We start from the raw sequence: 72,089 nt of genomic DNA, 5'->3' as shown, positions 1-72,089 counted from the left end.
ATGAAAGCTTTGGTTGGATGAGTGTTTGCAACTTGCTTGCCGGCTTGACATGCACTACAAAGCTTCTCCTTCTCAAACTTCACATCCTTCAACCCTCTCACCAAATCATTTTTCATAAGCTTCTTGAGTGAGCTCATCCCAACATGAGCAAGTCTTCTATGCCATAGCCACCCAAGTGTGGTTTTGGTGAATAGGCAAGTCTTCAAGTTTGCATCTTCGAAGGTGAAGTCAACTAAATATAAGTTGTTGTATCTAAATCCATTGAATATCACTTGATTGTCATCTACCTTGGATACAACAACCTCCTTCTCGGTGAATAAGCATTAAAAACCAAGATCACACAATTGCCCAACGGATAGCAAGTTGAAGCTCAATGAAGCAATATGGAGCACATTGGAGATGGAATGATCATTTGATATTGCTACTTTGCCTAATCCTTTAACCTTGCCCTTTGAATTATCTCCAAATGTTATTTTCTCTTGTCCATCTACCTCTTCATCTAGTGAGGTGAACATACGAGGATCACCGATCATATGTTGAGTGCAACCACTATCAATAACCCAATGACTTCCACCGGTCTTGTAGTTCACCTACACACATGAGATTCAAACTTTAGGAATCCAAACTTATTGAGGGCCCTTCACCTTCTCAACAAGTGACTTAGCCACCCAAATCTTCTTAGGCCTACTCTTGTTGGGGCTCCTAAGAATATGACTTTCATCTTTCCACTAGAATCTTTTCTAAGCATGTAGTGAGCATTGAAAGCAAAAGGTCTAGCATGCTTGGGCAAGGGTTGTGGTGGTGGAGTTTGACACTCATGAGCAAAGTGGCCTTCTTGTCCACACTCAAAATATCTCTTTGGCTTTGGCTTTGGCTTTGATTGTTGGTGTTGAGCTTGAGCCTTCTTCTTCTCTACACTTGCCATATATCCAATGCCACTTCTATCCATCTTAATGACGGTATTCATGAGTAGCTCACTTTGGAGATGCTTGCCTCTAGCAAACTTTCTCAATCCCACCTTGAGATGCTCTTTCTCCATCTTGAGCTTCTTGTTCTCTTCCTTGAGAATATCATTGTTCTTTTCTTCCTTGAGTTTCTTGTTTTCTTCTTTGAGCTTCTCATTCTCAAGGATCAACTCTTTGTCATGATCAAGAGTTTCTAGCACAATGGTGTTGTGACTTTTCATCTCTTCAAGATCTTTCATGAGCTTCTCATTGTCACTCTTGAGCTTGACATACTTATCATAGTCATTGCACTCAACCACTTGCTTGCCTTTGCTACTAGATCCATGCTCAAAGCTCTCACCAATTAAATCATCACATGAGGTAGCTATATCAATCTTAACAACATGGTTAGTAGCATCATGTGGCTCATTTGATAAGAATTCTTGTGCAATAACAAGAGTATCATGATTAATCTTAAGAGTAGTGTATTCATCTTTTAGCTTGTTGTGACTAGTGATAAGCTCATTGTGCACCCACTCAAGTTTATCATGTTTATCTTTAAGCTCTTTCTTAGAAGATTTGAGCTCCTTGAGTTTGGATGATATAGAATCATTTGTTTCTTTGAGCTCATCATTAGCCTTTTCCAATGTATCACACTTAGCTAAGAGTGAATCATTTTTAGCATCAAGTTTTTCATTTGTAGCTCTACTTTTTCTAATGATCTTAGTGTATTTTCTTAATATTTTGACAAGATCATCATATGTAGGTGAATCATCATCGCTATCGCTATCATCATCACTAGCTTGCTCATCATCACTACTATCATCACTCTTAGTTACCTTGCGTTCACCCTTGGCCATAAGGCATACGTGTGTAGAGGATGATGGCGATGGTGGCGGTGAGGATGCAAGATCAATAGCAATGGCGGCCACCTTCTCATTGTCACTATCATCATCGGATGATCCACTTGATGAATCAATGTCCATGAGCCAATCACCGACAATGTAGGCCTTGCCACTCTTCTTCTTCTTGTAGAAGTCCCTCTTTTGCCATCTCTCTTCTTGTATGACTTGTTCTTTTTCTTCTCATCTTCATCTTCATTGCTTGAATCATCTTTCTTGCCCTTGTTCTTGAATTTGTCTTTCTTGGGCTTTGTACATTGATGAGCTAGATGGCCAAGTTTGCCACAATTGTAGCAATCCATCTCGGAGATTGGCTTTCTTCTTGAGCTAGTGAAGAACTTCTTCTTCTTGCCGTCAAACTTGATGCCACTCTTGTTTAGCTTCTTTAGCATCTTGGCGGTCTTCTTCACCATGAGAGCAAGGCTTTCTTCATCATCTTCATCACTTGAGCTCTCATACTCAAGTCTTGCTTTGCCCTTATCTTGGCTAGCTTTGAATGCTAAGTCCTTCTCTTTCTTCTTTGTAGAGGATGAGCCATCTTGTGGGGTGATGTGCATATACATCTCATGAGCATTGATCTTTCCCAAGATTTGTGTCGGTGTAGCGGTGGAAAGATCACCTTGGTGTAGCACGGTCACAATATGGCCATATTTGTCAATGGGGAGGACACTCAAAATCTTTCTCACAACGTCAGATGGCGACATTTGAGTAAGTCCAAGCCCATTGACTTCCTCTACAAGAACATTCAAACGTGAATACATCTCATTAGCACTTTCTTTGGGAAACATCTCAAAAGAATTTAGCTTTTTAATTACAAGATGATAGCGTTCCTCACGCTCACCCTTGGTTCCCTCATGGAGCGCACAAACGTCCGACCATAGTGCATGGGCGTCTTTGTGGTTCCTTACACGATTGAACACATCTTTGCAAAGGCCTCTAAAGATGGTGTTGTGAGCCTTTGCATTCCATTTTTCTTAGTTCACTTCATCGCCTTGAAGTTGTGCGGCATTCTTGGGTGTTGGGAACCCTTGAGAGGCGGCTCTAAGAATTCCAACGTCTAGAGCTTCTAGGTATGCCTCCATGCGAATTTTCCAATATGGAAAATCATCTCCCTCAAAGATAGGAGGAGGTTCATCTCTGTGAGACATCTTGCTCTAAGCGATTAAGCTTAAAAACGTGAGCACGAGGCTCCGATACCAATTGAAAGGATCAAGATGCCCAAGAGGGGGGGTGAATTGGGCTAATTCTAAATTCTCTTGCAATAATCAAATCCTACGGATAGCCCAATTAACCCCTTGTGCCTAGAAAAGTGTTTCTATCAAATTAACGCACAAAAGACTTGCAACCTATGTTCCAAACTTACTCTAGCATAGCAATTCTATGAATGTAAAGACAAGTATTGAATTGCTCAAAGTAAATACTTAAAGTAAATGCTCAAAGTAAATGGAGAGAGGAACGCGGCGATGTTTTGCCGAGGTATCAGAGAGTCACCACTCTCCACTAGTCCTCGTTGGAGCACCCACGCAAGGGTGTAGCTCCCCCTTGATCCGCGCAAGGATCAAGTGCTCTCTACAGGTTGATTCTTCGACACTCCGTCGTGGCGAATCACCCAAAGCCGCTCACAACTTGAGTTGGGTCACCCACAAGCTCCGCCGGGTGATCACCAAGCTCCCAATCACCACCAAGCCATCTAGGTGATGGTGATCACCAAGAGTAACAAGCACGAACTCTCACTTGACCACACGAAGCCTAATGAGAAGATGGATGCACACTTTGCTACTCTCGATTTGCTAGTGAGGCCACTCTCTTGGATTCTCAAATCACAAACACCTCACTAGGACCTTGCTCTTCTTGGCACTCACAAATGTGTTTCTCAGCTGTTGGAATGAGCAAAAGTTGCTCCACACATGAGTGGAGCTTCTATTTATAAGGCAGCCTAAAAAACGAACCGTTATGAGCTTCTGCGGGATGATCGGACGCTCCGATCGTTTTGACCAGACGCTCCGGTCAGTTCAACCCGCGCAACAGTTTTCAAGTGATGACCGGACGCTGTCAGGGTCCGGTCGCTCTTGGATGCTTATTGTACTCGACCGGACACTGGATACTCAGGGTCCGATTAGCACTGACCGGACGCGTCTGGTCACACTTTCTCAAGTATGGACCCTTACTGGAGTCGACCGGATGCTGGCCCTCAGCGTCCGGTCACATTAACCTTCCAGCGTCCGGTCACACCAGACTTGTTCTCCTCGGTCAAATGAACTGACCGGACCCTGCGGCCAGCGTCCGGTCGCACCGGAGCCAGCATCCGGTCAGTATTTGACCCTCCATTCACTTCCAACTCTCGATCATTTGTGAATGAAGTTTGCTCCAAAGGATCTTAGGCATTCATAGGAGTTACCTAGAGCTAGTTTTAACAAGTGTGCACCACACCTAACTCAGTAGACTCAACTAGGTCAAGCTACCCGTCCATACCCCCCTTAATAGTACGGCCAAAGGAAAAACAAAGTCCTAAACTACTCTAAGTGTCTCTCCAACTTCAATTGACACTTAGAACTAGTTATCCTTAACCTTGTCGTCCATCCTTTGAAAACCAAAACGATTTCCATCGTAGGGGCATGACAACCTCGATTGCCCAATCGATCTCCATTACCATGACCTAACTTAATTGCCTCTGCAAAACACACGTTAGTCAAAGTAATCTTGTATTGACATTAATCACCGAAATCCAACTAGGGGCCTAGATGCTTTCAACAACATTTATCCTTCTTGGTCATATATTCTTTAGGATGCTCTATTCTTCATGAATAGATATTTATTTTCATGATAAATACATAAACTTCAATGTTTTAGCAAATATGATCTACTTGATCTGTGTAATTCTAGTGATTTTAATTACCTTTAAGGTAGATTCAATCAAATTGATTCCCCTCATATAGCCATACTTTGAACTTCATTGTTCAAATCACATTTCTCATAACTGTGTGCTTAATTAATGGTATGCAGTACCACAATACTGTATCTTTCAAAAATTGGGTCACAATTCTTCTGTGAATTATAATATGAGTATAAACAAGAGCAATATGCTTCGTGCATAATAACCACTTTTTAGTTGTGCAAACCAAATAAATTTTATCCTTCAGGTAACAAATCTTTTTAGAGGATTATGGGGGTAGATAAGTCACAATATTCAATATCTTCTAGATAGTGCATCAAACTTATACTAGAGTTTGAATACTTATAATTCATTCTTAGCGGATTTTTCAATTATAAATTCTACAAATCTTCAGGATTTTGATTGTACCACTAAATAATAAATCCAGTCTTGCATTTGGCATTTAGAGGATAATTCAATTGTCAAAGTCACCATTATTCTTATACATTCTATGGTATTTAGAGGATATCATCACTTCATTGATAGCCTTTCAATATGCACTTTCTAAGTATTTGCATGACACCTTCATGGTGTTTAAGATTCCTTATTTCCTTTCTCTCGGGTCTCTATTCACTTCAGGGATTAATGGTGTTTATTCAAGAATCGGCTGGTAAATTCTTCAAGGATTAACTCCTTCAAGGACTTTCTCATTTTTGGTGAATAACATTTTTTTTCTATGAGATATATTCTCTACTATATGAGAGATTATTATGTGATATACACAATGAGATAGTGTTATTCACTACCAAGACATTCGATGACTCTATTCTTTCTAGGATATGCTCTTCTTGATACTTCTATTTTTATTTATGAATATATTCTACCTTAGACTTCTTAGTACTTGTATGAGATTTACTTTTCATAATGTTGCGATTTATATTCTTCGGGGATTATATGGATTTTCATAATCCACTTATTAACTGCATATTCCATAATCATTCAATTCATTTGCCTGAGATATATCAGAACGTTTATTTCTTCTTAGAAGGAGATTCAACCTCAATTGCTTTCTTCATTGACCTAATATAATCGCTACAAGCGACTTTGCCATGGACTTTGTTTTCTAGATCCGGGTTCTCATAAGAGAAACATTTGCAATTATAGAGGTAGCGTTGTCGACAACTATTATTTTCGCCCAATATTCTCAAAATATGAGATTATTCTATCTCTTTGTCATTTTCCAAACAAGAGATAATTTATTGTTCTGCGTACCCAACACTATGATGCGCACGCTTAGTGTGTTGGATTTCATCTTCATGATGATCATCTTCATGAGGTGCTTAACCTTCTTCATGAGGTGTTCTCTTCATGAGAATGGAGGAGTTTGTTCTTATTTCGTTTGACAAGTATACACTAAACTAGAATCTATAGGTGTCCTCGTAGATTTTTGCTTGGTAGTATACAATATTTAGTTTACTACTAATAAACACAACTTCTGGTTTATAACATCAAGTTACTCCTCTTATTTTTCTAAAATATCTAGCATATGCTCTGTTTCATGCTTCATAAGAGCATTAATCAAACTATTGTTTGATTTAGTGCGTGATATTATTCCTGCTTCAAGCTTCAAGGAATATTTTACTCTGAAGATCATTTTTCTTTTGTGGAACTAATATTTAGCATTCAAAATAGGCTTTCTCTCCCCCTAATGCCAATATTAGATCTTTAATAGCATACTTCAAAAGATATCCCCTATAATGGACTTAAAATAATTCAAATTTATGTATCTCCGACTATAAGCGGAGGCCCATTCATGTATGCTATAATGAAATTTTATGGAAAATCTTCACGCACATATTTAAATACGGGGGTTATGATACATTATATGCAGTGAGCTAGAATACATAAAGTGCAATAAAGAATGTTTGCCATTCCTATAAACTCTGGGGTGTTCTTCCCCTGATTTGCACATATCATAGTTTAGAAAAATATTTCATTATCTAGCTTCTTTATTGTTTAGCCCAAATAATTAATCCAAGTACTAATACATAAAAATGGACCATATACTTCAAATGCATAAAATATGCAACATTCAGATTCACATGGAATTTCTTCTAGAATTTCTAATTGCCATTAATGCAAAATTCTCCAAATGCCTTTTCTTCATAAATTCCAAGTCATCATAAGTGTGTTATCCACCATCTTAATTCCACAATTATTTATCCCATCAATTGGGTTAGTCTCCATTGAGCAAAATTTCATATTAACTCACTCGCCCTGATCTTAGGCTGCTTGGCCCTAGACCAATATGCATACGATGCATTGAGAGCAAATTATTCCTTAGTTCACCAAGAACTATATAGACATAGTGTGCTAGCTAGCCAATTTAATTATGAGGAAGTGCAAAGGTAGCTACTAGCTGCAACTATAGTTGCTATGCTAATATTCATGCAAGAGAGGAGATAGTTGTAGCTCAATGAGAGAACAACATAGTGATATGCATGCATGTGGAATGTTGGTATTCATTCCAACATAATAGATAACAACAAAATGTAAATCTACAAACTTCCTTGCAATTAGTGTAATGTAGAGAAAGTTAACTCGGCTGGAAGGAGCGTAGCTAGAACTTCAAGTCCTGATACATGCACTTAAAGATAGATTACCCACATTTTCTTATGCCTTTACCCAAAATTTCTCCTCCTTTTCATGTCATAGTTACTTGCATCATCTATGAATAATCATTTCTAATGTTCCATAGAATCCAATCATACTTCTGGCATTCATTGGTTCTGGCATGAAATTCACAAATCAAGTGCACTCTTCAGTGTATGACAACATATTTAGGGTAGGACTTAAACTTCTAGTTTCTAGGCTGAAGTATTAAATACTTACTTTATGGATTATACTATTTCTTGACTAAATTGATCCTTCTAAGATCAGTTAATATGCTAGTATAGTCCAATTATTCATGTGCTTCTAGAAAACGTTTTTCTCTTCTACCTACATGGTAGTAGTGTACAAAGAACTATAACCTTCATGGTTAATTAAGGCTTCTTAGTGGATAAAATTAATGCAAAAACCTTATTTAGATAGGCAAAAATAGGCAATTGTTTATATGTGAAACATATAAATCTAATTTATTCCATGAGAAATTAACAGATATTACTTCAAGTAAGAATTACAACTAGGAATACTAAATGTTTCATATTAGTCTTCAAGCTAATAAATTAACCATTAACCACTTAATTCAATAGGAATTAAAACTTAATGCACCACCGCTACTATACTAATGCTTCTATATAGTATAAGTTTAAAAACAATACAAGTATGTAAGCACATGGTTTAAGTTCTTCTTCTAGAGAAACCTTAAAATTCATTACCCATTCTTACATGTCTTAGCTTCTATGTTTGGCATTTAGCAGCTTCATGCATGCTTTATTTCATAGTGGTGATATGTCATCATGATTCTTCTAGGAGTGCAACATATGTAAGTCATATATCCTGGTTCATAGAGCTGTCTAAAAAATCAAACTCAACTTCTATGAGTAATTTTTGATAATAAATTTAAATACTTCATGTATTACATTGCTCTTTGATATTCTATATGCAAGAGACATTTCTTCGAGAATATTCATCGATAAAATAAAATATTATTTACCATCTTGTCTTCTATGACATTTACTACAAAGCTTCGGGCCATTGTATTTGTTTATAGAGCAGCGTATATATCTCATATGGTCATGTAAACTTGAAAATTCGATTTTCAATATTTCTGACATTATGCAATCATAACATGGGGCATCTTCTAAAATTTCTCATGTAGTGAGTCCCACAAGACCTTTTGAGATTTATTATGGCCATATACTCATTCTTGAGAGTAATACCAGGAATTATAGTGCCTGAGTCTACTCCACTTCAGTGGTAGTAGAATATCCTACTAGGATTTAACAATGACCATGCTATATAATTCAATCATTCAGGGAAGTCCAGGATATTCCTTCTTCATGAAGGTATGCATATATAGTATATCATTATAACAGGAATCATCATGTGCGTATAGGTTTACTACGTGTAAACAAGTAGCAAGGTGCAAAAAGATAGTGGATGGTTATACAAAATATTCTTAGAAGCATCCTAGCATTTTTCGGGATTATGGTGTATGCAAATTTTTAGAATTAATACCAAGCATTCGTACTGAAAGCATCTAGGCCCCTAGTTGGGTTTCGGTGATTAATGATGACACGAGATTACTATGACTAACATGTGTTTTACAAAGGCAATTTAAGTTAGGTCATGGTAATGACAATTGATCGGGCAATTATGGTTTTCATGCCCCCATCGATGAAATTCGTTTTAGTTTTTAAAGGATGAACGACAAGGTTAAGGACGGCTAGTTCTAAGTGTCATTTGGAGTTGAAGTGCCACTTAGAGTAGTTTAGAACTTTGTTTTTCCTTTAGCCATACTATTAAGGGGGGTATGGATTAGTAGCTTGACCTAGGTGAGTCTAGTGGATTAGGTGTGGTGCACACTTATCAAACCTAGCACTAGGTAGCTCAGGAATAGCCCTAAAATCAATTGGAGTCAACTTCATTCACATAGGATTTCGAGTTGGAAGTGAATGGAGGGTCAAATGACTGACCGAACGCTGGCCTGGTTGTGACCGGACGCTGAAGGGTGAGTCTAGTCAGTTCATTTGATCAACTGCAGTTGTTTGGTACTGATCGGACGCTGAGTGGAGGAGCACCGGACACTGAGGTGCCTGTGTCCGGTCTACTCCAGAGAGGTTCTAGAGAGGCTTTTTCTAAAGCGAACATGTCCGGTGGGTGCTGACCGGACACTGGTCAAAATCCGGTCAGAGTTGATCATGATAGCTCAAGTGATGATGAGATTGATGATGCAAGTCTTGCTCTCATAGTGAGAAGAACTACCAAGATGCTCAAGAAGCTAAACAAGAATGGTGTCAAGTTTGATGGCAAGAAGAAGAGAAAAAGCTAGTGTTGAGCTTAGAGAAGAAAAGAAAATTGTGTCATCCAAACTCAAGGAGCTCAAATCCTCTAAAAAGGAGCTTAGAGAAAAACATGATAAACTTGAGGGGATACATAATGAGCTCACCACTTGTTACAATTTGCTAAAAGAAGAGTACACCAATCTCAAGATTAATCATGACAATCTTGTTCTTTCTCATGAGTTATTATTCAATAAGCCACATGATGCTACTAACAATGTTGTTAAGATTGATATAGCTACATCATGTGATGACTTGATTGTTGAGAGCATTGAGCAAGGTTCTAGTAGCAAAGGCAAGAAAGTGGTTGAGTCCAACAACTATGATGATTATGTTAAGCTCAAGAATGAGAACGAAAAGCTCAAGAAAGATCTTGAAAAGCTATCAACCACCAACACAATTATGATAGAGAATCTTGACAATGATTATGATATAGCTCTTAAGAATGAGATGCTTAAAGAAGAGAACAAGAGACTCAAGATGGAGAAAAATCATGATAAACTTAGAGAAGAAAACAAGAAGCTCAAGTTGGAGAAAGAACATCTCAAGACCGGTTTGAGCAAGTTCACAAGAGGCCAATATCTTCAAAGTGAGCTACTCATGAACACCATGATAAAGATGGATAGAAGTGGTATTGGGTACTTGGAAAATCAAGAGAAGAAAGCTCAAGCTCAACATCAACAACAATACAAGTCAAAGCCTAAGCCAAAGAGATGTTTTGAGTATGGACAAGAAGGTCACTTTGCCCATAAGTGTCAAACTCCACCACCACAACCCTTGCCCAAGCATGCTAGACCCTTTGCCTTCAATGCTCACTACACGTTTAGAAAGGATTCTAGTGAAAATGAAAGTCATGTTCTTAGGTCCACCCAACAAGAATAGGCCTAAGCAAATTTGGGTTGCAAAGTCACTAGTTGAGAAAGTCAAGGGCCCTCATCAAGTTTGGGTCCCAAAACAACAAGCTTGATCTCTTGTGTGTAGGTGAACTACAAGACCGATAGAAGTCATTGGGTTATTGATAGTGGTTGCACTCAATATATGACCGATGATCCTTGTATGTTCACCTCACTAGATAAAGAACTAGATGGTCAAGAAAGGATTACATTTGGTGACAATTTAAAGGGCAAAGTTCAAGGATTGGACAAAGTTGCAATATCAAATGTGCTATATGTTGCTTCATTGAGTTTCAACTTACTATCCGTTGGTCAATTGTGTGATCTTGGCTTTCAATGTTTGTTTATCGAGAAGGAAGTGGTGGTGTCAAAGAAAGATGATGATCAAGTTATATTCAAGGGTTTTAGATACAACAACCTATATCTAGTGGATTTCACCTTTGAAGATGCAAACTTGAAGACATGCTTATTCACCAAAACATCACTTGGGTGGCTATGGCATAGAAGACTTTGCACATGTTGGCATGAGCTCACTCCAGAAGCTAATGAAGAATGAATTGGTGAGAGGTTTGAAGGATGTGAAATTTGAGAAAGACAAGCTTTGTAGTGCATGTCAAGCCGGCAAGCAAGTTGCAAACACTCATCCAACAAAAGCTTATATGTCAACAACAAGAGTGCTAGAGCTTCTTCACATGGATCTATTTGGATCAACAACTTATAAGAATTTGGGAGGAAATCTCTATTGTCTTGTGATAGTTGATGACTACTCTAGATATACTTGGGTGTTCTTCCTTCATGACAAGACTGAAGTGGCTGCATGTTTCAAGAAGTTTGCCAAGAGAGCACAAAATGAATTTGAAGTGAAGCTCAAGAAGATAAGAAGTGACAATGGAAAAGAATTTGACAACACAAACATTAAAGCATATTGTGATGAAGTAGGGATCAAGCATGAGGTCTCTGCAACATACACTCCTCAACAAAATGGTGTAGTGGAGAGAAAGAACCGGACACTTATCACACTTGCAAGAACAATGCTTGATGAGTACAATACACCCAAAACTCTATGGGCGGAAGCTATCAACACCGCATGTTATGCATCCAATCACCTATTTCTTCAAAAGTTTCTTGGCAAGACCCCTTATGAGTTGCTCAATGGGAAGAAGCCGGACGTATCATTCTTCTGTGTGTTTGGTTGCAAATGCTACATCTACAAGAAGCGGCAACACCTAGGAAAGTTCCAAAGACGTTGTGATATTGATTTTCTTGTTGGTTACTCATCAAAGTCCAAAGCATATCGAGTATTTAATCATGCCATCGGCTTGGTTGAAGAAACATATGATGTGGAATTTGATGAATCTAACGGCTCCCAAGGAGCACATGAGAATCTTGATGATGTAGGTAATGAACCATTGAGGGAGGCTATGAAGAAAATTCTAGTTGAAGACATCAAGCCCAAAGATGATGGAGATGATGTACAAGTGATTGATCCATCCTCTTCATCAAATGTGCCACAAGATGATAATAAAGATGGGAGAGTAGAAAATAAAGATACTCATGTCTCCCATTATCAAATATTGGCACAAGCTCAAGATGTTGATGCTCCACAACCTCCCTCTCAAGTGGTTGATAGAAGAAACTCACCCCTACTACAAGCACATCCACAAGATCTCATAATAGGGAGTCCTTCAAAGGATGTAATGACTCGCTCTCAAAACTTGCTTCATTTATTGAGCATCACTTGTTTGTTTCTTACATTGAGCCTAAAAATGTAGAAGAAGCTCTTCAAAATTCGGATTGGATAAATGCCATGCATGAAGAGTTGAACAACTTCACCCGAAATGAAGTTTAGACACTTGAAGAGCGACCACAAGATGCAAGAGTAATTGGAACAAAGTGGGTGTTCCACAACAAACAAGATGGCATCATTGTTAGGAACAAGGCAAGGCTAGTTACAAAGGGGTTCTCCCAAGTTGAAGGGTTGGATTTTGGAGAGACCTTTGCACCGGTTGCAAGACTTGAAGCCATTCATATCCTCCTTGCATATGCATCGCATCATGAAATGAAATTATATCAAATGGATGTTAAAAGTGCATTTTTAAATGGCTTCATAAATGAACTAGTCTATATTGATCAACCTCCCTGATTTGAAGACCCTAGATATCCTAATCATGTTTATAGGTTGTCCAAGGCGCTATATGGGCACAAGCAAGCCCCAAGAGCTTGGTATGAACGCCTTTGGAATTTCCTCATTGAGAAGGGCTTCACCATTGGGAAGGTCGACACCACACTATTCACCAAGAAGCTTGATGGAGAGATCTTCATTTGTCAAGTATATGTTGATGATATTATATTTGGCTCATCAAATGAAGATTATTGCAAAGAGTTTGGTGAATTGATGTCAAAGGAGTTTGAGATGTCGATAATTGGAGAGCTTACATTCTTTCTTAGTTTTTAAGTCAAGCAAATGAGAGAAGGGATTTTCATCTCTCAAGAAAAGTAAACCAAGGACCTTCTCAAGAGGTTCAAAATGGATGAATGTAAGCCAATCAAGACACCTATGCCATCAAATGGACATCTCGACCTAGATGAGGGAGGTAAAACGGTTGATCAAACCCTCTACCGCTCTATGATTGGTAGCTTGTTATATTTGACCGCATCTAGGCCCGACATCATGTTTAGTGTGTGTATGTGTGCTAGATTTCAAGTTAATCCTAAGAAAACTCATTTGGTTGCCGTTAAAAGAATCCTTAGGTACCTTAAGCACACATCAAGCATTGGTCTTTGGTATCCCAAAGGAGCTAGATTCCAACTGGTTGGCAATTCCGATTTGGATTATTCTAGTTGCAAAATTGATAGAAAAAGCACATCCGGAGGGTGCCATTTGCTTGGTATATCACTAGTGTCTTGGACCTCCAAGAAGAAAAATAGTGTGGTATTGTCCACCGCTGAGGCGGAGTACATTGCCACGGATGCTTGTTGTGCACAAATTCTTTATATGAAGCAAACTCTTCTAGACTATGGTGTAGTTCTAGAAAAGGTACCTCTCTTGTATGACAATGAGAGCGTGGTAAAGCTTGCTAATAATCCGGTTCAACACTCTCGCACCAACCACATAGATATCCGCCATCATTTTCTTAGAGATCATGTTGCTAAAATGATATATCACTAGAAGGTGTAAGGACTGAGGATCAATTGGCAGATATATTCACTAAACCGCTAGATGAGGCTACATTTTGTCGGTTGAGGAATGAGCTAAATGTGCTTGACTTTAGTAACTTTACTAAAAAATGAGCTTATGTTGTCCCTTGCATTGCATTGTAATATAAAACATGTTTAATTTTTAGTAATACTCTTAGGGCTTGTCTAATATGGTTAAGATAACCGCCGAAAAGTGTATGAAGAAGCTTAACCTTGGATCAAACTTGACAAGCAACTAGACTTACTTTTAAGTATTGCATTGCTTGTGCTTGTGTGTTGCTTTGTCGTTTCTTTTCGGTTATCTTTTGAGCACCCGCTATGTTTATCCACAAATAGGGAGAGCATTTGAAGCTCCTATTGGTCATACAACCCTCTTTTATGGTCACATGGTGCTCCTCGCCCCTTTTAATTGCATATTTTCTTAAAAAGAATTATAGCCTAAGGCAAAATATTTTGAAATTTTTGAGGGCTTGAGAGAGGTCTCTCACATCATTCCCAATTGGCTTTTATTTGTGTCTTATTGAAGTTGGGACTTGATTGAGAAAAGGTAGCGTGAAGGAACTTTGAAGATTTGCTGAAAAATAGTGATTGGACCATGAACAGTGTTCCTCCAGCATCCGGTGTGAAGATGGCCCTGCGTCTGGTCAAACAAAGAAGAAGATGTCAGGATCGACCAGACTCAGTTGTGCGTCCAGTCATGAGGCACCAGACGTGTCCGGTCACGACTTGAGGGGTTTTGGACCTCTCTGTTGTCGACTGGACTCTGGGTGGCAGCGTCCGGTCGTTACCACCGATGCGTCTGGTCAGATGAATCCATGTGGATCTAAAATTCCTTTTCTTCTCTGTCACGCGGGGGGCCACCATAAATAGTTTTCCTTTGTCTTCTCCTTGTTCGTTCCTAGGTCATCATGCCGTCGTGCCCTAACCCACCTCCACTGCGCCGCTGTCCTAGCTGCTGTCGTCGATCCACCGTGCCGCCTCGCTGCTCTGCTCTACGGTGCCCACGCCTACCTCGTGCAGCCAAGCTCTACCACACCACCTATGCACCGCGCATGTGTCACAGTGTCCGTGCCACCTTGCCCGCACCATCATGCCTGCACCACCACGGTCGTCGTTCATGAGCGTCACAGCGAGGTGCTCCATCGCCAGTCTACTTTGCATCGTTGAGCTTTCTGTCCAGGCGCCAGCAACCCTAGCCCTAGGCGTAACCTTGCTGATCCCGAGTGGTGCCCCATGATCCTCTCCTTTGCTTGTCAGTCACCGGATCATCGGATTTCATCAGGTAGCAAGCTATTGATTTCAATTTCTCATCTACTACTTGCTTCTTAGGGTTTCTCACCTCTAGATGAATATAGTGATTATTTATATTTCCTATCTATTCCATCGTGCAACGAGTCGGTGCTCTTATGGTTGTTTTGGCAGTTATCAGTGAACTCGGGGCCAAACCTGTGAGTACGGATTGAGGCCAAGCCTCACAAGTGTTAGTTGGCAATTGTTCCTTATCAATGGCAGTGATTCTTGTTAGCTTTAGAGATGGCTCATTGCAAGAATGTTGGGGGTGGTTACGGCGATGAGGATCTAAGGCCTCCGCCCCGCCTGACTGCTCAGCAAAAAGGAAAGGTGAAAAAGACTACAAAGAAGAAGCAAAAGAGCGATGATGTTGAGGCAGAGAGAGCAGCAATAGTGACAGCCGTTGCAAAGCGAGCCTAGAGAGGTGGATCTGGCAATGGCATTTGCATAGGCGATCAGTTGTCACCAACTCAGAGGGCCACTGTCGAGAGGATTAAGGCTAGTCTTGGTAGTCCACCCGGTACTATCATGCTTGGAGGATGGCATGTCTCTTTAGACGACGCTCTAGAGGTCTCTTGTGCTGAGGAGAGTCGAACCTAGGGGGTGACTGAGCAGCAGACATAGTTGGTAGAGCAGACAAAGAATACTCAACAGGGAGAGCAGGTTGAGGAGGCAGAGTAGGCAGCACAGCCATAGCTTAGACGCTCTAGTCGCACACGCACTCAGGTGTCACCAAGGCCTCAGACACAGAGGCGGGGCTCTTGTCCTCCTCCTAGACAACAAGGTCCGCCTTCGGTGGTTAACCTTGACCTAAGGGTAGCCACAGCCAGACAGGTGCAGTAGCTACGGTTTGTATAGTTTGAGGATTGGTTTTCGCCGAGGCGGGATGAGCGTGCCTCAGAGCACTTCTACACTGTGTTGCAGGAAGACTTCTATAGTGCATATCTCAACAGCGATGTTGCCTTCAGATCTCAGCGGGTCTGCTCCTTAGAGTCTCTAGTTGCAACTGCCGGTGAGCAGATCCGTCCTCACCTCACTTATCTACCAGGCTTGTCAGATCTCCTTGGACGGACTGGTCGGTATGTTCCATCTTGGGTCCGTGAGTTCTACTCCTCCTTGTGGATTGACCCGAGACACAGGTTTATTCATTTTGCCTTCCAAGGGCATGACTACAGGCTCTAGAGCTCGAGGGTCAGAGAGATACTGAGGATTCCAGAGTCACCTATTCGTCTTCATGAGACATGCTATGGATAGACAGAGCCTTTGAGAGGCCCTCACGGTGGACTTGTGCCACCTACAGATCTTGTCAGACCTTGCTTCATAGAGTCGTTTGGCGAGGGGTCGAGCAAGACACCACATGACCTTACACCTATAGCTCGGCTCCTTAATGCTATTATGAGGAGGACACTGCTTCCGAGGATGGGCTACCACGAGGGCCTGACTCAAATTCAGCTATGGCTAGTGCATTACCTAGTGTCTTAGACTGTCTTTGATATTTGGGATGTGATGCTTTTAGAGATGGAGGACACACTAGCAGAGGGCTTCAGAGATCACCGTCAGCTGCCTTATGCTCATTAGATCACTTTCCTACTCTGAAAGTCAGTTACACACAAGTCTCTAGAGACAATGGCGGAGTGGATAGGTGCTACCACTGAGTTTCCACAGTATGACATGAGCCAGATGCTACGTCACAGTCGTGTGGGGACACCTCACCAGCCGAGTCATCGCCTAGAGGTACCAGAGACAACAACTCAGTAGGATGAGATCATCAAGGGCATTGCAGAGACAGAGGAGGAGGAGCTTGATGCACAGCAAGAACATGAGGTCAAGAGCGACCCGAGTGACAGCTTAGACGATGACTATCAGCTGATTCCACAGATGGCACCTCATCCACACGACAGAGAGGCTAGTGGCTCCAGCTCAGCTCCACCACAGCCGCCGTAGACTGACCTAGTACTTCTAGCTATACTTGAGCGGATGAGACAGGACCAAGCATGCCAGGCACAGGAGACCGCAGCTATACTTGCTCAGGTTCAAGCATGACAGGATGAGTTTCAGCGGCAGCAGTAGGCCATGCAGCAACATCAGCTTATGATTTAGTAGGAGTTACTTGGCTTCATGCAGCATGTATTCACTACTATTAGGGTTGCTCCTCAGCAGTCTACACTTCAAATAGGCCAACCTACCACCACCACTCCTATGACTCTAGCTATATAGCCCAGTGGGCTTCCAAGTCAGAGACAGTCAGCTCCTTAGTTTGCCTCACCTACAGAGCATGTGTCTCAGTGGTTTGCTTCACCAGGGACAGCTTAGGGTCCTCACTTTACTCCTATTGTTACAGCCTTCACTCTGTCTCAAAGTTCTTCAATGTTAGTGACGGACACCCCAGTCGCCAGGAGTCTTGGCGCTACCTTCAGTGAGCTTACAGTGCAACCTACACCTCCAGAGCTCCAAGACCCTGTCCCTACCACAATTGCTCCAGTTATCGGGACTACCGAGACTATTCCATCGTCTGTTGCATCGTCCGAGCCACCTCAGACAGTCACTCCTACACTTGAGGTTTCAGCGACAGCGACAACAGTAGATGTGGCTCCACTTCCTACAGTGACACCTCCAGAGTCACAGGCCACGCCAGTTACTGAGCAGACCCAGACCGCTTTACCTTCACTTCTAGCAACAGAGGGTCAAACCGCTCAGAGCTTAGGGTCAGAGGGTGATGCAGCTCAGTTCCTGATCTCTCATCGCACTTCAGCACCCGACTCGTCTGCTCCAGCCCCGTCGTCTGACCCTTAGATTTTGGTGCTTGACGCCAAAGGGGGAGAGGGACCAAGTATGTTAGATCTAGGGGGAGTGTGTGAGATGGGATTTGATTGAGATGGGATTTAATTCTTTTGTGTGATACTTCATGCATACATGTTTACCTTCTTACCTTCCTGCATATCAGTTATATATCGTACTTGTGTGATCGTGAGTCTTATGTGACATGTGTGCTCTACATTGTTATATTAATGACATGTCACTTGTTTATGCTCATTTGTTTTGCTTCCGCGTTTTACTCCGATTCAAATGAGTGTTACTTTATGTACTCATGCTTATTTTATATGTTTTGAGTACACCATGTTGGCTTGGATCATATAAGCTTGTCTAACCTTTTGTTTTGTTCTTGTTCTTATTATCAAAAGCTTATATGAACCAAGCATGTTGAAAACCTCACTCTTCTCTTACACATACTCGAGGTTGTGTTGTCATCAATCACCAAAAAGGGGAGATTGAAAGCATCTAGGCCCCTAGTTGGGTTTCGATGATTAATGACGATACGAGATTACTATGACTAATGTGTGTTTTGTAGAGGCAATTTAAGTTAGGTCATGGTAATGGCAATTGATTGGGCAATTATGGTTTTTATGCCCCTATCGATGAAATTCGTTTTGGTTTTTAAAGGATGGACGACAAGGTTAAGGACGACTAGTTCTAAGTGTCATTTGGAGTTCAAGTGACACTTAGAGTAGTTTAGGACTTTGTTTTTTTTCTTTGGCCGTACTATTAAGAGGGGTATGGACTAGTAGCTTGGCCTAGATGAGTCTAGTGGGTTAGGTGTGGTGCACACTTATCAAACCTAGCACTAGGTAGCTTAGGAATAGCCCTAAGAACAATTGGAGTCAACTTCATTCACATAGGATTTCGAGTTGAAAGTAAATGGAGGGTCAAATGACTTACCGGACGCTGGCCTGGTTGCGACCGGACGCTAAAGGGTGAGTCTGGTCAGTTCATTTGATCAACTGCAGTCGTCTGGTACTGGCCGGACGCTGAGTGGAGGAGCACCGGACGCTGAGGTGCCTACGTCCGGTCTACTCCAGAGAGGTTCTAGAGAGACTTTTTCTTGATCGGACGCGTTCGGTGGGTGCTGACCAAACGCTGGTCAGAGTTCGGTCAGAGCTTAATGGCTCTCTCTAACACAGTGGCGGGTACAACTGACCAGAGCGTCCGGTCAGCCCGCAGAGTGATGACCTAGTCTCCAAACGTTATGTTTTGATTGAGGGGGTATAAATACTTACTCCACTCGTCCATAGAAGGTCTCTTGCCTATTTGTTCAGCTGAGAAACACTTTTGGAGTGCAAGGGAGAGCAAGAGCCTAGTGGGGTGATTGAGATTTGATAATCCAAGATTAAGGACCTCATTAGTACATAGGGAGTTGCAAGTGTGCATCCACCTTACTCATTAGGCTTGTCTTGGTCAAGTGAGAGTTTGTGCTTGTTACTCTTGGTGATCGCCATCACCTAGATGGCTCGGTGGTGATTGGAAGCTTGGTGATCATCCGATGGAGCGTGTGGATGACCAAGTCACTTTGTGAGCGGTTGTAAGCGATTCACCGCGACGGAGTGTCAAAGAATCAGACCGTAGAGAGCACTTGATCCTTGCACGCATCAAGGGAGAGCTACACCCTTGCACGGGTGCTCCAACGAGGACTAGTGGGGAGTGGCGACTCTCCGATACCTCGGAAAAACATCACCATGTTTCTTTCCCTCTCTTTACTTTGAGCATTTACATTTGAGCAATTTATTTCATGTCTTTACATTCCTAAAATTGCCATGCTAGAGTAGGATTGGAACTTATGGTGCAAAACTTTTGTACTGGAGAACAATAGAAACACATTTTAGACATAAGGGGTGAAATGGGCTAAGTGTAAGGCTTAATTATTGCAAAAATTTAGAATTAGTCCAATTCACCCTCTCTTGGGCATCTTGATCCTTTCACGTACATCTAAAAAAATCATTATGCTAGGAATAACAAATATGAGCCTTTCAAAAGTGATAAGTCTAAGGTCTACAAGATTTAGAGAGTCCATATACCTTATACCATGTTTCTAGAATTATTCAAGATTTTATTCTTACAATTACATGGTATATAATTCATAACGTGTGATGATAACGCACTCAAAAGAGTATAAGCATATGAACACATTGCATATAAAACAATAGATACGCATGCAAAAGTATGACCGGAGAATTCCTTTCTCTTTTCTTTAAAGAATCTTATTATATATGCAAATCCGGTGAATCATATATACTGTTTATATATACATGTACAAAGTAGTATGTACATTATTAATGTAGGATTTTTTTTCAGAAAAAAAAATACCTGCGCACAATTTGCTTCCGGAGATTCCTAAGTTTTCTGAGGATTCTTAATTGAGCAAAACTGCACTTCGTTTCTCTCTAGTCAATGGGCCTGCTTGGCCTAGCTCATGACCATGATCTACTGCTCTACTGCACAGCTGCAGACCATGATCTACTGCTCTACTGCACAGCTGCAGACCATGATCTACTGCTCTACTGCACAGCTGCAAGCCGGCGGAGTAGTTTCTACTACGGCACGCCGCACACAGAGCAAACAGACCAGAGGCGGTCATCCACTACAAGGCTGAGGCAACCTGGGGTAAGTCTGTACGAGTAGCTGCAAGCTTTTGCATATTAGCTACGGTGATAAGATGCATGCTAGCATCAATTCACTAATATATATATATGAAAATTATTTCCTACTCCCCAGGAGTAGTTACTCCCATGTGTATATCTCTAGATTTAGGATGTATATGGCCCGACGAAGTGTACGTAGATGGAGTATATCACCATACTAGACCATCTAGGGTACAATGTATGCCAAGTATGTATGTATACTTAGAGTATATGATTATACTTATTTTATATGCTACTATCATAATATTATATAATATATTAAAAATATGTGTTTTTTTGAAAAAAAAAATTCACATAGTAAAGATCTGGAGTATCTTAATATTAGTATCTCAACATACTCAAACTGATAAATGAGTATATATACATACGCAACGTGATTTATTGATTATGGGAGTAACTACTCCCGAGAGTATATAAAATATATATATATATATATATATATATATATATATATATATATATATAGAGAGAGAGAGAGAGAGAGAGAGAGAGAGAGAGAGAGAGAGAGAGAGAGAGAGAGAGAGAGAGAGAGAGAACAATGAAACTACAGGTTTCTAAACAAATCTGTGCCAGCTGCTAGCCGCTTGCTTGATCTATGATCAACGTGATCAATATCTACTATATATACTACTCTGTTCTAGATAATATTAATACCCATGACGCTTTTCCGTAGTGAAACACGCTTCAGGGTTGTAATGCATTTGCACGCGCGCACACACATGCACACGAACCAGCCGGCCGGGCGCGCGCGCGTGGCGTCTCAACCGTCGGCCCGGCGGCGGTTGGGCGTGGGACTGACTGTGGGGGGAAGAAAGTACCTTGATGTCGTTGCGGCGGGGCGCAGGGGCGGCAGGGGGTCGGTCGGTGACATGTACGCGTGCGTGCATTATTATCATCCATCTCATATCACTGGAGAGAGACACTACATGAAAAAATGTTTGTAGTAACGGTACGAATTTTTTATAGAAGCGGCTGGTGATGGAGTTGCCCCTACAGTGGCATGCTCGGAAGGCCAGAGACTAGCCGCCCCTACAAATGAAACAGCAGGGGCGGCTGGTGATACAAGCCGCCCCTACAAATGGGTCTGATTTGTAGGGGCGGCTCACTCACCAGCCGCCCCCCGGTGTTTCTATTTGTAGGGGCGGCTGGTGATTGAGCCGCCCCTACAAATGCACCACGTACAGTGAATAAGCCACCCACCCAAAAATATCTATAGCCCTCCTCCTCTCTCTCTCTCTCTCCGTCTCGACTCTTCCATTCCCCTCCCTCTCTCTCTCTCTCTCGCCCTCGCTTGGATGGCCGCGGCTCCTCGCCCGCCCGCGCGGCACGGCAGCCCCCCCCCCCCCCCCCCCCCCCCCCCCGCTCGGCCGACGAGCTCTAGACCCGCGGCTTGTAGTGCTGCACTTGTTTTCCTCTCCAAATCTGACTTTTTTCCTTTTGCTGTGATTTTCGGAGCTATTTTAGGGGATTTTTCGTTTCGTCGATTTGAGACCAAATCTGTTCGTTCTTTTTGCGTTGATTCGTGCTATGACATGATTTGAAGCTATCCTAAGAGTTAATTTGATTGAATCGACTCGAAGAAATCAACGATTTTTGTTTTGGGGGACTTTTACGTGTTCTTGGCTCGATCTGAAATTTCCCGGAGATTGGGTAGAAATTGGGCGATGATCTCTTGGAGTATCCTCACTAACCCACTTGTGATGGCCTGTGCAAAGTTAGGGATCGAATCCTTTTGATTTGGTTTGGTTTTCGTCGATTCCTATGGTCGGCTGTTTTTCTGTTCGTGCAGTTGGTTCTCCGTTCGTCGTTCTGCTGTTCTTCGATGCGGGTCGCGGGGAGGCAACACTACGAGCGCCGAGCGCTCTAGTGCTATTCGTGCACTTCTTCCATTTTCTCCCATTTCGGTTTGTCCAGCCCCTCTCTTTCCTGCCGCCCCTCGACGTCCCCGGAAGGTCAAATCCTTCGCCCCTAAGCTTTTTTATTCTGATCGTGCGTTTGGTTCTGGAATCGCTGCCTGCTGCTGCACATTCTCCTCGCATTGATTCTGAAGGAGGCTCCATACCGTGGAATTGATCTGCTCGCTTTCTTTCAAAAAAGAAAAAGAAAGAATTGGTCTGCTCGCTTTCGGTTTGTGTGATTGATGTTCCTCTGGTGCTTCAGCCGATTGAGATTCAGCTTGGATGCGTCTGCAGGTTCAGGTTCATGGAGAGATGGAGCCTGGGCGCCAGCGTGGTGGCTCTCCTACTCTTGCTGTCTGTTGCTTCTCATGGAAGAGGTAGCTCCATGCGATTCTCTTATGCTTGTTGGGTTGTTGTTGTATATAAATTGGCATCAAAATGATTTCGACAGCAAGCTAGCTTTAATAGTCCGTAACAAACAAGATAATTATCTTATTTTCATCGATTGTGCTATGAGTGGAATAAGCATGTCATTGCATTTGCAAACATCTCAAATGCTGTAGTTTTACATAGGGCCATAGACAAAAGGGACACCTACCAACTATCTGATGGAATTGCCAGGTAGTGGTTGTCCCTAGTTTTTTTGGCAGATTTTGTTTTCCACTGATTATTCACAATTTCCAAGTCCTTCCACCTTTTGTGTCAAAGGTTAATCTCATGATTCTCTGTTGTCTCTAGGTGTATATGATAGATTTAACTACACTGTTTACGTGGACATGCTCAAGATGCAATGACTTGACTCAAGTAAGAGACTGTCAAGTTTGTTCTCTTCTTCTTACTGAAATACTTTAAAACATAAAGTTGTTTTTAAAAATGGCTATGGGACATGATAAGTTGGCTTCTAGTTTTGATATGGTTTCCTATTGCTGAAATAGGGCTTCGAGATGAGATCTCTAATTGTTGATGTGGAGAACTGCTTGCAAGTACCTGTCCCTCCACATTTTGAATTAAGTTCTTATAACTTTTCTATGAAATTGTATGTCTCTATGCTATCAAACCCATCAAGCTTTTCAAGACATGCCCTTCCCTTTACCTACCGTTCTTTGGATGAATAATGTAACAGGCATTTGTTGGTGTAGCTCATAATCTGAATTCGATAATTGTTGCAATCAGGGGAACTCAAGAGAATATGTACTGAGCTATTTCCTATTGCTTCCACTGTTCTCTGTTTAAACAAAGTTTGCTTTGCGTTTACTGTTTCCAATTTAGTTGTGATTTATGCTTAGATTTGACTAACCAGTGTACAGAATTGGATAAAAGACTTGATATGGAAGCGGCTTGATCTAAGTTATCCAAACATGCCAAATGCGAAGGTTAATGCCAATGAAGTTTCTATTGTATTCTCTTCTAAAAGAAAAAGAAACTGAAAGTGTAATTTGTCAATGTGCAAGTTCTTGAAAAGTGCACCACTCTCTAAGTATTACTATCTACAATCCAGTTATTTGGTCTTAGCACCTCATTTCTAAGAACTGTAACCACTTTACGGATGATCTTAGCACCAGATTAACAGGAAAACCAATTCTTGGTTGGGTCAATCGACTTGCAAGGCTAGGTAATAAAACATGTGCTCCTCTATATATTGTCTTTGAAAGTTTCTGGTGATTTATTACAGCCAAGAAGTATACAACATGAGCAGTTCAATCATTCTCTAGCTCTGCAAGCATGCAATACATTTCTTACTAGTCTTGTCCAGTTCAAACATGTGCTCCTCTATATATTGTCTTTGAAAGGAATATTGTGAAACTCATACATGATCTGTTGTGATCAATGATAACTAGTTATCCTTGCCACATGCAATACATTTCTTACTAGTCTTGTCCAGATTATAGGCAAATACCGACCAGAGTTTTTCCTCATGGGGCATGTATGGCCCCATTATGAAAGTGAAAAACATTAGAAGCATAAGCCTTAATATTTGATGTCAATATCTCCCATGATTTGAATTGCATTTTTGGATGTAACTGAGTCACTGACAAATGAAACACATGGATCTATTAGGTTGGTTTGTAACTTCGTATCAAAACATATACTTTTTTTTGTTGCAAAAGAACACACATATTGGGATGAAAATTCCAATATCTTACAATGGAGGATAATCCAAACTATTTTCAGGCGCCTTCTGCAACTGCCTTCTACCATAAAGCATGCGGCTTGAGTCAACTGAGATAAAGCATCTTGCAGACTGTCGTTTCTCAGGTAGATTCTGGTGTTCTCTATTTTCTGTCATAACTGGTGGTTTCTTATGCTATTTATAACTGACAATATTATGCACATAGATCTCCTTGCAGTTATTTTTTATGTCTATACATTGTACTATTGTCCATTCTGGTGTGTTTATGCCCTATTGTTATCCAGTCTCATGTCATATTGCTGTCTATGAATTTAGATGGTTCCAACACCACCAACAACGATAACTTTGATGAAGATGACTTGGAAGACAAACACCTGCTTCCGACGTCTTCTGCTGGTGAAGACACAATTGTAAAAGAAGTTCACAGATGAATGTCTGATGAAGCCTTACAGTGACTTCTCTCTGTATTCTAAAACGCAATGGGTTTCAACACTCAATGTGCAGCTTGTCATTCATTATGTACATTGTCATTGTATTTTAAAAATGTAATGAGCTCTGTCTGTTCTGATCTGATTTGGGGAGCACGTGTTGGTAATTTGATTTTTTTTGCGGAAAAATGCACTGTAGGGGCGGCTGGTACTGTAGCCGCCCCTACAAATCGATTTGTTGGGGCGGCTGGTGTTACTAGCCGCCTCTACAAATCGATTTGTAGGGGCGGCTGATAACACCAGCCGCCTCTATAAATTGATTTGTAGGGGCGGTCTGGGAACCACCCCTACAAATGCATGATTTGTAGAGACGGTATGGTAGGGGCGGCTGGCCGAACCGCCCCTACAAATGCACTGTAGCTGCACCTGGAAATCATATTTGACGTAGTGAGAGATCCGCTGTCGTTGTACTAGTATATCTCTGTCGCATTCGACGACGACTACGTACACTACATTACAAATACATCTCCTTCGTTTGTTAAAGCTTGCACATTTGGTCGGCTAGTATAGAGCTAGCATGCGTATTATACGAATGGCTTAAATTTTGGTCCTGCGTAGCTAGTTGTATGCGGCAACGTCTACATCAAAACTCGATAGATTACTTACTATTATTGATCGATCGGGGATCAGTTGAGTTCAGTACGACCGATCCTACGACAGGCTACTACAGCTATAATACCATCATCACTTGTCGATTGGGCGAGTATCATCCATGGTTAATTAAATTTATTATTTATTCGGTCAACACGTACGGGTAAGAAATACTCCAGTGAGATTTCCGTTGAGGAATCAAAACATGCATGCACATAGGAGTACTACTAACCAACTGATGATGGTGATCTGACCAGAATCAGCAGCCGAACCGACTGGCATGCAACGCTGGCGTGTCGTCGGTGCCGCCGCCGGCGCGCGCCAATATATATATTCTTTTTAGATAATGACGCTGCCGACCTGCCGTGCCGTGGCGTGCGCAGGCACGCACGATCAACGCATGCATGCGGTGCACGCGTACGTCGTTGCCTGCTTCTTCCCGTTCCCGGCCGGCCGGCCGGCGTCGCGCGCTGACGACCCTTGGAGAGCCAGCCCAGCCGTGAGCGCGCGTCGGCTCGCGGTTCGTCCGCGCGTACGTGGCCGCGTGCCACCCGTTGACGCCGTGCGTACCACGCGCGACGCATGCATTACGTCCGGCGATTTGCGCACGTTCGCTCGGTTTAGAAGTCGTATTTTTTCAGTCAACGGACAGTATTTTTCTCTCACAACAGCCAATAATATTTTCAGCCATGATTTATCCATCGATCGGTAGGTACGGGCGCTAGCTAGTTTGGAACCCCCCAATCATTGGGCCTCTTTCTGAAACTCGTGAAATATACGTGCATGTGTATCATGCGCTGGGCCCTGTTCTGAACATGAATGCGTGATAATAATATGTCTAGATACGTAATAAAATAGATGAATCAAAAAAAATTAAAGCGATTTATAATTTGGAATGGAGGGAGTAATAATCACATACAGATACAGCTAGACATTATAACACTTTCAAAATATTTGAGTCTACCCATGTGTTGTTTCGAAATGCTTTTAAATTTTGTTTCGCTGTACAACTTAACTTTGAGCATGTGCTTTGTTAAGAACTTCTGATTTGACCTAAACACGTATGCTGAGAAAATACATGAAAGAAATACTACTTTCTGAATAATGAATTTAGATATTTTCTCTGGATTTTTGGACTGCATTTTGAGGCTAAGCAGGTTAACCTAATACTCAAATATGGTATTACGTTAAGGATTTTAATTTCGATATATAACAAGAGGTATAATTGAGCACAATCTGGGCTTGTGGGTTTGGCCCTTGTTTTGTACGGGCCCATGGGGGAACCTGAGTACCTGGAATTGAAACTCACCAACGAATTTTGCAGGAGAAAAAAAAAAAACCAGCTTACATGTTCAGCAGTGTCGCGGAAGCAAAACGCTCAAATTCAAAATCAGATATTGACAGCAGTCCGATGCAAATCAAAATTTGATGGCCTCGAGCCCTCGACTGTCGACCATCTCAGCCGTCTATCCGCGGTCGGACGGCCCAAACGCGCATCAAAATCGAACGGACAAAAATATCCCCAATCCCATAAATCCCGTCCACCACCAACCGTCATCCACCACCATCCATGGCCGCGGCGGCCATGGCGTCCCCCGCCCCGGCGTGCCACCTCCGCCACCCGCCTCGCCTCCGCCTCCGCCTCCGCCTCCTCGTCCTCCCGCTCTCCACCTCCGCCCCCTACCCGTGGCTCTCCGCCTGGTCGCACCCGGGCCAGCGCAGCCGCCTCCGCGCGCCGCCGCCCTCCGCGCTGGACCTCCGCCCGGAGCCCTCCCCGTCGTCCGACTCCGACGACTCCGACGCCGTCGGCACCAGCCGCGCCTCCGGTCGCTCCACCATGGCCCTCATCCTCAGCCGCCTCCGCCGCGCCGGCTACGCCCCCGCCGAGGACCCCCGCGCCGCCTCGCCGCACCCGCACCACCCGCCAAGGGGGTCGGTCGAGGACGTGTTCCGCGCCGACGACGGCGTGCTCCCCAACGCTCGCGGCGGGTTCGACGCCGACGAGGAGGAGCGGGCGCTCGGGGATGCTCGCTTCCCGTGGGAGCGCCCCATGCCGCCGCCCGAGGCCGCGGCGCCGCGGGCCACGCAGTCGCCGACGTGGATGGCGGAGCTGACGCTCCCCGCTGCGGAGCTCAGGCGGCTGCGTCACGCTGCCATCAGGATCAAGTCGAGGACCAAGGTGGGCGGGGCCGGGGTCACGCGTGAGATCGTGGAGAAGATTAAGGAGAAATGGAAGACGGAGGAGGTGGTCAGGGTCAAGGTCTCTGGCACGCCGGCGCTCAATATGCGCCTCTTCCACGAGATACTGGAGGTTCATCCTGATTCTGCCACAATTGTACCATTTTATCAACCTAGCTTGTATTGGTTGATGTGTAGAAAACAACTTTGAGCTACAATATGCGTCTATACAGATAGATACTTCAAAATACGGAGTACACAGCAACTGGTTCTAATTGCATTGTTACCTAGGCAGTCTATAATTACTGTGGTGTGGTTTTAGCATTTCTTTGATAATATACACAAGAGGATTGTACACCTTTGCGCACTAAGAAGGAGAGGAGCATGTTAATGTGTCTTGAAACAAGTCCATTTATCTGTACAATTTGCAACAAATGTTAAGCAGTGAACTAGAACCATGAGCCTAATCTACCTATATAATTGTCTGAACTCCTCTATGCTATCTGTTACTTTATTAGCTGCGTCAGCCCAAGGCCCAAGCTGTTCCCTATTGAAATTTTGTGTCTGTCACTATGCAGTTGTGCCCAATTGTTCATTAGCTTTCATGAGCTAGGTTGTAGAAGTAGAACACCACATAGCTCGTAACTCAGTTACTCTCAGAAAGGGAAAGGATAACAATGAGTTGCATCTTGTCAGTGCATAGCTCGTAACTCAGTTACTCTCAGAAAGGGAAAGGATAACAATGAGTTGCATCTTGTCAGTGCTTGAAAACTCTATACGATTGATGTTTATGATGTTAATTATCATTATCAAGTTCTATCATTCCACTTATTTTGGTTCTTTTTCTCATTTAGAATTGACTTGAAAATGAGCGTTACATTCTGTTTCTGTTATCAAGTAGTTGAGAAAAGATACTAGCAAAATCGTATTAAGTGCAGATAATATCATGGAATATTTGGATACAACTACTACAGTATATTCAGTGTACAATTAGATCTTTGAAAAACACTGTGCTTTTCAAACCTTATGAAATGTTCGCAAAATATTCTATTGTGAATTGTGTTGTTCGCAAAATGATAATAATAAATGTCTAAGTTAATATAGTGGCTTTGATTGATTCTCAACTCATCTCTGTTCAGATATTTGAAGTGCTTGTCATCTGACATACTTTCTTCTTTTGTTGTGTGTTTTAATGGTGGTGATTAGAGAAAAACAGGAGGATTAGTAATATGGAGATCAGGGACTTCTGTTTCTCTGTATAGGGGAGTAGATTATGATGAACCAGAACCCATTAAGGGGTCAAAGAAGAATTCACAGTCTCTTTCTATGAAGTCCCAAATTAAAGGGTCTCCTAATCCTTCCTTGCTACCAACTGAAGAAGTGAACAGTGTACAAGATAGCAATGGACCTTTAGTTTCTAATGCTGGGAAAGAGGAAATAGTTGTGCAAGCACCAGAAATCAAGTATGAAGATGAAATTGACAAACTATTGGATGAACTTGGCCCAAGATACACTGACTGGCCTGGATCTGACCCGTTGCCAGTAGATGCAGATTTACTTCCTGCAACCGTGCCAGGTTACAAGCCCCCTTTCAGAGTTTTGCCATATGGTGTCCGGCCATCTCTTAGCCGAATGGACACTACCAATTTACGCCGTCTTGCCCGGGGACTGCCTCCTCACTTTGCTCTTGGTAACTTCTGTTATGCACTTATGCTGTAGTTAAACTACAAACTTGTCAATCCATTGTACTATCTTATATTAATTTCACCCTTACTAATGGATGTTAGGACGAAGCAGACAACTCCAAGGATTAGCTAATGCTATGGTAAAGTTGTGGGAGAAAAGTTCTATTGCTAAAGTTGCTTTGAAGAGAGGAGTACAGCTTACCACCAGCGAGAGCATGGCTGAAGATATTAAAGTAAGTACAGAAAGTCTCTTGTTAGATTTATACAATTTGGGTAGCATATGTAAATATTTATATCCTAGTTAGAAATTTTAATTTATCACTAGCATCAGCACATTACAGATTTGAAGTCCTTCTAGGTTTTCTTTTGCAACTGTCATATTCATCCATTTTGTGCAGCTTGAAGTTTGTATTTTAGTTCTTAGTCTTACTAAATGAGCAGTAATTCTATCTATGTACTCATTTGGGCTCTTGATCAATAAAAAATGTTGGCTGATTTTGCATGAAAAATTTATAGTTTCTATGAAAGATTAAATCGATGAGAGTTGTGGTCCTGTGGAACATAGATTATGAACCAAAATATAAATGTTTACATTTGGCTCCCTGTTATAGAGAACAATCTGCTACTGCTGTTTTTCTTTTCACTTATCCATTTTTAAGTTTTTGGGTAGGTCTTGTGGTGAACTAATGATTCATAGCTAATGTTTGTTTCAATCCACATCAGAAATTAACAGGTGGTGTAATGCTTTCAAGGAACAATGAATTTATAGTCTTCTACAGAGGGAAGGATTTCCTGTCCTCAGAACTTGCAGAGGTGCTGCTAGAGAGGGAAAGATTAGCAAAGTCACTTCAAGATGAAGAGGAAGCACGGCGAAAGGCAGCTTCTTATTTTTCTTCAAGTGCTGAGACATATGTACAGCCTACTGTAGCTGGTACTCTAGGAGAGACCCTGGAGGCTAACTCTAAATATGGAACTAAACTTGATGAGAATCATGCGGACGAAATGGCAAGAACTGTTGAAGCTGCAAGACATGCTGACCTTGTAAGAAAGCTAGAGTGGAAGCTCTCACTTGTAAGTGACCAAATTTGAATAGTCTAAGTTCACTTCGTTAGATTCTATCTTATCTTCTGGAAACATTTTTTATCTGTGCCTCATGATGTCCAAAACATGTCAACAACTTATATTTCCCAACAAAATATGGCAGAGTGCAGATGCATAATTTTAGACAAGTAGTTTCGGGCGTGTTCTTTTCACTTCTTGTTGGTGGCTCTTGTTGGGTTTTAAATCTAGGCTACCCCAACTGTCTTGGGACTAAAAGGCTTTGTTGTTGTTGTCATAAGTAATATAGGGTCATGTTGCATCTAAGCTTGTGTGGCTAAATTCTTGTACGCATTGTATCATTGGAAGATGCTAGTTATATGATTTGAATCCAACCAATTTCACTTTATTTATGTACAGGCACAGAAAAAGATGGAGAAAGCTGAAAGGGTACTAGGAAAGGTTGAGACAGCCCTGAGGCCAACTGAAGATTCCAGACCTGAAACAATAACGGATGAAGAGAGGTTCATGTTTCGGAAACTTGGTCTAAGGATGAAGGCATTTCTGCTCCTCGGTAATTCCTTTGTGTGTGTGTGTGTGTGTGTGTTTCTTTTGGTGTTGGATTTTTGCACAGTTACTGGGAAACAGTCACCTGAGGACACATATGTCCTGTTACATTTTTAGTCTGTTGCTGTCTCAGATTGCCTGTCTCTTCAACCCTTCATTTTTTTATTCTTAGTTGCTGATGAGCAAAGATACTGAGTCGCATAGATGTTGCACACATTGAGGTATGCACGTTCTATGAAGATGCAGGTCAAATATAAAACAGTTGTAGCACCTACTAAAATGCAGACTTCTGCATTCCTAAAATATCAGTTAGAAACGAATGGAGGGAGTAATCTATATTACCTTTCTCAGGGTCATTGGAATATTGGATTCTTCTGATTTTGTAGTGATTGATTGACAAACTATTTGCATTCCTTGCAATTCCTTTTTTTTTTGGAAGCATTACTGCACCTCTTTGTTTTAATAACCTGACCAATTATATACTGACATGAGATCTAGTGTCCTTAAATGATTCTTGTAACAGTTTCTTTCTTTCTTTCTGTTTTTCTTCATTTTTGACCACTTGCAGGCAGAAGAGGAGTTTTTGATGGCACAATTGAGAACATGCACTTGCACTGGAAGTACAGGGAGCTGGTGAAGATACTAGTGAAAGCGAAGTCTTTTGCAGAAGTGAAGAGGATAGCACTATCACTTGAAGCCGAGAGCGGGGGAATTCTAGTTTCAGTGGACAAAGTCTCCAAAGGCTACGCCATTGTTGTGTTCCGAGGGAAGAACTACCGGCGCCCTTCTACGCTCAGACCTAGAAATCTCTTGTCAAAGCGGAAGGCTTTGGCCAGATCCATTGAGCTTCAGAGACATCAGGTACTGTTTCGATTTTGCGGTGGTTTACTCAAAGTTCAGCGCACATATGTTGGGTGTTCCAAAACAAGGGAACAGATTATGCTTACAGCACGATATCCCATGTTCTGTTTTAATCATGGTCATTTATCTGGCATACATTTTTTTTCTCCTAATGACAAACCTTCGTTCGTCTTCATCCTTCTTTTTCCTTCACTTAAAATGTTCTCACAATTTAATTTTGTGACAGGCCCTGAGTCGGCACTTTGCAAAGCTAAACAGAAAGGTGGAGCAGCTTAAAGCGGAACTGGTGCGTGCAGTAGCCAACCAATTTTTTTCTTGAGTGAAATGTTATCATATCAATACAAAAATACTTATATGATGCCATTATTTGTATGTATATTGATTATTTTCAGGTCCAGATGGAAGACGTGAAGGACCAAGGAAACGAGGAGCTGTACGCCAAACTGGATGCCGCGTATTCGAGCGACGAGGAAGACATGGAGGTGAGCACGATGCCGCGTATCACGGCCACGCATGCTCGATTGAGCTCGTCTCGTGTCCGTACCCCGTTGAGATCCTGGTAAAGGTTCACGATTTCGCCGTGTAGGATGAGGACGACGAGGCCTACCTCAAGCGCTTCGACAATGAGGTCACCGGTGCCACCGCCGAGGATGGCAGCGAGTCCGTGGACGACGAGGCCGATTACCCTGACTCAGACGACGAAGCTGGTGATTACTACTCCGACGATGGCGAGGACGACGAGGTTTTCGGGTATGACGAAGACGATGAGGCGGCTGCCGGAGTCTCAGACGCTGACTTTCGCGCCGGCGAAGTAGGTTTCGGTTCTTCTGACAGTGGAGCCCACGGGTTAGAAGGTGCTGTTGGCTCGTGTGGGGAATGGGATGGCAAATGTAACGAGGCAAGTGACAGTGGGCAGCACTCGCACGCCGAGCAGCCACCTGAACTGGCGAGCTCTCGTACTGGCAGTGCTAGCTAGACGCTCTGTACAGCACAGCACGCAATTCAGAGTCCTAGCACACCGCTCGTTTGATGCATTGCCGTCAGCCGTCACGGGCTCGTCAGGCTTCACTGGCTGGCACTGGCAGGCACGTGCTGTACTGCTGTACGGCTCGAATCCGCGTGGAAGGTCCTGGTTGGCTTTGGCTATCGCTCCAGTGTTGGTGCCGCGCAGCGGATGGAGGCGTCACGGCCACGCGCCGCGCCAGCGCCAGCTCGCAGGCGGATGCTGCTGCCTGCTGTGCTGGAGCGCATCGCAGATTCGCAGAGCGCCTGACGCCCTCGTACTCCGGTCTCCGGCCCAACTTGTCAGGCCAGGACTAGGAGCACGGAACAACGGATCTTCCGGGTTCGCACATTGCTCAATTCTGGATGCATATGGCCCCGTTCGGCTGGCCATCGGTTTTTTTAGTTGGAACAGTATTTTTTTTCTCACGACATTTTAGGTGGAACAGTGCTTTTTTAAGAACAGTGCATTTTTCGTACTGGCCTGTGTGCAAGGTATCCGCCATTTTTCATACCAGCCTGCGTGCAAGGTATCCGCTCCTCGCAGCGGGAGCACGTTCGTCTTCGCTCGCACTGTCTCCGGGTTTATGGCCGGATTGAAGCGATTAAGTACTTGCACTGTTCAGCTCCTGGGCTACCGATCCGTGCCAACAGAGTCTAGAGTAAGGTTGTCAAAATCGCAATCATATAAGATTCATAAGCATATATAAAACATAAAAACGTAGTGTATATTTAATAGAATCGCAAAGGCTCAGACTTCATAGTAAAGATGGACGTAAAAATAGATTTGGCATGGAAGCATGTGTGGTATTGTGACGCCCCGGCCCTGGGAAAACGGCTAAGATCCACTCTACCGAGAAATGGATCATGCCTGCTAATTAACTTTTTTGCGCTTTCGTCCTCGCTTCGCGCAAAAAGTTCGAACTGAAGTTCTTTAACTTTCCCAGGCCGAGACTTTTAAGCTGGTTCGACCCCCCTCCCAGTTCCGATCCGGGACTAAACTCGCGAAGCTACAGTACCGCGCGTGCTACAGTACCGCGTTGCCTCTATCGCTACAGTGCTCGTCAATTTGGTCCAGCCCAGCAGCGGGGTCTCACATACACCCACCCTTAAGGACTCAACGTCCTCGTCAACGTCCTCGTCGAGGGTCGAACCAACCTATCCAAGTGTCAACTTGTCCGAGCTCCCGAGCCATATATCCGTGCAACTGCGAGACTCTCGGGGCCCACGTCCATATTCCCAGCTCCCCGACCCAAGTGCCATGCTAGCCATGCACAACCGAGCCATATGTCCGTGAAACTGCGAGAATAGGCTCTAATACCATTTTGTGACGCCCCGGCCCTGGGAAAACGGCTAAAATCCCCTCTACCGAGGAATGGATCATGCCTGCTAATTAACTTTCTTACGCTTTCGTCCTCGCTTCGCGCAAAAAATTCAAACCAAAGTTCTTTAACTTTCCCAGGCCGAGACTTTTAAGCTGGTTCAACCCCCCTCCCAGTTCCGATCCGGGACTAAACTCGCGAAGCTACAGTACCGCGCGTGCTACAGTACCGCGTTGCCTCTATCGCTACAGTGCTCGTCAATTTGGCCCAGCCCATCCGCCCGGCCCAGCAGCGGGGTCTCACAGGTATGCTGCCACGGAGAAGAGGAGCCAACCACAATGAAGCACATGCACGGGCGACGCTGGCCCAAAAAACTTTAAGTTTATACGTTTGATGTATTTTTTTATGTCAATTTATTAGTCATGGATTTTGGACTTGTTATAAATGTATAAACGTGCCATAAAATGATAATAAAGAAGCAAAAAAAAGTTGAGGGTATAATGGAGTTTGAAACCCACAAGAAGCCAACGCATCCTAAATATGGACTGTCTAATGGCTATGAGCGTTTTGACTTTCAGCTTTCCCCAATGTATGACCCTATTTGTTGGAGCCATGGAGGTTTGATTGGCTTCAACTTCTCTATGTATTGTAGCAATGAGTCATTTTTATTTTTTAAAATGAACTAGGACTGTTTTTTGGGGGTTTGTACTATATTTGACAAATTATTTCTGCACTTAGTTTGGTTTCTATCCTAATTCACTGAATTAAAGGTGAATACAAGTACAACCAAACAAAGTCTAAGGTTACTGCACTACAGTACATAATACACCTGACCTAAGGTTTAGCAAAGTTTTGCGTGGAATGTTTGGCATCAACCGACCGTGTCCTTATTTTGGACCCGCTTTTTAGGAATCAGGACACCTCGCTGGACACACACACGTGACTTTGCAGCCCGTTCGTTTCGGCTGAAACGATAGTGGATTATAAGTCAAAAGTACTGCTGACTGATTTGGTGTGAGAAAAAAATACTATTACAACTTATAATCCACGATTGTATAAGCTGAAACGATGATCAAGTCACAGTTACGAACCAAAGCGAAAGCATCACTGATCCTGTACTTTGTGATAGAAGAAACGCAGGATAATCCACTGTCCATATCCATAAGATGTGTACTTAATCAGCCGGTTGAAGGGCACATAATATACGTACGTACTTTACCTGACCCCGAATGCAATGCAAAGGACAAGACGAGCCATGAGCCTACCGATCGAATCCAAGCGAAGTTGGCATGCACGTGACCAACCTATACACCCTAAATTCCCAAAAAATGCTACAGTACTTATCACAGCGAATGTTTACGGCCCATGCATGGAGCATTAAATGTAGACGAAAAAAAAACTAATTGTACAGTTTGATAGGAAATTGCGAGACGAACGTTTTGAGTCTAATTAGTCCATGATTGAACACTAGTTACCAAATAAAAACAAAAGTGCTACAGTAGAGCCCGGTGAGTAGAACTGTAGAAACGCACATGGCTTGTTGGATCGAGGCGACACTGAGTTGAGTGCAGCTGTATTTGTATCATGTTTTCATGCATACGCGTTACACTCCATGTGGTCCTGTGGAGTCACGACGAAGGAAGGAGCTCTCAAACTAAAAAGATCCAAAAGTTCAATCACAAAAAAAATTCCATTTCAAATTTTTGTTCTCGAGAAGTCTTAAGCTAATTTGCCTTAAAGGTTTTTTTTAACAAAACCAGAGCTTTATTTATATATCTCTACTATAATGAACCAATCAAAATTATATATTAGGTCTTCCATGAAAACGTCACCCACTAAAAACCATCAATCATTCTACATCCAGAAAAATACACACAACAATTCGTCTCTTTTAAAACTAAAAGCTAATAAAACATCAAAACTCATACGACAAAGCGTGTGATGCTAGGCTTCTCACCCCGTGCCCATCATCCCACACACGCGGGCTTCAAACGCAGACACCGCGCAACGCATCCAGGGGGTGTTTAGTTCACCCCAAATTCCAAACTTTGACACTATACAAAAAGAAGATTCTCTATCACATCAAACTTGCGGTACATGCATGGAGTACTAAATGTTGATAAAATAAAAAACTAATTGCACAGTTTGGTTGTACTTTTCGAAACGAACGTTTTGAGCTTAATTAGTCAACGATCGGACAATTATTACCAAATAAAAACAAAATACTACTGTAGCTACAGTGTTGCAGCAGTAATTTTGTCGGCGCCGATTCTGGCAAAACGAGGGCCAGGGTTCGATTCCCTGTCCCGCGCCCCCCGCGTCCATTTTTTATTTTCTTCCGAAAAGATAACGCTCGGGCCGCCTCCTAGCTGCCGCCGGCTCCATCTCGCGCCCCTCCTTCCCCAGTGCGGCAACTCCTCCCTCCGCCTTCCCACAACCATGACTCCTCGGATTCGCAGATCCCAAACCCACGCGAGACCTCTCCTCACCCACGGCTCCGGTCGCGCCCGCCCTGGGGCGCCGCGGATGACGAGGCCTCTGTGCCGGCAGTTGCCGGCGTGAGGCAGGCGGCGCCTAGCAAGGGCGCGTTCATCAGGGTGCGGAGGCGGCCGTGGGGGAGGAGAGCGGCGGAACTTCGACAGCGCCGAGGCCGCCGTGATGGCCTATGACCAGGCGGCCGTGTCCGCCTAGGACTCCGCCGCCACGCTCAACTTCCCCGTGGAGTGCGCGCAGGAGTCACTCCGAGCGCTCGCGCTGGGCGGCGGCGGGGCGGCTGGTGCCTCCGCGGGAGGCTCGCCCGTGCTGGCGCTCAAGTCGCGACACTCCAAGAGGAAGCGGCGCAAGAAATCCGAGCTTCTGGCGGCGGCGGCGGCGGCGTCAGCGAACGACGCGGTGTCGGGCACGAGCAAGGTCAAGAATGCCGCCGCCGCCGCGGCAGCCGAGCAGCAGCGCTTCGTCGTGGAGCTGGAGGACCTCGGTGCTGAGTACCTGGAGGAGCTCCTCAGAATCTCCGAGAGCTAGCTATGTGATCACCGCGCGTCAGCAGAATTCAAAGGTAGCTTGGGCCATGGGGAATGAATCTTGAATGCAATGTCCAAATCCCCTTTAGTTGTTGTTATCAATGAGGGGCATCATATTTCATTCAGAAGTGTTGTGATTTAGTAGTGCTAGCTAGCATAACCAAATACCAAAACTTCCCTACAAAATACCCTTGCTTGCTTTCCACCGGCTGGGAAAAGAGAAAAGGTACACATGTTCAGTTTGAGCGCCTCTGAAATCCAATGTGCACTCAGAGTAAGCAGATCGAAGTTCCACACCTTTGCTATCGTATGCACAGATTGCTGAACAGTATCCGCTTACATACAAGTGACAAGTGATGAGCAATTAGATGTCTATCCTAATCCAATTTGATGTCAGGTCGCCCAATCAAGGATGGGATCTCTCGCTGATCCCTGCCATTCTGCTCCGTGTTCATGTTCAGGTGCGGCCCGTGCACTGATTTAATGATTATTATCAAGCTACACGTTCGATTTTTGCTGTTTATACACTGTGTTTCTGCACTATTGTCTTTGTTCAGTTGTGCTATTGGAGATGGTTCCAATTGTGTAGTAGTCTCGCGTATTGCATCATTGCATGAGAGGTTAATGGAATTTGGAATTGTTGGGGAATATAATGTAATATTGAGAGACCGGTGTGAGGTGGGATTTAGTGATCGAAGTAATGTTTTGGTTTCTCTGCAGATACTTCACTTCCTTGCAAAGTGAGTGCTTCCATGTATGTGTGCTTCTTCTCAGATGTGAACATGGTTATCTCGGTACCTATGGGGAGTGTGAAGACGTACTGTTTCAAACTCTGCGTTCTAAGGCTCCTCTCAAGGTTCCTTTTGCCAGATTGGTGGTTCAATTTAAATAAAGAAACTTTGAAAACAGTACGCTGATTCTGAATGCCATTTTACAACAGTAAATTAAAAGGTGAATAACACAAATTACTTTGAGGATTTTGTGGAGTACTCCCAATAAATTAACTGTAAGCAGGCTGAATGCTGAGGTGGAGGAGAGATGAGAGAGGAGAAACGACTCCAAGCTTACTATGTCTTATTAAGATGGTTTGTATCATAAAGATTGGGTATTTTCATCTTTTACCTTTGGTTTCAATACAGTGTCCTATTAATTCCTCCCGTCTTTAATTGATGCGCAGGTTGCAGCTTGGACTCTTCGAATTCCAATGGATCACGTTTGTACTGGGAAATATACTAATAGCTAGAACATTTGTTTGTGAATTTGTGTTTCTTTCATCAGTTGATTTATTTTAGTTTTGTGATTTATTTTCTAGACGCCACCATAGCGTTAGCACGGGCACCGTACTATGTCTTGCTATGCATGAGTGTTTTCCAGATTATATACATAGTCATATACAATTTCATAAAAATATTGTCATTTCATTGTTTTTATGTGCATCCTTTAAATGAAATCGTAGCATTAGCACGGGTACTATACTAGTCATGAGAAGGATTACATTCTGCCTCTATAATACCCCCTAATCCTGGTGGTGGTTCAAGCCACTCCACCAGATTATTTCGGGATACTAATTTAGCACATTAGTCTATTACATTCTCTACTCGAATAAACGAAACTAAACTCAGCAAAGCTCCGGCTAAGGTCCTGAATCTGCTGAAGAACGGGGCCGATTTCTGAATTCTGGCACAAACGTTTCTCCCACAGCCTCACCAGGACCTATGAATCGGTTTCCAGCTGTAGCCGCTGCATTCCATATTCTCGCGCAAGCAGCACTCCGTCGCGGCAGGCCAAAGCTGCCGTGGCCAGCACCTTCAGGCAATTGTCATACCATTTGGCCCGGCCTGCAAATGCAATGCATCTTCCATCGTGATCGCGTAGCACCACACCCTTCGATCTTCCGCACGGAAAAGAAGCATCGACATTGCATTTGATCCATCCCGGCTGAGGCCGCTGCCAATGCTGCCGAGCACGCTGCACCCCTTCTGACTTAGCCGGGTGTAGGAGCTGCCTAGGGCCGTTCGCTTGTCTTAAAATCCGGCTCGTTCGACTTCTTTTTTTAGCCGGAACAGTGTTTTTCTCTCACAACAATCTAGCCGGAACAATATTTTGGCTTATTTTTTTAGCCAAATTTAGCCCATGTCTGAGAGTGCAATTTTGGTAGCTTCACTCCGGTTAGCGCTCTGGTCATTTCCCAGAAACTTCTGGCAACCGTGCACTCCACAAGCACATGCCTGATGGACTCCTCATCTGCGCCACACACATCTCAGTTGGGCACCCGTTCAATGTGACGCTTGTATAAGACACCTTTTGCTGGCAAAAACTCATTCACGACGCGCCACCAAAAGACCCGGACCTTTGGTGGTACACACAGCTTCCAAATGCGTGTCCAGGTTCGGTCTTCTGAAGTCGACGCCAAATTTGTATCTCCCTGTTGCCATTGGTCATTATATAACTGTCTATAGGCTGATCGCACGGAATATATTCCATGTTTCTCCTGTTATATACTTTGGACCATCTAGGTGTAGATCAGAGGGTAATATCTTTACTAATTGAATCAAATAGACCTAGAGCTTGCTTCGGGGAAAGGAGACAGAGAGAGAGAGATGTAGGAGCATCTGACCGTCGGAGGGGTTGGAGGAGCTCCCTGCCATCACTGGTTCATCGGTGAAGCTCTGCGCACGGGCAGCGACGATTGGTGTAGCGGTGGAGACCGGCGGTGGTGGCAAAGGCAGTGGCGCTTCCCGCCGCTGGTAGTGCCTCCCTCACGATCGAACTAGGGTTAGACGGTGGGGTTGTGGCGGCGGCAGTGAACCTCGTATCAAGAGCCGTTTGCCCCACCTCCTCTTTATAGGCACTGTGCGATGGGGGCCCACTAGCCACTAGATGGCTGGACGTCTCTGATCAGGACGCGGTCAAGGGGTCCGTCTCGACCGTTGGGTCAAGACGGATGAGATCAATTCTAACATTCTCCCCCTTGATCTCAACTCATACTTTAACTTTAAACTTAGACTTTAATCCCTTTCACTTTTATTTGTTCCATCACAGATTAGTGCATAGAGCATGCTTCATCGTCACGGTCAATTGTCGATAGACTTAACAACTACAATACACATCTCTGTTCTGAAACAGATTCTTTAACTTTTGGGCCCTTTATTGTCCGGAAATCATAGGCTATACCATAAACCTATGTTGACTGTGTGTTCTCTAAACACACTGGGTGGTAAGCCTTTTGTACGCGGATCCGCAAGCACTTGCTTGTTACTTTAATACTTTTAGTATGATTCCGGACTTTCTCCTTCACAACATATAACTTTAACGTCAATGTGTTTGGCACCACACTTGACCTGTTGTTATAGGAGCGAACTAGTTAAATGGTTATTGTTGTTGTATACCATTATCAATTCCAGGTGTAAGTTCTTTTAACCATTTCGTCTGTCCTTAAGCCTCATAAAAAGCTATACTGTGGGTATGCATCTTTGATGACACCACAACTGTTTCTTTGGAGATTTTCCACAATAAAACTCCAACTACAAGTGTTAGCTACTATGTGGGTTTTACTAAACATCTCGCCAAAATTTAACATTTGTACCCACAACTATTTAAGAGTACTTATTCTTTCTTACTCACCATGAGGCCTATAAATCTTTGCACAATTTCAAAATATTCTCAACTCCATTCCAGTGATCTATATCTGGACTGGACTTCTGCCAAAACATCCTGGATACATGAACTATGTCAGGGTAAGTTCTTACTTATAAGCACTCATTAAGCTTCTAACAGTTGAAGCATATAGGACGTCCTTTCGATCTCACATTGGTTCTTGGAACATTGAAAGTTCCCAAAACTATTACCCTTGACTATAGGAACAGACGCAGGTTTATTCACATATATACTTTATTTCTTTAGAATCTTCTCTAAGTATACACTTGAGATAGTTCTAATACCCGTTTTCCTTTTGTCTCGGTAAGTTTCAATTTCTGAAACGAATGACGCTTTACCAAGATCATTCTCATTGAAACTTGAGGACAAGAACTGCTTCTTCTCCAACAGTAGATTAACACCACTACTAGCGAGCAAGGTGCTATCCACGTGCAGGATTAGGAAAATTGATTTCCCATGTTTAAACTTTGCATAAATACAATTATCCACTACATTATCTTTAAACCCAAACTTTCTTATTGTACTGTCAAACTTCAAGTACCAATGTCTTGAAGCTTGCTTTAATCCATAAATGGATTTCTTCAGGCAACATCCCTTGCGTTCTTTTTCTTCCACGACAAAACCTTTTAAGTTATGCCATGTAAACTTTTCCATAGAAATCCCCGTTAAGGAATGTGTCTTTACATCTTTCTGATGTAACTATAAATCGTAGTGTGCCATTAACGCCATTATGATTCTTAAAGAATCGTTGCATTCTCATTATAATCTATTCCTTCTCTTTGTGTAAATCATTTCACCACAAGTGGCGCTTTATAGCTTTTCATATTCCCTTTGGAGTCACATTTGTCTTGCATACCCATTACAGCCTACTGTTTTGGCTCCATTAGGAATTTCTTCTAAGTCCCAAATATCGTTGGTATTTATCGATTTTATTTCATCTTCCTTTGCTTCTTGCCATTTAGACGAGTGAACGCCTCTAATGGCTTTTTCAAATGAGGTGGAATTACCCTCTATTTGAATTTCTTTCTTAACATTGACTCCTTAGTCACTAGAAATATCTGATTTTCTTATTCTTTAAGACCTTTTGGGGCCTCGTGGCACTTCTTTCATATGGGGCTATTGTTACTCTTCATTGCCAAAGGGCAATTGTTCTATAGCCACCTGTATCACTAGATCCTTGTTTACTTATTCATCTTCTTTAAGAGCTAACATCAGGTGTTGTATATGTCATACAACATCAACATGTATTAAGCAATTTGTTGCTCTAAAACACTGTAGTGGATATGTAATCCCACTTCTATTCAAGCCTTAGGTATCTACATACCATGCTCCCCCAGATTACTCTAACTTCTGTAAAGATGGTGAATCTTCAAATTTCTTATTTTCGGTTTAATCTGCTAAAACCTCATATGGCACGTTTAGCACTGCCTTGATAACTCTGAACTCGTCCAGTATGAATACTAGCTGACTATGCTATCTTCCTATCGGAACTGTAAAAGGTCTAGGAATTTAGCTATTTCTTTACTTTAGGGGTATCGTTATTTTGACCATCTTACTCTCTCAACGATCACATTCATCTTTTATAGATCACTTTTACCTTCAATGCATAGTATGCATTGCATTATCTGAAGTATGGGGAAGTATCTTTCTTAATTGATCTCACATTTCTCCCACTCGAAATGTGGTATGAACTTTTCTACCACAATTTCGAAAAAATTCAGAACTCTTGTTAATGAGGAAACTTTGATTACTTACTTCATCCACATGATTACATCATGCAAACAAAATTCGTATGGGAGTACATTTTCCTCATTTCATTTCAAAACTCAACATAGTCTATTATTATCAATACTTCTGCAAGTCACGCTTGCATATCATTCTTATCTTTTGGTTCACATGCAACTTTCTTTTGTTCTTAAACTCATTGAGTACTTAATGACCATGACACAATCAGAATGTACGGTCAATTCTAGGATAGCATAAGAGCTACCCCAAACTTCTCTCCATGTGCGGAATACACTTAGAGCACATGAGTCATCATATCCTTCTCCCGCCATGCGGGATAAGTACTATGCCAAACTCTCCCGCCATGCAGGATTGGTTAACATATGTACTATGCCAAACTCTCCCGCCATGCAGGATTGGTTAACATATGTACTATGCCAACTTTACCCCACCATGCGGGTATTTTCCCTTGAACGGACATAATTGACAGGATTGGCTCGTGTTCAATCATCAAATTCAGAAATAAATCCGAATATTCTTTTAACACACATGTTTAATCCAATGTTAGTCAAATTAAACATGTATATGACTTTTACAACTCTCATAAGTGAAACTAAAAATAAATTCTTCTTCATAGAGAGTACATAAAAAGACATTGCTTAATGAAGACTCTCATTGATCTATCTCTTTTCTTGGATCAACATCCTAGAATTCTTTTCTTTTGAAGCCATTCTTTAAAGAGAACACCGTCCCTTAAGCAATGGCATTCTTTCATACATAACTTGTCCTTAGGCATTTCATCATCTGAGTCATAAGTACCCAGCTCATTTCTCTTACTGCCTTCAAGAATGAAAGCATGGAAGTCTTTTGTCTGAAAAAATATTTAACAATAATGCTCATTAAACTTTGAAATCTTATGTTCTATTCTATATCACCGTTGAACAGAAATAGAATAAAACATCATTCTTCTACATTAATTCCACATCACCGTTGGGCAGAAATAGAATTAACGTATAGAAATTCAATAATCTTGAAAACATAAAACTGCTTCTCAAAATTAAATTCTCCCGTTGGTTCAAATTTAATTAGAAGACAATCAACTTCATTGCAGCGGAAACTTGAAAATACATTTCTCTAGTTTAGGAGCATTCCTTGATGTTTATCTATTCTCTGAAAAATTGATCACTTTGATGCAAAATTTATCAGAGATTTAAACTTTAAACATAAAACTCATAGAATTATAATATTGTTATCATCAACGTTGGTAAGAAAATAACAATACCATAATTCAATTTTAACTACCAACCGACTATTCCTTCAATTAAAATTTTCCCGTTGATTCCAATTTTAACTGGAGGATTAACTTTTCATCATTTATTGAATAACTATAACTGCTTTTTAAATTAAATTCTCCCGTTGGTTCGAATTTAATAAGAAGACAATAAACTTTAACTTTGCAGAGGAAACATGTAAATCTTAAACTAGTGATTTTTTCCCACAGAAAAATTCTCTTTTCTAATTTTTTTCTTGAGTCATTAATCATTTTCCAGGCAATAACATTTTACTGCAAAAATAAAAAAAAGAAAAATGGACTCATTTGTTCACTGTCTGCTCGGCCCAGCAGCAAAACCGGTCCGGCCTTGTTCCCTCCCGCGCGCGCCCTGCCACCCAGGCCGCAACGTGGGTCTGGGCCGTCAAAGCGCCGCGGCTGCACGCCCCGCCTGGGCCTCATTTGGCCCAGTGACTCCTCGCCGTCGGATCAAATCTGACGGCCGTCCGGCCGTTTCGCCAGATCAAAACCCGCAGCGGCCGACCTCCCCTGGAACCCTAGCCTCATTTCTTTCTCCCTTCTATTCTCTCAGCCGTGCGAGCCCGACGAAGAGCAGGCGACGACGAGAGCGAGCAGGGCCTCGGCGCCGTCGTCGGCCCCCTCGCCAGCGTGCGCGCTCCCCAGCGGGTGAGCGCGCTGCCGTCGAGCGGCCTGGTCGCAGCGCCCTTTGGCCTGAGTCCGGCGAGAGGCTTCTCCCGGCGCTTGGCCTTCTTCTCCCCACGCGCCGGCGAGGCAACAGTGCTGCGCAGCGGCAAGGTAAGCCCACTGACTCTTCCTCATCCCCTTTTCCCTTTCTGTTTCTTTGGATCTTGTTTGCTCTTCTCGGTTTTGACCGATTGGGATGGGGATCGAGTTAGGGTTAGGGTTAGGGTTTTGGGTTAGAGATTCACCCTGTTCTTCTTCTTCCCCGAGTCTGTAGCGGGTTAGGGTTCGGATCTCATCGTTTTCTTGAATCCGAGCCCTCTGTTTCCATCTTCACCCAGTTAGGGTTAGGGTTAGTGAAAACCCTAGTCTGTATGCTCAGATCCGAAAAGATCTAATCCGTTCTTTTCTTTTCTGTTCTTTTGATTCTCTTCCCGCGCGTCAGCAAACCGGCGGCGGGTGCTCCATCCCGCGTGAGGCGGTAGTGACGGCGGTGGGGAAACCTTCCCCGGACCGTCCAATTTCTTTAGGGTTAGGGTTCTTTAGGAGGGTAATCCGAATCGAATTCGAATCCCCTTCTTTCTTTTTCTTTCTTCCACCCGATTAGGGTTTAGGGTTCGATGAACCCTCTGTATTTCTTTTCTTTCGATCCGAACCGGATCTAACTCATCTCCTTCTACACTGCTACCCCTGACAAAATCCACACACTAGATCGGCGGCTCTGATACCAATGTTATATACTTTGGACCATCTAGGTGTAGATCAGAGGGTGATATCTTTACTAATTGAATCAAATAGACCTAGAGCTTGCTTCGGGGAAAGGAGACAGAGAGAGAGAGATGTAGGAGCATCTGACCGTCGGAGGGGTTGGAGGAGCTCCCTGCCATCGTTGGTTCGTCGGTGAAGCTCTGCGCACGGGCAGCGACGGTTGGTGTAGTGGTGGAGACCGGCGGTGGTGGCAAAGGCAGTGGCGCTTCCCGCCGCTGGCAGTGCCTCCCTCACGATCGGACTAGGGTTAGACGGTGGGGTTGTGGCGGCGGCAGTGAACCTCGTATCAAGAGCTGTTTGCCCCACCTCCTCTTTATAGGCACTGTGCGACGGGGGCCCACTAGCCACTAGATGGCTGGACGTCCCCGATCAGGACGCGGTCAAGGGGTCCGTCTCGACCGTTGGGTCAAGACGGATGAGATCAATTCTAACATCTCCAGCTCCCAAGCCCATCTATCATCCCCAGTACCTCTGATCGGCATGCTTAGGATGGCGTTAGCATCAACTCCCACAAAGACTTGCTTGATCAAGGCTTCATTCCAACCCCCGCTTTCTGTGATCAGTTCTGACACCGAGGTGACCGACGGATTATCAGGCACTACCAGTGGCTTGCCATCAAAGTGGTTTGGTAGTGCCAAATGTTTGTCAGGTTTGCATCACCAATTCTCTTCACTAGGCCTTTCTCCAGCACCTCTCTCCCAGCTAAAATTGCACACCACGTCTGACTGGCGTGTTTCCTTCTGGATGCTGTTAGAAAATCCGCATCATGATAATATCTCCCTTTTAAAACCTTTGCACATAGCGAGTCCGGGTTGTCAATGAGTCTCCAGCCCTGTTTTCCTAGCATTGCCAAATTGAACAGCCGTAGATCCTTGAAACCCATTCCACCCGCTATCTTTGGTCGGGTGAGGTGCTCCCAACGTTGCAGTGCATGTGTCTATTATCTGCTGAACTCCCCCACCAATGCCTCCTTATCTATTTGCATCACCTCCTTCACCTCATCCTTGGCCTCATTCCGGCAATTGGAGCTGTAAAAGATGGCAGATTTATCTTTGTTTACCAACTGTCCAGAACCAGCACTATAGATTCTCAAAACTTCATGGAGTCGATCAGCCCCTCTTCGCGACGCTTCAGAAAAGACAATGCAGTCATCCGCGAACAGCAAGTGCGAAATCCAGGGGGCATGAATACCAACACGTACTCCCCTTGATAGATGCACTGGCCCAATCGACCTTAGGAGACAGGATAAACCTTCTGAACAAAGCAAAAATAAATAAGGCGAGATCGGGTCACCTTGTCGAATGCCCCTTGTTGGTTTAAAAGGGGTAGAAAGATGACCATTCACCCGCACTAAAATGAGACCGTGGTGACACATCTCATCACTGTTGTCACAAAATTCTCTGAGAAGCCAAGCTGAAGCATAATGCCTTGTAAATATGCCCATTCAACTCGGTTGTAAGACTTCGCCATATCAAGCTTGACAGCACAAGCTCCCATCTTCCCCTTTTTCCTCTTCAAATAGTGAACTCACTCGTAGGCAACAAGCACATTGTCCGTTATCAAGCGTCCCGGAACAAATGCGCTCTGCTCCGCTGAGATAATCTCATCCAGAAAAACCCGAAGCCTGTTAGCAAGAACCTTGGAACAAAGTTTACAAATGACATTGCAGAGTGAGATAGGCCTGAATTCCTTTAGTTCTTGTGGGTTCTTGATTTTTGGGATGAGTACGATTGTTGTCTGATTAACACCTTCAGGCATCTGTCCTCCATTGAGAAAATGCAGCACAACATTAGTAATACTGGACCCAATAGAAGCCCATTGAGTCTGAAAGAAATGGGCCATGAACACTTCCGGTCCTGGGGCTTTATTCGCCCCCATCATAGCCAGAGCCCTGTCCACCTCTTGGGCTGTATAAGGAGCATCCAGCACATCATTCATGGGCGCTGTTACTCTAACCGGAACGTGGTCTAAGATCTCCTGAACCGACAGCTCCGGTTGAGCAGAAAATAACTCCTTGTAAAAGTCATTCGCCAAATCCTCCAAATCCTTCTGGTTCATGATCAGAGCACCCTCCGCGGATTTCAGAGCCTTAATATGATTGCTCTTTGCCCTCTCTTTCGATCTTGCCTGAAAGAGTTTTGTGTTTCAATCACCATCCTTAAGCCACGAAATTCGCGATCTTTGCTTCTCCATGATTTCTTCTCTGCTAAGTAGTTCGGCAATGTGAGACATCAGCTGCTTCTCGCGTCGAGAAGGCCCCGTATACAGTGACCGACTGCCGCTCGATCTCCAGCCCCCGTCTCAGCTTTGCCAAGTCTTGCCGAACCGAACCAAACACTGTCCTCTCCCACTCCTGGAGCTGAAGTCTGAACTCTCCCGAGCGTGGATTGCAGCTGGTTCATATCTTGAATTACTGTTGCCGGCCCCCAGGAGTCCTCCACACGTTTCATATAGGAGGGATCCCGGCGCCACATATTTTCATATTTGAAACTCCTTCTTCCTCTGGATCGCCTGCCACTGTTCACACTCTATGATCAAGCAACAGTGATCTGACTCGGTCGTTTGCACGTGCCAGACCTTAATGTCTCGAAACATATCCAGTGAAAGCAGCATTCGCCAAAGCACGATCCAGCCACACTTGATGTTGTGATCGTTTTGCTGCCTATTGTCCCAAGGTACGTATAAGGTAACCCGATGAAACCAAGGTCCGTAAAACCACATGCGTTCACCGCGTTCCGAAACCCGTCCATTTGACGCTCAGGCCTTGTTACACCCCCAAACTGTTCCTGAACATCCAGAATCTCATTGAAATCCCCGGCACAAAGCCATGGGATAGTACTCTGGGTACTTAGGAAATGCATCAACTCCCAACTCCGGTGCCTCCTCTCCCTCCTGGCTTCACCGTAGAAACCTGTGAAGCGCCACAATTCCGCACCAGAGTTCTGATCGACAACAACCACATCTATATGAAGCTTATCATTGCTTTGCAGCTTCAAACATACCTCATTCGTCCAAAGGATAGCAAGTCCCCCTCCCCGTTCATAGCCGCCAACACCTAGCCCATTAGCAAGGCCAAGTTCTCTCCTCAATCCATCCACCGAGTCACCAAACACGCGTGTCTCAGAAAGAAACACCAAAGTGGGGCTATGTAGCTGTATGAAGCTACGAACTTCCTGAACTGCCTCGGGCCGCCCCAGGCCCCGGCAGTTTAGGCTCATGACTTTCATTGTGCCCGGCGGGGGCTGCTGTCCGCAGCCGCCGCCTATCCTGCATGTTATTGATTTGAAAAATGCCTCTGCTTCTTGGCCAAATCCTCTGAAGCACGCCCACCCGTTTCGTTCCCTTGCTTGGCCATCTGGTTAACACGGTCTGCAACCAGGCCAACAGGAACTAGTGCCATTGTATCGACACCCGGTAAGTTGAGGTCTGGCTGTTAGACCTAGGAACAGGATCTCTAGACATACAACTTAGCATATCTACTTGCTGTTGAATAGAATCATGAGCCCTAGAAACACCTACTAGTGCAGTAACCGTAGATAGAACGAGAGAGACAGAGAGGGGTGGAAGTAGAAGAACATGTCGAACCTGACACCGCAGAGGGTGATGGTCCAGAGGCCGCCATCTCGTTCGTCGGTGAAGTCTGTGTACAGGACAGCGACGTTCGGGGAAGAGGTCGATGAAGCCGTCGACATCGGTGGAGCGGGGCGGCGCGGCTGGTGGCTTCCCGTCACTGGCTGCGCCCCCTCTAGGTCGGATTAAGGTTTAGGTTTTCGGTGGAGAGCTCGGCTCAGACGAACCTCAGTACTCAGAGCCGTCGGCCCCTACCTCTATTTATTGCGTAGTGTGACAGGGGCCCTCCAGCTATAGTGGGCTAGGCGCCCCCGATCACGGCGCGGATCAAAGGCCCAACTAGGTCGTTGGGCCCTAGTTTAGGATTAGAGATCAATCTAACAATCTTCCCCTTGATCTCCTACCATCTTTCAATTTCATATCATTTACTTTTATTCATTCCTATTACAGATTAGCGCATAGAGTATGTTTCATCGTCACGGTCAATTGCCGATAGATTTAACAGCTACAATATACCACTCTGTTCTGAAATAGATACTTAACTTTGGGCCTTCTTTTATCCAGGAATTATAGGATTTCCCTTAAACCCATGCTGCTACATGTTCTCTAAACACGTTGGGTGGTAAGCCTTTTGTAAGCGGATCCACGAGCATCTTTTCGGTACTTATATGCTCTAAGACTTATGACATGATCCCGGACTTTATCTTTCACAACATAATACTTTATGTCAATGTGTTTGGCAGCACCACTTGACTTATTGTTGTGAGCATACTGTACTGCCAGATTATTATCGCAGTATAACTTAAGTGGTCTATAGATGTCGTCAACCACCTTCGAACCAGGTATGAACTTCTTTAGCCAGTTCACTTGCCCCGTTGCCTCATAACACGCTACAAACTCGGCATACATTGTGGACGATGTAGTGACGGTTTGCTTTGAGCTTTTCTATGAAATAGCTCCCCCTGCTGAGAGTGAATACATATCCAGACGTGGATTTTCTATCATCTCCCATATAATCAGAATCTGAATATCCCACTATATGGAGTGAATCAGATCTTCTATATGTCATCATGAGGCTTTTCAGTTCCTTGCAAATAACGCAAGACTTTCTTTACTAATTTCCAGTGTTCTGTTCCAGGATTGCTCTAGAATCTGCCAAGTAACCCGGTAACAAATTGCCAAGTCAAGGCGCGTACATACTTGAGCATATTGCATGCTTCCGACAGCTGAAAGCATATGGAACCGTTTTCATTTGATCGATCTCATACTGATTCCTAGGGTATTGAAAATCCCCATATCTGTCTCCCTTGACTATAGGAGCAGGTGATGGACTACATTTGTGCATACTGAATTTCTTTAAGATCTTTTCTATGTATGCCTTTTGTGACAGTCCTAATACCCCTTTACTTCTATCTCGGTGAATCTCGATCCCTAGAACGAACGAAGCTTCACCAAGATCTTTCATATCAAATTTTGAGGACAAAAACTTCTTTGTCTCCAGTAGTAGACTGACATCACTACTAGCAAGTAAGATATCATCCACATACAGGACAAGGAAGATAAACTTTCCATTCTTAAACTTTGCATAGACACAATTGTCCTCAATATTCTCTTTAAGCCCAAACTTCCTTATTGTCTGATCAAACTTCAAGTACCACTGTCTTGAAGCTTGTTTTAATCCATAAATGGATTTCTTTAGGCGGCATCCCATTTGTTCTTTTCCTTCCATAACAAAACCTTTTGGTTGTGCCATGTAAACATTTTACTCTAAGTCCCCATTGAGAAATATCGTCTTTACATCCATCTGATGTAATTCTAAATCGTAATGTGCCACCAATGCCATTATGATTCTGAAGGAATTCTTACATGAGACTGGAGAAAAGGTCTTATTGTAATCAATTCCTTCTCTTTGTGTAAAGTCTTTTGTCATAAGTCACGCTTTATATCTCTCTATATTTCCTTTAGAGTCAATTTTTGTTTTGTAGACCCATTTACAACCTACTGTTTTGACTCTGTTACGAATTATTTCCAAGTCCCAAACTTTATTGGCATTCATAGATTTTATTTCATCTTCCATGGTCTCAAGCCACTTTGATGAATGATCACTTCTCATGGCTTCTTCAAATGAGGTGGGATCATCCTCCATTTGAAATTCCTCAGTGTTGTATACTTCATAGTCAGCAGGACTAGCTGATTTTCTAACTCTTTGAGACCTTCTAGGGGTCTCTACATTTGGCACATCTTCTATTTGAGGCTGTTGTTGCTCCCCCTCATGTATGGCAATAGGTTCTACAGGATCCTGAAGAACAGGTTCTTCATCGTCATTCATTATTGCCACAGGCGGAATAACAACAGGTGCTGGCACCATAGTATCTGGCACTGTCAGTGCAGCAATAGCTGGTAGTGAGAAAAATGGCTCATGAATCATCGGAGTGGGCACATACACATGCTTCTCTTCAAGGTCAATTTCTTGAGCTACCATGCTCCCCCTCATCATTTATTCTTTAGGAAGACAGCGTGTCTCGTTTCTACAAACTTTGTATGTCTGTCTGGACAGTAGAAACAAAAACATTTTGACTTTTCTGGGTAGCCAATGAAATAGCAACTTACTGTTTTGGGATCTAGCTTTCCAATGTTTGGGTTAAATACTTTAGCCTCAGCAGAACTCCCCCACACACGTAAGTGGTTTAGTGAGGGTACTCTTCTTGTCCACAACTCATACGATGTTTTGGGCACCGACTTACTTGGTACTCTATTGAGAATATGAATGGCAGTTTTTAACGCCTCCATCCACAGACTCAACGGTAAGATGGAGTAACTTATCATACTGCGCACCATATCCATCAGGGTACGATTGCGTCTTTCAGCTACTCCATTCTGCTGAGGTTCACCCGGTGTAGAATACTAGGCTACTATGCCATTCTCCTGTAAGAACCTTGCAAAAGGTTCAGGAACTTGGCCATATGGGGTATGCCGACCCACTAGTACAGAGACGGGTTTTACTCCCGGTGGGAAACCCTCTCTAGTCCCGGTTCCCCATCCGGGAGCAAGCATCCGGGACTAAAGGGGGTCCTTTAGTCCCGGGTCAGGAACCGGGACTAAAGGGGGACCTTTAGTCCCGGTGGGTAACACCAACCGGGACTAAAGGTGCCTCCCGACATGCCACGGGGCCGGCACCCTTTAGTCCCGGTTGGTAATACCAACCGGGACTAAATGTTATTTTACCTTTTTTTGTTTCTATTTCTATTTTTCTATTTTTTTCTATTTTCACGCTGCTACCAGGTTTTTTTTGTTTCTATTTCTATTTTCTTTTTTTTCCTATTTTTAATTGATGATTCGTTTTGGTTTTTGAATACGCATTCTACGCTGCTAGAATATATGTACGTTTATAATGTTCAACATTTTATATAAACTATAGTACGAATGACCTTTAGTCAAGGATCAGCGGTACAATCCTATAGAGCATATCATGTTCAAGTTCGTGCTGCATGGTTCGAGAGCTGAGCTTTTAAGTTAGCTTTTACTCTTCTGAGCAAGCGAGGTGGTGCTAATAGGTGGGACTGGCCAGCAATTCTAGCATATTGCGTACTGGGCCGGCCCATCGAAGCCCTATAAACGCCCGGGACTAAAAGACCTTTAGTCCCGGCTGGTAATACCAGCCGGGACTAAAGGTATATCTTTAGTCCCGGCTCGTAATACCAGCCGGGACTAATTGATTTGGTCTAGGCTGCTGTACGGTTGTAAACTGGAGTACGCAATATGCTTCAATAGTTTGGCTGCTGTACGGTTGCAAACTGGAGCACCGGGACTAAATCTGAATTGGGTACCCACGTGAGGTAGCAAACTGGAGTACGGTTGCAGGCACTCTTCAGTAGTTTGGCTGCTGTAGTATATTCAGATACACCGCGACCACACACACGACACACATAAAGACTGCCGGTTACAGTTGGAAGCTTTAGTCCCGGTTGAAGACAGCAACCGGGACTAAAGGTCCTTCTAGTTCTGGATGGAGCTTCCAGCCGGGAGTAGACTTTTACTCCCGGTTGGAGGGACCAACCGAAAGTAAAAGTTAACCTTTAGTCCCGGTTGGTAGCTCCAACCGGGACTAAAGGTCCCTGCAGCAAAAGCCTGCTGCAGTAGCCATTGGGCAGGGACATTTAGTCCCGATTGGAGCTACAAACCGGGACTAAAGGTCTCTCTAGTCCCGGGCGCGAAATATACCGGGACTAAAGCCAAATTTTGAGCTGGATCAAAGGTCGTTTCTCTAGCAGTGGACCGTAGTACTCCCCCCCACGGTCGGACCTGACTATCTTAATCTTTAAATTGTGTTGGTTTTCAACTTCTTCCTTAAATATCTTAAATTTATCCAATATTTATGTTCTTTCTTTTATTGGATAAATATAGCCATAACGGGAGTAATCATCTGTGAATGTTATGAACGAATCATAACCATCCACACTCTTTATAGGAAACGGACCACATATGTCTGTGTGAATAATCTGTAAAATTCCTACGCTTCATTTGACATCTTTCTTAATTTTCTTTACATACTTTCCTTTTATGCATTCTCTACATTGTTCTAAATCTGAGAACTCTAATAGAGGAAGAATATCATTCTTAACTTGTCTTTCTATTCTCCCCCTCGAAATATGGCCTAAACGACAGTGCTATAATTTCGACAACGCATCGTGAGTTCTCTTTCGTTTTCTGTTTACATCCGTAGACGAGGATACATTCTTATTGTCGCACGCAACGTTCCTATCATCGCATACAACATTCACATCATCACGTAGTGATAACAAATAAAGCTCATTTTGTAAGATAGCAAGACCAACACATGTATTATTAAATGTTATCTTACATTTGCCATTTCCAAAATGGCAATCATATCCATCATTGTCCAAGCATGAAACACTAATCAAGTTTCTTTACAAAGAGGGAACATAAAGTATATCTCTAAGTAAAAGTGTGAAGCCATCAGCAAGCTCTAGAGAAATATCACCAATGACTTCAACATCTGCTCGGACTCCATTTGCAACTTTAACATGTCTTTCTCTTCTTTGCGTAGTCCTCGTCGAACAGAATCCCTGTAAGGAATTAGCAACATGAACAGTTGCACCTGAGTCAATCCACCAAGTAGATTTTGAATACTGTACATACAGGGATTCATTTATGAATATAATAATGTTCTCACCTTTCTTTGCCACGATCATCTTTAAGTAATCGGGACAATCTTTCTTATAATGTCCCATCTTCTTGCAATAGAGACACTGGTCTTTCTCTACTGTGAACTTGTTCTGCTGAGGCTGATGCAGCATGGGCCCCTTTCCCTTTGACTTTGAGGAGGAGTTAGCATTAGTATTCTTTTTCTTGTTGTCTTTCACATAATTGATAGCGCCACCATTGGTAGCTTTTATTCTCTTCTCCTCTTGCACACACATAGCCATGAGCCTCGTCCCACTTCTCAGGCCGTATGTTGTAGTTGACAATAAAAGTGTCAAATTCCTTTAGCAAGGAAGCAAAAATCAGATGGATAAGGAACTCTTCCTTGAGAGCCAGATCCATTGGTTTTAGCTTGGATGCTAAATTGCTCATCCTTAGTATGTGCTCTCTTATGCCACCATTTCCAGAGTACCTCTCTGTCACCAGCTGCTTTTTCAGCTGGGTAGCATGTCTTTGAAGAGCCTGTGAACTGACTCTTTATTCTATCGAGGTACTCGGTGACCGTGTCACACTCTGGGATTGAGCCCACCATTGCAGGCTCAATCGTGTTCTTTATCACAGCCAAACATTTCTTGTTGGCAGTGACCCACTTTCTATGCTCAAGGTCATAGGACATCTTTTGGGATTCAAAATCCATCTCTCTAGTTACCGAAGCGGCATCAGCCTCGTTTGTCTCCCTCACCGGTGCCACAGGCTCAGTGGGACACGGTGAGGTGACTACCCAGTCCACCTCAGCCAAGATGAAGGCTACATCAACCTTTTTCTTCCACTTCGTGTAGTTATCACCTTTGAGAGTGGGGATCTCTTTGATACAACCCATCAAGTTGTATCCGCCTGAAAACACAATTCATATAGAGTGAGAATATAAATAATAACAACAATTGCATGCCTTGATTCCAATGTTGGTCAAAATTAAAACATACAACTGTTTATACATTAAATCTACATCACCGTTGGGCAGAAATAAAAATAATGCATAAAATCATTAAAATTACGATATTGTTATCAACAACGTTGGTTAGAAAATAACAACATCATAATCAACTGCTCTTCAAATTAAATTCTTCCGTTGGTTCGAATTTAATTGGAAGATAATAAACCCAAACTTTGCAGCGGAAACTTAAACATAATTTGTGAATTTTACCCACAGGGAAATTCTCTTTTACTAATTTTCTTTGAGCCATTAATCATTTTCCACGAAATAACGATTTTCTGGAAAACGAAAAGGAAAAATGGACTCAAATCAACATTGTTCCTTCGGCCCGACCAAGAAATTGACCCGGCCAGCCTTGCGCGCGCACGCGGCTCCCTCCCAGGCCGCAACCTGGGCCTGGGCTGGGAAAGCGGCTCGCCCGCTCGTGCCCGCCTGGGCCTGAATCTGGCCCGATCATCGTCGCTCGTCCGTTCCAATCGGACGGTCGCGCGCGCGGATAGGGAGAACAAAACCCCGCCCGTGGCCGGCCTGCCTCCCAAACCCTAGTATCTTTCACTCTGCTCCCCTTCCACTCTCTCTTGCCGAGTGGCGACAGCGGCGGCGGCCATGGTGGCCGTCGGCGTCGGTGAGGAAGACTGCCACCGGACCAAGTCTGGCTCCCCTTCCTCCTCTTCCTTTCTCTTTCTCAGCCCCGCGAGCGACAGAGCGCAGCCGAGCTCAAAGCGAACACAACGTAGGGGATGGCAGCTCCGTCGTGGTACCCCTCACTAGCGCACGCGTGCGGCCGGAGCCACGTGCGGCACCGTCGAGCGGCACCACGGTGGCGCCCTTTGGCCCGAGCCCAAGGCGGAGATCATGCGGCGGCGCTCCTCCCGCCCCGGCGGCTGGGGTTGACTTCTCGCGCGGCGTCCAGTGCGACGGCCGGCGGTGGAGACGGAGCGGGCGGACCCCAGGTAGGAGCTCCTGACCCTTGTCCGTTCACTCTCTTCCCCTTTCTCGTCGCGAGTTAGGGTTAGGGTTTCGTTAGGTAAGCCGCCTTGCTAGCTCTTCCCCTTTCCCCTTCTTTTTCTCTGTTTGGATGTTGTTCATTCTTCTCGGATTAGTCCGATTTGGGGATTAGGGTTTGGTTAGGGTTAGGGTTTCGCTTTTCTTTTCTTCCCCGAGTCTATTTGGAGGGTTAGGGTTTGGCTTCACGTGTCGAGACCCCTTTCTTTTCTCTGTTCTTCACCCGATTAGGGTTGGGGTTCGGGGACCCTCTTCTTTTCTCAGATCTGAATGGATCTAATCTGATAGGCTAGTGAATGGATCTAATCTGATAGGCTAGATCTATACTTAGTTTGGCTCTGGTACCATTGTTAGACCTAGAACATGATCTCTAGGCATAGAACTAGCATGTATATTTGCTATTGAATAGAATCATGAGCCCTAGAACATCTACTAGTGCAGTAACCGTAGATAGAACGAGAGAGACAGAGATGGGTGGAGTAGAAGAAGAACGTGTCGAACCTGACACCGCAGAGGGTGATGGTCCAGAGGCCACCATCTCGTTCGTCGGTGAAGTCTACGCACGAGCACCGACGTTCGGGGAAGAGGTCGATGAAACCAGTCGACGTCGGTGGAGCGGGGCGGCGCGGCTGGTGGCTTCCCGTCACTGGCTGCGCTCCCCTCTAGATCGGATTAGGGTTTAGGTTTCGGTGGAGAGCTCGGCTCAGGCGAACCTCGTACTTAGAGTCCGCCAGCCTCCACCTCTTTTTAGTTGCGCAGTAGTGATAGGGGCCCTCCAGCCATAGTGGGCTGGGCAGTCCCCGATCAGGGCACGAATCAAAGGCCCAACTGGGCCGTTGGGCCCAGTTTGGAATTAGAGATCAATCTAACACTGGTGTCTGGGAAGAGTCAGACCCTTTGGACTTCCTCTTTCTCACTTTTGGCTGCTCATCGCCCCTTTGAGCTTGGAAGAGTTGGCGATTTGTATTTGTTTCCGCTTGATCCCTTCCCGCTCTTGCCTCTGGTACTCTAGTCTTGAGAGGCGAGATCACCTCCTCATCTTCTTCCTGATCCGCACCTCATTTAGAGTCTGCAGATCATTTGTCATCCGACCTCGATGCCGAACTCCTCGTCTGCTTAGAAGCAGCCGACTTGCCACTCCCGTACGACTCCGCTGCTGCCTCCGTGAAGCTTAGGACCTTCTTCTTCTTTACCTCCGGGGCTCGCAGCTTGAGATCATAGGGCAATTTCCCCCCATCATTGCGAACCCGCGGCTAAGCACACTCCAACTCTGAATGTCCCATGACGCCGCATGACAGGCAGTAGAAAGGGAGCTTTTAATACTGTATGTCAAACCATTCGGGATTGCCATCTCTCTTTGTTTTCAGTAGCACCCCCTGCGAAGCGGCTTCACCACCTCAATGGCAACGCGAGCCAGAAGAAAAGAGCCACTGGCTTTCCCGTCTCTGTCTACTTCCATCTTTTTCACTGCACCGATCAGGCTCATTGCCCGCTCACAACGGTGCTGATTCATCCATCCCAACGGAAGGTTCAGGATTCGTACCCAAATATCCATATAGACAAACCTGACTTCCGAAGGACTCAGACGTTCATCATAGTTTTGCAGAATTAGGGCATGCCTCCCAACCATCCATGGCGAACCCGCCAGAGCCCACTCCATGTCCTTCTGGAAGTTGAATTCTGCTACAAAAAGATTCTCCTCCTTTTCCCCAATTGTTCTAACATTTAAGCCGAAGGGATTGCCCCATGTCGGCTTCATCGCCCGGTAGATGGTATTGGCGTGCATCGTGGCCGGCGACAGAACCTTTGCAACGATGGTCCACTCCACAACAGAGGCTTCATTGTCTTCCTCATCGTCACTGAACGCCGCTACGTCCCCTTCTTCTGCAGTCAGGTTCAGGTTCTGTAGCAGATCAGCGACGTTCTCATCCCGGTGACCTGGCTTTCCACTCCCGCTCACAGCCATGGATGCGATCGTCGTGGAGACAAAGGTGTGCCGCACGCAGATCAGAGGCGCGAGCACAAACCAAATCCGACCCAGGATCCTAGCGGCGCTAAAACCTAGCGGAATCTGTGGTCGACGGCGCCTGAAACGGCTAACCGTCGATATGCGGTGGCCGCCACCGGTTGGGCACCGGTAGGCGGGGCGTGGACGTCGGTGTTCAATGGGAAACACCGGCGGAGCTGTTCCAGATCGTCGACGAGACGAGCTAGAACGGGGTCGGGGAAGGGTCGCCTTCAGAATCGCCGGTCTCGGGCTCCGGGAATTCCGGATCACATACTCCATCCCGGCCGCGTTTAGCTTAGGTACCTTCTTAATAGAGCGACGGTGGGCGCCTTAAAGGTTATGTTTAGCCGAGCTATAGCTTTTAGATTTCCTACAGAAAACCAAACTTTATAGGACAAAACAAACTAGTTTAAATCTCTGTATATTTCATCTAAAATACTCAGAACTTACACACCACTCGAGCTTTACTAATAAAACTGGGATCGGCCAACTTGCATGAACTATTAGTATTAGTACGAGCTCTGCTTGACAATGAGATAACAGACATGCCCCGTTCGGCTTACCTTACATTCGACTTGTTCAGTTTTTTTTTCAACCGAAACAGTGTTTCTCTCATAACAATTTAGTCAGAACAGTGTTTTTCAACCAATTTCAGTCAAAATTCAGCCAGGCGAACGGGACCATATATGTTGAAGACTTCAGGCGTGGACCCGTGGTACAAGACGTGTTTGCAATTTGGAAATTTCAAAACAAAACATTGGCTCCCCACTCTTTCAAATACTATACCTAATTTGAAAACTGAGTGTAGGAAGCCGGTGGACCCTACCGGCAGAAGAGGAAGGGACAATCGTGATTGCTCATGCACAAGGAAACACATCCTAATGGGTATGTTCGCTTAAACTTATCAGCCGACTTATTAGATAGAATCTACAGTATTTTTCTCTCACAACAAATCAGTCAAGTCTGACTTATCAACCGACTTTAATAACAGCCCAACAGACCTAATTGAGATAACACGACTGCAAAAAGAAGGAAATTAAAAAGAAAAAAAAAGATGGATTTCCAGAAGCGCGTACTGACAGCCGCCCCTACCCACGAAAGACAAACGTCTCGCGCACCCGGATCGGAGCCCACGTATCCCCAGACCCCACCACCACTGTCTCCCTGACACCGGGCCCACTCCTTCTCCGTCCCCACCACCACGGCACCCCACCCCACCCGTCCCCCGCCTGCTACGTTTTCTCACAGTTTCACACAACCGTTGGTAGTAGCCGTAGGCGAGACCGCGAGAGGCGGCCGAATTCGAGAGCGCGCGGTTCCGGCGGCGTGGGCGGCGCTGTGCACGAGATTGGAGAGCCGCGTGGCGTGGTGGGCGGCTGGCTGCCAACGTACTGGCGGCGCACGCGATGTGGGCGGCCGCCGGCGGGAGGGAGTCGTCCGCGGCCGCTGTGCTGCGGGTGCTGCTGATCGCGACCGCCTGCGGCCTCGTCTTCGCGCTCTTCCACCTCCCGCTCCCCGACGGCCGCGCCCGCTCCGCCGGCCCCGGTGAGTCCAGCGACCTGCCTCGCTCCTCCCGTCGCGGAGAACCCCTCGGGCTAATTTGGTTGGGAGCCCGGCGCGGGTTCAGTGGCGCGCTTGGTGTGTGCTTAATTTGCCTTGCTGATGGCGATGGGAACCTGCTTTGCGTGCAGGTGGGGAGCGCGGCGCTGGTGGGGGCGGTGGGGCCCGCCTGTCGGTGGAGCAGGTGAGAGTGAGACTGTGTCCCAGACGATCCTGATTCTGCTGGTCCTTTCCTTCTTTTGTTCTGTCGATTCCATTCTTGTTAGTTTCGTTGGCCTCCAATGTGAATTTGGTGCTTGTGTTTTTGCAGGGGAGGATTCGAGAGGCCAGAAGGCTGAGTGTCGTCACCGAAGAGGTAATTCGTTGCAACTGTGATATTGTTTATTGGGACTACGGGGAGTGTACCATTGGATAGTTTTATTTATTTTATTTAAACAATTCTGGGAACAACCTTTTCCATTTCATCCCTGGAAGTAGCTGTTCTTGGGACCTGGGTGTCGGTGTGGTAGAAAAGTGCCACTGCTGAATTATACTAAGAAAGCGTAGCGTTCGTGGTGCCAAATTGCTGAATTCTGTAGCCTGAATATGAAGTTGGACTACAGTAGACACTAGACAGGGGGACCGCTAATTATATGTCTGGGAACAGTAATTCAAGTAGGATTTTCTCCCCTGGATTTTTTTCTTGCTTATACTGTATATGTGGCAGAACCTTTGCCAGTTCACAATATTGCGAGGTTTTGGTCAATTTCCTCTGCAGAATGGCTTGTCCTTTTCAGTATGTTTCTGAGCAGGGGGTACAATCACCGTTTCAACTGAATGCAGTTAAAGATACTAAGTCAGTGAGTCTTTCTGCAGATAGACGGGCAAACTGATGAAATTGCGGCGGAAGAAGACGAAAGGATATCTAAATCTCCCCCGGACACCAAAGAAAAGATATGGATGATGCAAGATCAGCTAATTATGGCCAAGGCATACTTGCATTTCGCTGCTCCCCAAGGTAGTGTACATTTAGTTCGAGAGCTGAGATTGAGGATAAAAGAGATCGAAAGGGCAATAAGCCACTCAAGTGGAGGTACCCATGTACCTGAGAGGTAAGCTTTAGCTACAATGATCATTAAAGTAGTTCTGTTGAACTATGCAAATGCTTCATGAAAGAAACAATTCTGTTACTGACATAAAAAAGAAAAAACACTATGCAGTGCGTTACAAAAAATGAAGGCGATGGAGCTGACCCTTTCCAAGGCTCAGAGGACCTACCCACGTTGCTCTCAGATGACATCAAAGCTACGTGCAATGATGCATAACAGTGAAGAATTGGTCAGAGCACACCAAAGCGAATCTTCATTCCTCGAGCAGGTTGCTGTGAGGACATTACCCAAAGGCCATCACTGCCTAGCAATGCAACTCACTGCAGAATACTTTTCGTTAGATCCCATTAAACGTGAATTCCCTAAAAGAGACAAGCATTCAGTTGGATGGTTATTATCATTATGCAATATTCTCTGACAATGTGCTTGCAAGTGCTGTGGTTGTCAACTCTACAATTGCTGCATCAAAGGTATGGTCTTAGATTCGTGAAGCAATATTACTTGGCTTTCTTTTTCTGTGAGCTGCTTGCTTACTCAATGCACTATATAATTAAAACAACAGTGGAACTTCAATGTGGCAACTGCTGCTGTATGCTTTCTGCATGTCTGTACTTACCCTGCCTTTCATTTTCTATAATTTGAGGGACTCATTGGATGGATACTTATCTTTGATTACCTTATTATTTATGTTATATGATGAGAATTTACATGCAAGGAGCATGGAAGGAAGGACTGCACTATGACTTCTTCAGTATGACTTGTTGATACTTTCATTCCATCCATGGAATATTCTTTTGATTCAGTCTATTTTATTTTACAGGATCCTGGAAGGATAATATTACATATTGTAACTGATGCATTGAACTATCCTGCAATGATGATGTGGTTTCTGACAAACCCACCAACTCCAGCAGCAATCCAAATCAAAAGCCTAGATGATTTGAAATGGTTGCCTGGTGATTTCAGTTCCAGATTCAAGCTGAAGGGTGTTCGAGATCCAAGATACACTTCTGCACTGAACCACTTGCGTTTTTATTTGCCAGAAGTGTTTCCCTCTTTGGGCAAGGTTGTACTCTTGGACCATGATGTGGTAGTCCAGAATGACTTAACTGGATTATGGGATCTAGATATGAACGGTAAAGTAATTGGTGCTGTTGAGACATGCACTTCAAGTGAAGGTTACCATCGATTGGATAGCCTTGTTGACTTTTCTAATCCAAACATCTTCAATAAACTTGATCCAAAGGCTTGTGCGTTTGCATTTGGGATGAACATATTTGACCTGAATGAATGGCACAAACAGGATTTGACTACAACTTATCATAAATGGTTTCAACTGGTTAGTGTTAATGATATCTTAATTAATTTTGAGGGAGCACAGCTTTTATGTGAAATATTTCTGCTTTTACTTGTTGTTTATGACAACCTATTTTGCTTTGGTTTCCAATTTTCAGGGCAAAATTGAGAAGTTATGGAAGGCAGGAAGCTTGCCACTGGGTCAGCTCATCTTCTACAACCGAACACTGCCTCTTGACCACCGATGGCATGTTCTAGGGCTTGGTCATGACTTCAGCATTGGAAGAGATGAACTTGAGAGTGCCTCTGTTATCCACTACAGTGGGAAACTGAAACCCTGGCTGGAAATTTCTATCCCAAAGTACAGACACTACTGGAACAGGTACCTTAACTATGATAACCTACACTTGCAGCAGTGCAACATTCACGGATAAAGGCGATGGGGGTGAGGTGATTCGCAAGGTGGAACATGGATACACAGCTTCGCTGTAGAACTTATTAGGAGGGCGAGTTGATCTCTTTTTTTTAAAAAAAGTTCTGTTGCTAGACGCCCTATTATGTACTTAGGGGTATGTTTTTTTGCTAGTAGTCACAGCAAGTACAAAAACAAAAGGAACAACAAAATTGAATACAAGAGCTACAGTTCACTAGTGATACTGAAGTTTCGACAAAAGCCAAACCACTAGCTAACATTATCAATAGCAGATTATTCGTGTCCAAGTTTTTTGAGCATAGTGAACTCACCCCTAGGCGTGCATCCACACTCTACCCCCTACGCATCCCTTTGCGAGGGAGACTAGGCTAAGAGATCTTGATATTAATTCAAAGTTACCATATACGCTTCATTGTCAACGAGCATATCGTCTCCCACTAAAAATTAGTGTTGTCTCGGGCCTGGGGAAGAGTGCAGCTTCCACTGCGCTCAATTTGCACTGGACAAAATAGATGTATATTTTCGCAAATAATATTCTCTTACAAAGAAGAGATTACTATTGTCATTTAGAAAAGTATGCCATAGTGCTGGCATTGCCATAGCTTGTTTTATTTTCCTTCTTGTCAGATATTTGTAATGTAAACTATGAGTCTCCACTGTGGACACCTCAACAGAGTGAGGAATCTGAAAATATGACGTGTAGCTAAAGTTACATCTTCTATAATTCATTTCTATTTGAATATTGCTAAGGCCATGCTCAGAATTAATTATACAGGATTCAGAGAACTGGTCAAAATTGTAGTACACAGGAGATAGTAATCTCCTTTTGGAATGGACGGCTGAAATGGCCACACTACCAGAGTCTGTTGTTTGTATAGCTCTTGCTCTGAATCATCTATGATCCATCACACAAGAACTTCAAGCACGCAGCTCGTTCAGGTTATCTGGTCGAGATGTGCCACCACATAGCACGGCACACTCGGCCTTTTTTAGTCGATCACCAGGGACGCTTGTTTGAAATTCTGAAAGAGTACAAACTTTGGCGTATCCGTACGTCGCTGTGAGTTGCGCAGAAGTTCCCAGTTTGAGAAGAACAGAAACCGTTTTGGTTTGCTGTTTGCACGCACGTCCAGGAGCCGAACGCTGACACGCGACAGGGACGGCTGGTGGCGACGTATGAGTGTGACGACGAGGTGATGATAAGGACGGCTGCGTAGCTGGGAAATGGTCTATCGAAGCTTAATTTCTCTAATTTTCGTTGCCACGATTGGCATTCCCACCGAAAATTGAATTTAACTGGATGTATAAGTTAAGACTTAAGAGCCTGGTTTGGCATGTTTGGAAGTAAAAAAAAAAATCGGAAGTAACATATATATGGAACGAACTTGTCGGGGGTAGGGCAGAACAAAATACTCGTAGCTCGTCAACTCGCTCAACTCGTGGCCGGCTCAGCTCGGCTCGTTTTAACTTTTTCACGAGTTGAGCTGAAAGTCTAGCTCGCTATTTTAACGAGTCAGCTCGCGAGCTGCGCATGAGCTGAGGCCTATCATCAGACGACTATGAATCCAGAAGATGATGGAGCTGACATAGAAGTGTACACATATTCTATTGGTATGTAATCCTTATTTTTTGCTGTTTCATATGAATTTTAATTTTATAATTGTTGTGATACTTAAATGTTGATTTTATGGATTGTTTTACAGGGAGAAGATGATGATGCTGACATTGAATCTATGGACTTTTCTAAGTTTGTGGTGGCAGGCAACTAGTTAGTATGTTGGAACTGCATGATCATGGATGGACCAGCTATGTTACATGGTTGATACTTTTGATGAATCTGATATGTATTAATCATGTATGGTTGCATAATAATGGACATCACCTTCCAGAATTAATGTAGCATAAGCATTATAAATATGTGTGTCCTATTTTTTTAGTAGCTCGCGAGTTAAACGAGTCAACTCGAGTTCGGTAATAAACCGAGCTGAGCTGCCCCTCTAGCTCATAATATTAACGAGCTGAGCCTACCTGGACCGAACCGAGCTGAGCTGACTCGATATCCGGCCCTAGTCAGGGCTTTGTTGGTTGCTGGGAGAGGAAATAGGATCACAATAGGGGTTGGGCTGGGCCGCCCATTAAAAAATGGTCGTCCAGCCGGTCTGCCAACCGGATTTACTACATTGGTAAGGTTAGGACTTGTATTGTGTTTTTCTTAGGAATGAGCATAATACCCGATTCTCAAACTTTGAATCCGAAATACCTGAAAACTAAAAATTTAGTTCATAAATCGGGTATTAAGCCTAGATACTAGAAATTAGTTTGGAAAGTTCATGTTTATATAACGATGGAGTCCGAATATCCTAATTACCTCGGAGTCTCTTCCCCAAGGTAATAAATAGCATATAGCAGTTTGGTAGCGGATTGACGTCGAGATAGTGGATTGCGGATAGAGGGCGATATTGCGGACGATAAGTTCCAATAATGACATCCGATAATCCCACATAAGTTTAAGTACATATATCATGAATAATGAGTATAAATAGACATTTAATTACACTCAAAGAACGCCTAAATCTGGACCTAGTGGCTACAACCGATGCGTGAGTGTGTTTGAGTTGGGGGTGTGAGTCGTAGTGGGCTGGACTGATTAGGGTTATTTGTTTTCATGCTACTGCAGCCTGCTCAAAGTTCTAGGCTGCAAAGTTCAGAGCGCTACCTCATGACGATAGCGGCAAACCGCAATTGCGGACGCTACCGCCGCTATTTATTACGTTGCTCTTCACCCACGAGCAGTCACGCACCTCTCTTCTATCTTTCTTCTCCCCAACCTTCACTCCTGTTTGCTCTGCAGTTTTAATTAATTTGGGTCATTGGTCGACTAAAAAACTTGCTCATGAAAATTCCATTTGCGTGGGGTCAACCGCTCAAGAAAAAATATATATATTTTTTGAGCAATCATGAAAATATTCTGTGGCGGAAGTAACATAAAGATCTCTAACATAAATGGACCGAACTTGTCGAGCCGTAGTTGGCTGCTGGGAGGTGAAATAGACAAGACAAATAGGGCTTGGGCTGGGCTCCATTGCTCCAATGTGGTCTGGTCGGGCAGAAAAAAAAGTGATCTGGCCGGCCTGCGGACTGGGTTTAGATACGTGGTAAGGTTAGGACTTGAACTGTGTTTCACATTAGGGTATCTTCACATTATTAGGAGTGGGGCATAAATCCGATTCTCGAACTCACAAAGCGTTGCCGCGGACCGGGCCCACGCCTGAAGTTCTAGTCTGCCTCAGTACTTCTACCCTGGTCGAAATTATCCACGATAGAAGGAATATAATCGGTCAAAAATAGAGAACAAAGTGACTTCTTGTGGAATGGGCAGCCGAGACACGGCCACACATTTTCTTGCTTCTGCGGTTTGTCATTTTTTACATCTAAATGAAATCCTTGCTGGCTCTCCAACGGAAATCTCATGCTTCCCAACTAAATACCTAGGCCTACCGTTAACGCATCAGCGCCTAAGGCGTGTGGACTTCCAGCCTCTGGTAGACAAAACGGTCAGCAAGCTCACTGCTTGGAATGGGCGCCAAATTAACCCAGCAGGTCGCTCGACTCTGGTTAAAGCGGTCCTTACTTCACAAGCAGTCTACTTCCTCACATCCCTCCGTGCACCAAAAGAGACAATCAAGGATATCGATCGGCAGAGGAAGAGGTTCCTGTGGGCAGGCGCCGAGACGCTAACAGGAGGAAATGCAAGGTCAATTGGCCGAGGTCAGCTAGACCCAAATATTCTGGAGGCTTAGGCATCCTCCATCTAGGGAAGTTTGCAAGGGCATTAAGGTTGAGATGGCTATGGCGACAATGGTCAGCAAGTTCTGATGGTAGTCTTGGGGATGAAACCCCATGTAACACGACCGATCAGCTCCTTTTTGCGGCATCCACAACTTTAACAATAGGAGACGGAAAAAGAGCATTGTTCTGGTCGAGTGCATGGCTAGACGGTCAGCGGCCATGCGACATAGCGCCGCACCTCTTTGCCATCTCCAGAAGGAAAAATAGAACTCTGCAACAGGCACTCCTTGATAATAATTGGATTCGCGACATCAACCTTCAGCATCATAGTTTCTCTGCCCAGCACTTAGCTGAATACACACATCTATGGCAAGCAACTAGGCGCATAATTCTAAGAACGGGCACGCCAGATAACCTTTCCTGGAAATTTGAGGAAAATGGTGAATACACAACATCCTCTGCTTACCATGCCCAGTTTATTGGTGCAACCAAAAACAACTTTGAGGCACTCATTTGGAAACCTTGGGCACCGCCTAAATGCAAATTCTTCAGTTGGCTTGCGATTCAAAACCGAGTTTGGACCGCTGATAGATTGGAAGCTCGGAGGTGGCCAAACCAAGGAACCTGCACACTATGCCGGCTTCATGCGGAGACAGGCCTGCATCTTTTCAGGGACTGCAGATTCACGAAGCGCCTCTGGAAGGAAATTGCCAACTGGGCACAAAACTCCAACCTACACCCGAGTGCATGGCCACATAGCGAGACACTTGAGAACTGGTGGACGGCGATGTCAAATGCGCCGAGTACGAGGAGGAAAGGCCTACATTCGCTCAATATACTAGTTTGCTGGGAAGTTTGAAAGGAGAGGAATTCGAGAGTTTTTGAGCACACAGAGTCCACCAATTTTATGGTTCTTCAGAGAATCAAAGACGAGGCGAGACTATGGATCTTGGCGGGAGCAAAGCACCTTTCTACTTTCCTTCAACTTCTCTCCTAGTTTTCAATTGTGTTTATTGTGTTTTTTGATTTTCTAGTTGTGTACAGAGTCAAGTTGACTGAGTTTGTACAGTGTCCGTCTGGACGTTCCTTCTTTTTAATATAGCGGGCAGCTCTCCTGCCGGTTCGTTTCAAAAAAAAAAATCCAGTCATGTCCATATTCCAGTCCACTCTTCCAAAGCCGGCATGACTTTCCATGCTAGGCTTCAGTACGTGAGACCAACACAACTCGATCGTTGGAGTCATCCGATCGAGATATGCCGGCCTAGCACTCAGTCATCATGTCACGGGCGCAGTGTCTGAAACTCTGAAAGACGACAGATGGCATTACTACACAAACTTTATTGGAGACGAGCGTTTTTGATTTTCCACGGCGGGCAAAGCCGTCCGCCGCGGCCTAGAGGCCACGGTAAACCGTGGCTTAACCGCGGCAGGCGGCTTTGCCCGCCGCGGTTAACCGATTTACCGCGGCGGGCGGTGTAACGTGCCCGCCGCGGTAAATATACTTTTACCACGGCGGTCACGTTTCACCGCCCGCCGCGGTAAATTATTTTACCGCGGCGGACACCTTTCGTGGCCCGCCGCGGTTATGTTCGTTAGCCGTGGCGGGCATTATTATTTGCCCGCCTCGGTAAATTATTTCCTGAATTAAAAAAAATACAGCAGGCATATAAATTCAAATTCAAATTCAAATTCAAATCACATCCAGATTTCACATATTAAACTTAAAAAGTATGCAGGCATTACACATGAGATAATATACATATATATATACATTCACTTAGTCGTTCTTGTCATCGTTAATTCATTACATTTACATATTAAAGTCGTTATACATGCCCTAAGGAGTAATCCTGCGGACGCATCATCGTGGGCCATTTCCTCAGCCTCTCGTACTCCGATAAAATCGCTAGCTGGCTGTTCTCATTGAAGAACGTGCTCCCTTCAAGCACATATTTGTCTAAGACAAACTTACATATGTCCGCCTTTGTCTGCTTGAAGGAGTGTTGGGTGCTCTGCACGTCTCTCCACCAGTTCAATCCATTCTTTAGCACCCTTCAACTGCTGCTGTACTGCTTGCACTCCCTCAGGTACTCACAGACGTAGAAGCCACAGGTTTGTGATCCTACCAGTTGTTTGGCACACTGCATGATCGATACACAAGCATTAGAATACAGGCATTAGAACGCTTATGAACAGAAAGCACAATTAAACCTTTCAAATACTTACCGGAAAGTTGCGTCTGATTTTGATGCGGTTCTTATGCTTAGCCTTAAAATTCTCTGTTCTTCGATCATAGCATTCAGGATCCTTCACGTACTACTTATAAACGCTATACGAAATGTACTAGTATTAGGCAGGGCATTAGAACGCATATGAGAAGACAGTTCAGTCACTTACACTCTGAGGCAATCTTCAAAGGCCTTATACCCTTTTAAGTTTGGCATTCTCAACGAATCAAATACGCAGGCCCTGCCATCCTGACGGTAGATGATAAATGCAACCCAGTGACCCTCGAGGCCTTGGCTGCGCCATTGAAACAAAATACAGGTTACGACGAGAAATAATAATACTAGCTAGCTACCCACTTATCTCTACAGGCATGTCTTCGACTTACCCAAAGTGGTAGGCAGCTACGATACACCCATTTCTTATGATCTTCTTCATTGCTCCTAGTATGTACCTTGAAATGTTCAACTTCTCATTGTCCATCAGTTTCTTCCTGTGCGCCTCTCTCTGTCGCTTGGTCAAGTCTTTCATGGTTGGATGATTGTCATCTAGGTGGTAACCAATGATGACTCTTTGAGCAATATGCATTGGAGATAGATAGATAACATCAAGTTTTGGTTCCTTGGATATATAGGCCATCAACCTGCAAGGACAAGCCATCGTGGCATATATAAGTAGTCTTGACCGATTCAAAGGCAGGTGATATGTGAAACTCGCAATTCATCACTTACATAGAGAACAAGGTGACTTGGGCGATGTCAAGGTCTTGTTCCCGTAGTAGTCTGTACATGTCGTGGAAGTCCACGGGGAGTTCTACATCGTTGCCGGGCAAGTGGAAGTACTCCGCCACAACCTTGACTAGAAAACCATGCAGGCCAGCTTTTGCCGCTTCCATGTACCAGAGATGAAACCTCCTTGTCTCCCACCTTTCCTCGTCGATGAGCTGGGCCTTGGTTATCATGAACTTCCCATGCTCGTAATGGCCGGGGCAGTCATCCGATTCAGGAAATAGATGGAAAGGTGATCTCGGCCTAGGATAGAAATGTTAGTACCATATTATGGCAAAGAAAAGTTATTAGCAAATTATGCTCGCCGCTACCATACCTTTCGAACTCAAGTGAGTATGTGAGATGCCCTTGGTCGCCTTTAGTCTTCGCCGACGGTGGAGGACAGTGGCTTGTGCTCACAATGGCAGCAGGCGGTGTCTTTGCCCCTGGTTCCTCCGTGCCTCCCAGTCCTTTGCTTGTGCCCTTAGACGGACTGTCGGGAGGTGGAGGTGGACTTGTTGTTGGAGGAGGAGAACGAGGGTGAGAGCTTGTGCCTCGGGGTGACTTCCTTCCCTTGTCATCCCCGCCATTGCCTTCGTCATCGCCGTCGCCGTGATCCGGATCATCGGGGGGACAAGATCCGGCAACGGATGGTTGTGATGTTGGTGTCGCCATCGGCGTAGAAGTCGGCGTCGGGAGAATGATCTCTATGTCGTCCTTGTTCCATAGGACTTCGGAACCAATGGCAGCTCCAAGGATCGTTACCCCTTGTGCAGTTGGATATTCCATTTCAAATTCTTCGTATTGGGTCACATACCATGTAAGTATCACGGCAGCATAGTTGGTAGGGATCTGGTCTTGGTTGAAATCTTTGATATCTTTTTTGGGGTGCATGTAACCCTCACCCACAGTCAACTTTTTCGCCCTGCCGAACGGGATGTTGAGGTGGATGTGCATGGGTTGCCGGATGTCGTCGACGGGGTGCCTTGGGCGATCCTCGATCATCGACAGTGGCTGCCCTTGTGTCTGCCCTTGTGGAACTTGAGGCACGGCCACGCCAGCCTGGCGAAGCATCTGTGACCTCATCGACACCATATCTGGGTCATTGCTCGTGAAGGCTTCTTTTATGGACCGACTGATCATTTCGGCCACGCCTTGATCATAGCCCTTCTGAAAGATGCCCTCCTTGTACCTCTGCCTTGACCGGTATGTGGCAGCGTCGGATTGCCATGACTCCACTGAGTTCTAGCTCATCTTCGACGACATGCCACGGACGCGGCCACGGTGCTCGGGGGTTCCCAGCGCCAGGGTCAGCATGTCCCGGCCCCTGTGAACCTCGAAGCTGTCCTTGGATTTAGCGGCCTCGATGAGAACCCTCTCCACCTCCTCGAACTTGGGCTCATTGAACTTGCTCGCGCCCTCCTTGAGCTTCTTCGACTTGCGGGCATAGATGAAGTCCTTAGCCCTCAAGTCTACACCATCGTATGGATCAGGAAGCCCGGCGGCAGCTCTAGCCCTTTCTTCCTCCCGCCACTGGGGCCTCTTACCAGCAAACCCAGTCATGCCCAAGTGGTGGGGGTGCAGGTTCTTCTTCGCGAGTGCGCTGAGCTTGGCGCTCTTTGCCTTTGCTTCTTCTGTTGTTCTTTGTTTGCAGAACTCTTCCCAGTGATGTTCCTTCACCATAGTGTATTTGACACAGGGTGACTTGCCTAGCTTCAGGTAGTACCTGGTCAGCATGGACTTGAAGTTTCTAAAGGCTCTTCCTGCCACGTGCATGATCCACTCCCTGCACTTGTTCAGATCGGCGTCCTCGGGATAATGGAAGCTCCTTGTCACCTCACCCCAGATATGTGTCTTGTAGTCGACCAGGACATTGTTCCACTCCTCCCAAGTGATCTCCACCTTGTCCTTGACTATACATGCCACCTGGTTGCTGAACTTGGCAAGGACCGTGGGTGGCGACAATAGGTTTCCCTCTGGTCCCACCTCATGGATCACATGGACTTCGCCGTGGATTTCCCTCCGGTGCCTCCCGTGTTCCCCCCTTCTCAGCTTTGTCCTCTGACCACTAGACTTGCCTGAAGTGGTTGGAGATGGAGCGGGGGGTTCTTTGTCACTGACTTGTTCCTCCTCGAAATTCAATTCTCGAGGCACCACCGGCATCTGTTCAGGGTTTGGAGACCTCGCACTTTCAACTTCGTCGTCCCTCGGTTAGTAGGTCGGATCATTTTCGTCCTCTGTACGATGTTTCTTTGTTGGCCTCGGGGTCACGGACACTTGGCTCTCGAGGCTAGTTGATGATGATGCACTAGGGGTAGGGTCGCGCCATTCGCTTATCGGTTCCTCCGCCATTGGAAAGCTACAATGAATACATATTTCAGTTGTATAGACACAGTTATAGAGTAGTAAAGTAGAGTAGTACTAGAGTAGTAAAGTAGAGTAGTACTAGAGTAGTAAAGTAGTAGTAGTTGGCTCAGATTTGCCCCATTGTCATCACATCGCTTTTAAACTGGTTGCTTGTATCTGGTATACAAGCCATCCTAGTTTAGCGGGGGCACTCGATCATCATCGCCGCTGCCTTAGCATAAAAGGGTTCACATCATTGCATATGCCACTGCCTCAGCTTAGAAGTGTGAAAAGAATCATCATTGCAAATACCAAACAAAAGCCATCAAGATAGTTTCAAAATTCGGCCCCAAAGGGTGGCC

The 72,089-nt window shown here is 44.4% G+C and overlaps 2 protein-coding genes and 2 pseudogenes across 2 annotated transcripts; 3 read left to right on the top strand and 1 right to left on the bottom strand.

The window, feature by feature from the left end:
- Nucleotides 1-27,244: 27,244 nt before the first annotated feature.
- Nucleotides 27,245-33,032, top strand: LOC136483974 (CRM-domain containing factor CFM3, chloroplastic/mitochondrial-like). The gene is made up of 9 exons (XM_066481137.1): nt 27,245-27,998; nt 29,072-29,555; nt 29,653-29,783; nt 30,274-30,621; nt 31,009-31,162; nt 31,724-32,016; nt 32,243-32,302; nt 32,409-32,498; nt 32,603-33,032. The coding sequence occupies exons 1-9, from the start codon at nt 27,258-27,260 to the stop codon at nt 32,990-32,992; spliced, it is 2,691 nt and encodes an 896-aa protein (XP_066337234.1). The 5' UTR covers nt 27,245-27,257; the 3' UTR covers nt 32,993-33,032.
- Nucleotides 33,033-34,952: 1,920 nt separating this feature from the next.
- Nucleotides 34,953-38,740, top strand: LOC136480310 (ethylene-responsive transcription factor 15-like; annotated as a pseudogene).
- An 18,837-nt stretch (nt 38,741-57,577) lies between these two features.
- LOC136480309 (uncharacterized) lies at nt 57,578-58,180 on the bottom strand. Its single transcript, XM_066477894.1, has one exon. The coding sequence runs from the start codon at nt 58,178-58,180 to the stop codon at nt 57,578-57,580; it is 603 nt and encodes a 200-aa protein (XP_066333991.1).
- Nucleotides 58,181-59,487: 1,307 nt separating this feature from the next.
- LOC136482406 (probable galacturonosyltransferase 4) lies at nt 59,488-63,262 on the top strand (annotated as a pseudogene).
- The last annotated feature ends 8,827 nt before the right edge of the window (nt 63,263-72,089 follow it).

Source organism: Miscanthus floridulus, chromosome 9 (assembly GCF_019320115.1).
Source record: "Miscanthus floridulus cultivar M001 chromosome 9, ASM1932011v1, whole genome shotgun sequence".
In the NCBI taxonomy this organism is placed as follows: domain Eukaryota; kingdom Viridiplantae; phylum Streptophyta; class Magnoliopsida; order Poales; family Poaceae; genus Miscanthus; species Miscanthus floridulus.
This window is presented reverse-complemented; position numbering and strand designations above follow the sequence as displayed.

Excerpts from the sequence above, each read along its gene's own strand:
- LOC136483974 (XM_066481137.1), top strand. The coding sequence starts at position 27,258 with ATGGCCGCGGCGGCCATGGCGTCCCCCGCCCCGGCGTGCCACCTCCGC. Across the intron at positions 29,556-29,652 it reads GCCTCCTCACTTTGCTCTTG|GACGAAGCAGACAACTCCAA; the intron begins GTAACTTCTGTT and ends AATGGATGTTAG. Across the intron at positions 30,622-31,008 it reads TAGAGTGGAAGCTCTCACTT|GCACAGAAAAAGATGGAGAA; the intron begins GTAAGTGACCAA and ends ATTTATGTACAG.
- LOC136480309 (XM_066477894.1), bottom strand. The coding sequence starts at position 58,180 with ATGGCTGTGAGCGGGAGTGGAAAGCCAGGTCACCGGGATGAGAACGTC.